The sequence below is a fragment of the Mytilus californianus genome, unplaced genomic scaffold, assembly GCF_021869535.1.
Source record: "Mytilus californianus isolate M0D057914Y unplaced genomic scaffold, xbMytCali1.0.p SCAF_41, whole genome shotgun sequence".
Taxonomy (NCBI): Eukaryota; Metazoa; Mollusca; class Bivalvia; order Mytilida; family Mytilidae; genus Mytilus; species Mytilus californianus.
Genome location: NW_026262692.1, coordinates 1,031,625 through 1,103,713, shown reverse-complemented (window position 1 = coordinate 1,103,713; position 72,089 = coordinate 1,031,625). Strand labels below are relative to the sequence as shown.

Here is a 72,089-nt window from a genome sequence, read left to right as displayed (position 1 = left end):
TCTGCCATTTAGATAAACTTGTGACCAAAATCTTCGATTTTGGGATATTTTTTCAAGCGTAAGCCTGCCTTTCTCGAATTTCCTTCGATAATCAGGATAAGCACGAATTGAAACAAAGAATCATGACTTTATATTTTGTTAATGTCAAAGAGAAAGACGTCATTGGAATGTTTTGAACATTATTGCAAACAATTAGGTTGTTCAACAAATATAAAGAACTATGGCTCATCAAAATATTGAAATTCATGTTACTTTTTGCACATATATGTCATTATTTGTAGATTGTGTTGTCAATAATTGTACTATGTGTATTTATATAGGGTGATATGCCTCTACATGAAGCAGCCAACAGTGCTCGAACTTTCACACTGAAATGTTTACTTCGTCTAGGTGCGGATATATCTGCTCAAAATAAAAAGGTTGGTTTTCCGCTTATTTACAAAAGTTCCTAGACAATTTCAAATATTTCTAACATTCTGATTTTCATCAGTTTTTATCTCACATTATTCATTTAATTCATTAGAAATTAACTATTAGTCAACTTGAAAAAAACAACAATGTAAGTTTCTGCTCAACTAGTGACAGGGGTCGCTGTTGAGTTCTATAAATTTGAGTAGCGACAAAACATAACATAATCTAGAACGCAAAGTTGCGTGGATAGATATCAAGCGCCTACACTTAATCTCTCCGTCTTCTAACAAACGCACGTTTACTTTAACTATAACTACCTTAACGCGATCAAAAAGGAAAACAAAGTATAATGTCTAGTCATGGACACGCGCTTTAACGTTGCACAGTCACTAGAAAGACGTTTAAAGCAAATGTTACACGTTTACTCTCTACTAAGACTTAAAAGTTAAAGCACTTTTACATCTAATTTTAATTGTTATGTAAGTTATAGGTAAACTGCATTCTACTTTTTTTCGGATTTTCTTTTGCTTTATTTAAAATATATATTACAAAACGATACTTGCTTGGTGAAATCAAACACATTCACATAGAAATTGAGATTCGATATCATTGAATTGATTTTTTTTATTGTCTTTTTTGTGTAAACAATAATTAAATGAACAATTTCTTCAATGTTCTTAAATGTTGCCAAGTTGCTGGTAAACCTTAAATGTTTAATGCTGATTCGTCTTTACGGAGTATGTAAATCAATCACGCTACTACAAAAAGCAGACAACATATATAATAGATTTGGAATATTTGTCAATGAATATTATCGAACCCTATTTATAAAGTGCATACCATTGTATCGGTTTATTACAAATTGAAACATATATATTGGACAACCTGAATAAACATCTGTGCTATTTACATAGCAAGAAGAAGATATGGTATGATTTCAAATGTGACAACTATCTATCAGAGACCTTTGATCTTAAACAATGGTCAAAACTCATACCGTATAGTAAGCTATACATAAAATATAATAAAAAATACTAATAAAACAAGAAAACCAAAACCTGATAAATGTACAAACGAAACACAAATATGATAGAAATCAACTTGTGACAACCAATTGCATGATATGGAGGGGTTATACATATTTGCAAACGTTCGAACTGTACCTTACCTTGTCAAAATCTAATAATATCATGTTTATTGTACAAAAAAGTGTCGTTTGTACTAAGTATTTGGTATAACTGTACGGCCTTCATCAATCAAAAAACCCAATACCGTATATTCGGCTATAAAATGCCTAAACATAAAAAATGTGAAACAATTTAAACGAGAAATTTAACGACCTAATTTATAATATAATAATTTTCTCACTGAAGTATGTTACATGTAAACATTTTCATGCTCTGTCCCGATTGAAATTCAACATATTTTTAGATAGCCCCTATATGAAGACATGTTTTTGGTATACATCAAAAAGAATATTATTTGTTGTAAATATTTTCCTGGACTCAAGCATTTTGCTTGTAGCAATACACAACTTGATTACTAAATGATATTTCGGAGAGAAGGGTGGAAATATGGAAATTCAAATTTACTTTGTGAAAATCCTTAAATGTGAAGTTAAATGTATTTAACTGTTACTGTTTATTCCATTTTCGGTGATGTCCATTTGACGTAGCTCGGTACTTATACATCCCGTCATTATGTTATTGTGCTGTGGTAAATTTTTGTGTTCTTGTCTTTTGTTCTTACTGTTGTGCTTTGTCTATATGCCTTTTAGTGTTTCTTTGTTTATATATTTGTTTGTTTTCATAGTGATTAAGATTATAACACAATGTTGACTGATATACCCCTATTTTAGACATTTTTACCTATTATGTCTGTTTGTTTTGTTCACACATTGTTGACAATATAATGGAATTTTAATATCGCAGTAAAAAATTAAACAATGGCTTATAAAATGAAAATGTTAATAGGTACATATGTAGATGCTTGCTGGTGGTCGTATATGCGATTTGTCGCTCGGATAAATTTTGCATATATTACAACTTTGTAGATATAGCACCCATAATGAAGGTTTGCACCCGCTGTTATCAAATTATTTGGGGAGTCTTTTTATTTTTTCTGCAAAGTTTACAGAAATTGGGAAAAATGTTTATGGTATTGACCCCACATGCAGTTTTTAATTCACAGCTTTGAATTTACCAAAATGTGTGCTTTTGTGATGAAAAAAAAATGAGAATCAACACTTATAAATCGATAAGAGACCAACAATAACATGACAAAAACAGCTTAAAGGCAAACATCGGTGTATAAAACACTACATACAAACTTAATACTGAACGCGACGAACCAATCAGAAACCTAGGTTATCCGGGAGGATAAGCATATCCTGCTCCTCATTTGGCAACCACCTTGTTGCTCATGAATAAGTACAAGTTCGTTGCTAAGTTTCAATAGATGAAAAGAGGCCCGTATCATGGATCTGACAATTTGAATATCCGTGGTCATCAGTGACACACATGTTTTCCATTATGATCAATTAACGCATGATGGCGCCGTTCAAAGTTTCAACGGGATGACTTTAACTACACCAGTAAAAATCTTTTGTTTACTAGATCCATTATGAGCAGCAATCCTCTATCAGGGAAAAGCAAGGTCTCTGGAATATTATATCACCTTCAAGCAATATACTCTATATGCAGCTAACAGTGCTGCATAGAAAACGGACGACAGTTCAAAATAACAAAACTGAAATCCTCTGCTTTTTCGTGAGGTTTTGGTTTAAAATGACCCTCATTGTCAATTTCTAGATGAAAGTTTTTGTTTTTAAATATTTTCAATCATGTTTCTACTTTATGTTTCCTTTTTATTTAAGTATTCATTAGACACCATTATCTGGGTGTGTTTGTTTGTTTGTTGTTTTTTTTAAGAATTCACATTAATATCATCAAGATAGCTTGTTTATTCAAAATCAATGCATTAGTGCCGAAGATAGCTCATAATTGGCACTGACCCACATTGTGTATCACTTTTAGTATAGCAGATACATTAAAATGGCGGAAGAGTCAACTATATCTTGAAAAAAAAAGATACAATATATATGTATTTTGCATGCACACGTATACAAATTGCGGTTTTTATCCATCGCAATCATAGGTTTGAACGTTGTTTTCAATTTAGACTTGTTTATATATATATATTGTCTGTGAAAAAAATCAGCAACATAGTGAAACATTATACTCTATTTAGATATTTGGTGGTGGATAATTGAAATGCATGTACATGTAGATTCTAGATGTTACTTAAGTTTTGCGGATACTAGTGCAATTATAGAGGGTAACGGGCATTACTCAAGATACGTAAATTGTGATTCTTGTTATCAGCGTTTTCCCTTGTCAACTATATGTTTTGAATATGAAAATAGGTGCCCAGTTTTAACTTCATCTGTGTAAGGTATAATCAGCGGAATATCGTTATGTATAATATAAAAACCAAATATCCATCATGTTGTGGCACATAAATCGGCAAAACAGTGTTAAAATATTTTATGGTAAATGTGTTGATTCCTTAAGCGTAAATACACATATTATTATTTAAAAGTGGGAAAAGGATAATTTTTTTTAGGGTGATTCGGCTTTACATTTAGCAGCAAGCCAATCAGATCATAGCGCTGTGAAACTTTTGATTAGTCTAGGTGCCAATGTCTTAGCTCTGAACAAAAAGGTGAATCATTCTAAACTGTATTTATAAAATGACATGTTTATTTAGATTTCATTTGATTGTTTGCTTTTTTTTTTTTGCTACGTTTACGTGTATACTAGTATATGAATGTTTATTTAAAGGTTGTATATGTGTTGGTGTTCATGTGAGAATAAGTGTGTGGGTGTAGGTTTTGGTGTTGATATATGTATGTGTATGTGTGTTTTTGTTTCTAAATCAATGTATTTGTTTTGGTTGAAAAACAAAAATTGGCATAACGTTTTCCTAATGTTATATATCTTATGTTATTCCCTTTCTGTATACGTAGTCAATCATCTTCTAACTTAATGACGCGTGTACACTTATTAAGTTTTTGGATAACACCTTTTTCTTTCAGTGCTGACCATTTGCTCAACCAATTTCTTTGACTTCATACATTAAAATGGGTCATGCTAAGCAAATAAATAGATAACCTGCACATATAGGATGTGTCACAATTTAATTTCTGATGTAAAACAGCATATAGATCCAAAATAGGATATATGATGACAGAATATTTCACGCTTGTTCAATTCTAGTGACAGGGAAATATATCAGATACAAATAATTGGGTTAAAGTTTTTCAATGACAGTCTTAAGTAGTTGTTCACATTTACTTAATTTTATCAGTATCTATTGTCTGGGGCCCAATCAGTAAGCTCATTTTAACAACATCACACGACGATAATGTTAAACTCCTCCACTATTGCATCACACGACGATAATGTTAAACTCCTCTACTATTGCATCACACGACAATAATGTTAAACTCCTCCACTATTGCATCACACGACGATAATGTTAGACTCCTCCACTATTGCATCACACGACGATAATGTTAAACTCCTCCACTATTGCATCACACGACGATAATGTTAGACTCCTCCACTATTGCATCACACGACGATAATGTTAGACTCCTCCACTATTGCATCACACGACGATAATGTTAAACTCCTCTACTATTGCATCACACGACGATAATGTTAAACTCCTCCACTATTGCATCACACGACGATAATGTTAAACTCCTCCACTATTGCATCACACGACGATAATGTTAAACCCCTCCACTATTGCATCACACGACGATAATGTTAAACTCCTCCACTATTGCATCACACGACGATAATGTTAAACTCCTCTACTATTGCATCACACGACGATAATGTTAAACTCCTCCACTATTGCATCACACGACGATAATGTTAAACTCCTCCACTATTGCATCACACGACGATAATGTTAAACTCCTCCACTATTGCATCACACGACGATAATGTTAAACTCCTCCACTATTGCATCACACGACGATAATGTTAAACTCCTCCACTATTGCATCACACGACGATAATATTAAACTCCTCTACTATTGTATCACACGACAATAATGTTAAACTCCTCCACTATTGCATCACACGACGATAATGTTAAACTCCTCCACTATTGCATCACACGACGATAATGTTAAACTCCTCTACTATTGCATCACACGACGATAATGTTAAACTCCTCCACTATTGCATCACACGACGATAATGTTAAACTCCTCTACTATTGCATCACACGACGATAATGTTAAACTCCTCCACTATTGCATCACACGACGATAATGTTAAACTCCTCCACTATTGCATCACACGACGATAATGTTAAACTCCTCCACTATTGCATCACACGACGATATAGTTAAACTCCTCCACTATTGCATCACACGACGATAATGTTAAACTCCTCCACTATTGCATCACACGACGATAATGTTAAACTCCTCCACTATTGCATCACACGACGATAATGTTAAACTCCTCCACTATTGCATCACACGACGATAATGTTAAACTCCTCTACTATTGCATCACACGATGATAATGTTAAACTCCTCCACTATTGATATAAATTGTAAAATCTTCATATATATCTAGGAAATACAAATAACCAATCAAATCAATCAATTGTGATTTTTAGTCAACATCCGTCCATTTCTGTGTAATATGGTCCACGAGTTTTGACAATACTCTTTAAAAGAAAATGAAAATGCAAGATATGGTTATCGGATGCAACTGACATCCTATGATGAGATAAAAGATTTCATTGTATCTATATTTTCAATTTCCAATCCTGACTAGTGATAATCATTACTTTACTTACATTTATAAAAACGTATATTATGACTATACACATTCCGTTGGTCATGATAAGTGGAGACTTTATTTAGAGTGTACATTATATGAAGGAATGGTGTAACAAGGTTAAGCAAATAGTTGTTTAGTGCAATGTTTCCAAGAGAATAATAAAAAAGAAGCGTTAAATATCTTTTGGATCAATTTGAAAGTTTTTGACGCGATATCTGAAAGAAAATTTTACTATTTCGTCTGGTTTTAATGCTGAGATATATCTGAACGACGTCATATTGAAGCTAAATTTATTTGAATTTTCTTCTTTCTGTATTGTTGTGTTGTTTTTTGTTGTGTTTAAAATCTGTTTAATTTTTTATTTGTTTTCTTTTCTAATTTTCTGCAATGAAATATATATGAAAGAACGAGCTGCTCTGTGTGTAAGTAACGTGTTAGCGCCTAACGCATTATATAGATGGGGAATGTATAGTTCTTTTATTATTGTATCAACACAATCATGGCAATGATAGCCTGCTATTGTTTTGTATTCAGAATGTTAATTGTTCTTCTAATTTGTAAGTTTTATTTTAACATGCGATAGTATTCAAATATGTGTGGTGTGGTTTCTTTTTGACATATTGAAGTCAGCTTCATAAATCATATTCTAGCACACCGTTCAATATGTGAAAATGAAAACTGCATATAACAAGAGGAGTTTGTAAGGCAACTTTTAAATTGTCTAATTTGTCGTATAAATTGTGTTTTTTTTTATTGTGTACAAATAAAGGCAACAGTAGTATACCGCTGTTCAATAGTCATAATTTGATTAAGCAAAAACTAATCCGGGTAACAAACTAAAACTGAAGGAACACATCAACTATAAGAGGAAAACAACGGAACAATAGAAACACTGAACTACAACATACATAGAAATGGACTGTAGATAACAACTGCCATATTCCTGACTTGATACAGGACATTTTAAGAAAAAATCGTGGGATGAACCTGGTTTGATACAAGCACTGTATTACGAACATAAGCAAGACAATATAATACAAAAGGGTAACACGATCGAATGGTTTGAAAATACTTCTTTTAAATAATTCGCTACTTTAAACACTAGCATGTTATAAAAATATTACCGTTGTTAAATGTTGAGTTACAGTAAATGTCTTCAGCATCCAAAAGGTTAAAATTGCCGGATTAGAGTTTTACAAATTAACGTAATATTCAGTACAGCTACTGATAGATTTTAAGGTACCTGATTTTGAAATATATGTGTTTTGTTAACTCATAGTTCACTGTTGATTTATTCTCGATAATTTAAAACTTGTAAAACAGTTAAAAATAGACTCCCATTAACAACTGATTGCTGTCGTACAAGTATTATCTTTGACATTATATGATTGGTCATTGAGGTAAAAGACTAATGACTTTACAATGTACCAATCTCTTTAAACGGTATGTTGGTATTGATCAGTTATGTGAATACAATATCCTTCTTTGTTTTATTTTATGAAAGAATCAAACTCCTCTCCATGTGGCTAAAAGCTTAGATGTTGCTGAAATGTTAATTCAGAATGGAGCCGATATTAACAGTGCAGATAGCAAAGTAAGTGTGTACATGTATTACGTAGAAAGTGATGCTCGATTTAAATGATAGCTTCCCAGAACAGGAGACACTTTTAAAACCTTTTTGATTTATATTACGGTCCTTACCTGTAAAAAAAACTAACCTTAAACGTCTTTATAATATAGACTAACCTGACGATAATAAATTTAATTTTTGAAAATAACATACGTTAGTAGAGAATATAATGTTATCCATATATTAAGAATACTGAATGAGTGTAATGTTCAACAATGTTTCTTTCAATATTTTGTTAATTCCCAATTACATCTATTATCCCATTTTGTACAAATATTTTATTATATTGAACTTGACAATCTCTGAAGTTTTCCCTATATGTGTTTTGTACTAATTCGTAGGTTTCTGTTAATGTTCTTTTAATAATAGCAAACTCATCTGAAGAGGTACTATTAATTTCACTGTCAGTAGCAAAAAGAACATAGCATTTCATATTGCATATACTTGTTTTAACTGATTGCAAAAAGAGTAAAACAAATGATTTTTCAACTCATGTTTTTTGAATTGATAGAAACAATCTGACACATTTGCAAACATTCAGTTTAATGTTTTTACAATCCAGTTTGCTTCAATTGTTTTTTTTTTTTTCCATTTCTTTTCATCTTAGATGTTTTTATTTTTATTTTTTTTTTTAGTGTCGTTCTTTTTATTTTTCGTTACGTTTTCGCCATATCTTTTTAAATTTTTTTCCCCTTTTTCTCTTTTTAAATTTTCATACGTTTGTTATAGCATGTCAACTTTTTTCATTTTTTTTTTTTTGGGGGGGTAAAATTTTCCTTAAATTCAACTATCCTCACGGTATGTGTTATCTCTAGTTCCGGTCATGCCATGTGATCAGAGCTAACAATTTTTACAATTTCCACAGCAGATTCTGTCAATAATTATTCAATAACCAAACTATTTTCCGATAATTTTTCGAGTTCGAGTTAGAACATACATTTATAAATTCGTAATCGAAACTGTGTGCTAATTTGTAATACATCATCCTTATTGACATTCAAGGCTCGACGCATTTAAAACAATGTTCATGAAAAAATAGTTTGTATTGCTTTTTAACTGAATAAAATGACAAAAATAAGAACAATTAAAAATCATATAAAGTTAATGCAAGCCATTTTTATTAATTTTATTTACTCCTGGACGACCCTTACGTAACGACTCAATGAGGCGTCAAAGAAAAAAACAAAAGCGACAATTAAACAACATGAATTTAAAATATGGAGATATGATATGATTGCCAATTAGACAACAACATGTATCTACTAGAGAACAAATGACGGATATTTTAGCAATACTAGGTCATCGACAAGGAGCAATATCCATACTGCATATCAAGTTATTTACGATCCCGACATGGTATAATGTCAAACAATTTAACCGAGGTCTGAATTATATGCTCCTGATAGATGTTTCCTGATTTGCTAACGTACGAACCGTTGTATCAATTGGGAGCCGTCATTTAACGTTTGAAAATAATTCATATATGCCCTTAATGTCACGTATGTTTTATAAATCATTATCAACAGTATTTGGAAGATTTTTAGCTACAACTTGGTAATATTTCTTGTGGATATTTTTCCTATTCATAGCATTCTATATTGTGTGTACACGATTTTGCTTTCAACCAACCGTTGTAAGTAACCGTTGCACGAACGGTTTATCGTTAAGATTTTGTTCCCCTTAAATTGCACAGGCAAATAGAAGGTAAACGTAAACATGGTAAAGCACATTCATATTTTATCTAATGTTCGCCTGTCATATTGATAAAACAGTATAGAATGAATAGGTTAGAATTTTTTCGTTAGGCTTTTAGAAAAGATGATAGAATAAGAGCTATTTTAACATACAAAATTTACTTCATTAACAATGTATTAATGATGAATATTAATACAAAACCGGTTGCGTAATTGTTTTCAGCTACACATAAACATATATATGAGCAAACTCTAGGTATATATATAGACTTATATCATATCGGTGAACAACAAACTTTATAATTAAATAGTCAGTTTCAATTCTCCGCATTCTTTAATAGAATTTAATATTGTCACTGATTGAGTAGTTCAAGTTCATTATCTATACCATTTTTATATTTTTCTGTATTTTCTCAAAAACGTCATACACACAGAAATTTTACAAAATTTAAAAGTACGAAAATAGGGTCAAATGAAATATACGCTAATAAAATATTCACAGAAAACGAGTGTCAGTTCAATTTACTATAATCGTATGACAATTGTTCTGGTAATTTTAAATTCAGTGATTCAAGACATTGGTGTGGATTTTTTTCATCGGCAGCAGAAAAGTGATTATTTATTTTTCAAAATTATTTTCGGTTTACTTTTTTAGAATTCTAGAAAAAAATCTTCAGTTGTTAAAAACAAAAAAAGAATTAGAAGAGTCCCTTTTCTTACTCAATATGAAATATCAGCTCTCATTCTCTCTGCTGTAATAATCGACATAGATTTTTTAAATAATAATAACTTATTTCAAAATCATGCATGAACTAATAAAGAAATCAACAAAATTTTGACACGTCAAAGAATATAAACAACATCGTGTAACACGTGTTTTAGAATGTACTTCATATATATTATTTTAATGATTCTAAATTTTCGTTGATAGTTATAAAAAAAAAATCTTGTTTTCTATAAATAAACAAAACAAAAACAAAACCTTTGACAAACAGAGACGCAAATCTTTATTTAGAATGTAAAGGACGTGTCAACACAGTTCGTTTACGGTCTGTTTGATTCATGCACTTCTGCACAACCTTATTAATCGCATAAAAAATCATAAACAAAGTGTTTTAAAAACGTTGAAATCGTTTTCCAATAAAAAAGTTAAGCTAGCTTTTTGCTGATATGCATTGCAATTGTTAAAATGTCACCACGATGCATTAAATAATCTCATGCATTTAATGATACCTCCAAAACATCACTAACCGTTGAGTTACGAACCATCCATATATGATACGTAGAATATCGGGAAACCTCTACCAGGGGACAGGCACAAACATAATGTCTGGTTGCGGGATCCATTCTCCTTACCTAATGAACAGATGGTGTAACAGCTAATCACACTGATACACATTAAATATTTGTTTGAAAGAGCTTGACTCGTAAGATTGATACAATGGCCACAAACAAATATCAAACACTAAAGACACCAAAAAGCTACGTGAAAGTACTCGCAATTACGTAACAGCAGTTCAAATTCAATAACAACTAATGAAAAAATCATGTATCAAAGACAAAAAGAGGGACGAAAGATACCAGAGGGACAGTCAAACTAATAGATCGAAAACAAACTGACAACGTCATGGCCAAAAATAAAAAGACAAACAGACAAATAATAGTACAGATGACACAACATAGAAAACTAAAGACTAAGCAACACGAACCCCACCAAAAACTGGGTGTGATCTCAGGTGTTCAAGAAGGGTAAGCAGATCCTGCTCCACATGTGGCACACGTCGTGTTGCTTATGTTATTACAAATCCGGTAAATAGTCTAATTCGGTAAGTCACATTCGTGAAAAGGGAAGGGTATTGTAGTAACGACATAAGGAACATATCCGATATCATCTGTGAAACGGTTATTCCATAACGGTCAACCAACTCGTGATGGCGTCCGTAAAATTTACGAAGGGATGACTTCAACTTCACCATTTGAAACTCTTGGTTCAATAGCTTCCTTGTGAGCAGCAATCCTCTATCAAGGAAATCATGATAGGAAACACAAGCCCGGGAATATCGTATCAATTGGGAGATATATACTCCGTATGCAGGCGCTGCTGGAATGTAGCTACATAGAAATGGAAAGTTCACAATTGGGAAGCTGAAATCATCTCTTTTGTCGTAAAGTTTTGTTTTCAACCGACCCTCATTGTCAATTTCTAGATGTAAGTCAAGATATGAGGCAGACTTAACTATATCTGTAGTATCCTTTATCTCTAGTTCGATGGGATAGATTCGTTCAACATAGTCACCAAATTTTGTATTATTTAGTGAGAGAACATCATCTATATAGCGGAACGTAGAGTTAGTGCATTTGCAAATTTTACAACAGTTAACTTCTGCGGATTCTTTTTTTTTTTAATACAAATTTGCGTTGATTGATGGATACTTGTATTTTCGTTGATAATTGGTTTCTTGGTTTTGAAGTCTGCATGCAAGCCTATGCAAAATGCATTTTTCGTTAAACATTTAAATACACGAAATCTAATAAATCCACTATAACAGGCAGATATTCTCAAAAAATCTTCTATTTTGTCCATTTATTTCATGTTTTACTTCCAACTGAACGAAATAAAGTTAATAATCCAAGTGTGCCTAAATAATAGCGATAATTCCTGAAACCGCAGTTAACAATATATCCACCAGTCAAAATGTATCGCACTTATGATGTAAACAATTAATAAAATTGTTCCCATATAATGATTTCACTGATTATAATATCATATACACAACATAAGATCACAGAATAACATCAAAAACTGAAATATGTTGGTTTCTCTCTATACAGATAATTGAAAACATTAAGGTTCGAATAAATTCGAGAAGGAGATGAATCTTGAAATATTCAATATATTGTAATAAAATTACTTCGAGATAGATCCGCAGTTATTCAAAAGATCCAGATGTAAAGAAGAAAAGTCAAGCGTGAGAACATAATGTTAACAGGGACTTGCATATTCGCGTGGGAAAAATATAATCTAATTAACAAAATAGTAATAGACAATGCCACGCAATTCCTCGGGCGTGTTTTGCACGAAATATTATTTGTAAATCTCTGAACTCGAACTTTAAGAATAGACAAAAGTAAGTCACTGAACGTAAGCCTGAGTACATATAAACCCAAAATAACAAAAAGAAATGCATTGCCACACAGTATATATACATACACTAAATCATATACATGATGATAACATAAACAATTAGGCTGTTTATGTAACTTCTCTTCAAGTGATGAACACTGAATGTCTTTATTTTTACGCGGTCTTCCCTCTGAGTATCATGTCAGTGATTGTTCTGCTAAATCACAAAGCCTACAATGCAGTTTATGACATCGTGGACGTAGTTCAACTTTCCGTAATGTTGACTTACTTGCAATGACGGCGTCTCCGAAACACCGATTCTATGACCATTGAGTCATTTGTAGAATTATTGCTGTGCTAGTCCAACTTATTGGAGGTCAAAGACATAATAATCGAAAATATAAAGTACATCTAAACTTTTGAAGGTCTCACTGCAAACTATGTTAAGTTCCTTTTTTGTGACATTACTGATGGATGTTGATGAACGCTATATGTATATGCAACATTTAGAGTGTGTGTTACAACGAAGGTTAAAATTCTGCAAAATCAACGAGACACTTTTCTATATCAGCACATTCCTTACTATCAGCTTTCATTGAAGCAATTATAGGGGCATGCAAAATATCTTGAAATTTTGTTTACAATTGAAATTAAATATGTCCAAACATCACCGAAGCTGGACTTCTTGACAATCTACAAATAGATGGTAAAAATAAATTCATGGTGTACTCGTATTCTTATTTTGTCATATTTTATTCTATTAACGTGCTACTGGGATACTCTTCGCTTTTTGTAATCAGTTTAAATAGCAAAATCATGAAGTGAATAGAGAGCACTTCCTGCTCCACACGTGACAATAGGTTTCATACTGTTACCATAGGCTCCCTTAACAATGTTGTTAGAATGTTGATACATTCCTACAGCAGAATGTAAACACAAAAAAAGACACTTGTATATATAATCTAGTGTTTCTTGATTATAGTACGTTTAGTATGACAGAGACAGTAGTTTGTATTCAATAAGTTAAAAGGGAATTGTAATAAATATATGATGTTCCACGGAGGCCACAATAGGAAAACTAAACAAAATTTATAAACACACAAATGGCCGCTAACACAATGATGTTAAACCATAACAAATGTATCAGCATGTTAAATTATGCTTGAAAAGAGATGTGTCTGTTGATTATCAGTAGATTATTGAGTATGATAATATATTACATGTTTTGTACAATAAAAACAAACGAAACGCAGAAGACTTCAACATGTTTATCGAAACTTCAACTACACTTTATCGATACAAAAAAAAGGTAAGGCTCCATCGAAGTTTACCAAATCAATCCAATCGTAACGTGTGTCACTATTCGATTTTTTTTTGTTCATTGGATGACCCTAGGAACCTTAGGATTTCAATAAAAACACACAATATCAATGACATTAAACAAAAAACAAATAAACGTTTACACCTTTTCCAAAATGTGAATACAAATTTCCTGAGGAATCCTTTATGATAGTTATAACAAGAAACCCAAATAAGCAGTAACACAATGTGAGGGCATCAAAGACATTTTTGAAAATAATATTAAAAAATAGATATCACAGCTTATCCTGATGTAACAATAAGGAGATTTTATCAGTTTGTTTCAAATTAATGTGTATGGTTTATAGACCATAAAATCGAAACAAATGAATAGATACGGCCTTATTTTGTAAAATAAAATTATGTCAATCATGCGTTCATGCATTGGCTATATCATTTATACTAAGCATGATTGTTTTGGGCCCTTTATAGCTTGCTGTTCGGTGTGAGCCAATGCTCCGTGTTGAAGGCCGTACCTTAACATATAATGGTTTACTTTTATAAATTGTAACTTGGATGGAGAGTTGTCTCATTGGCACTCATACCACATCTTCCTATATCTATATCAGGTTGCAAAACATTTTATAAAAATTGTTTTTTCTAGTTAAAAAGCTCACAAAAATTTAAAAAAAGAAAAAACAATATCGAGAATTTAAGATTTTTGCCACAGACATCTTGCCCAAAATGTTATGCATACTTCCGTCAAGTCAGTTGGCGATTGTTGAGAAAAAGAGCCCAATCACTTGCTAACTCTCTATCTATCTTTTATAGCAAGCTCATAATTATTCTATGATGTATTTTTACTGAAATTAGCAAAATATTATTAACTTCCTTGTTGTCCTCAACCACGATTTCTGTAAATTGGACTTTAGTCAACCCAGCTATATGAAATAGTGTACACTATGTATCAATAATATTGAGATGACGTAGGCTATTTATGTTTTTTTTTTTCTTTTGTGAATTGAATATAAGTGAAATAACGGAATATATTAAATAGTACCAAGGATAATAGGTGTCACGCTGTAATACTGTTATAAATTAAGATAAATTATAGAAAATAACGAAAATATGTTATTGTATAGATAACACCCTATTTAACTTAGTTTGATTTTGATTTCTATTGCAAAGGATAGAGTTCAAATCCGTTCAACGAAATGCCAAGACATGATTTATAACAAACCTTTGTTAAATTCTCCGTTGTTTTTATAAACTTGTAAGAAACAAAGGTTTGAATTCCCTCAGGAAAAAGTTGATTTGGCTATTACTGTAATTTCCCTTTGGTCGTATAGCTCTTCATTTGTGTGGTTCGGTATCTATCCAGTTAGTTTTGAAGAGTTTAGCTTTGACCTTCAAACGCAAACAATTGAAAGTGTTATTTTCATTTTAAGTCCTATTTACGTGTTACTGTTGTGATGTTTGTTCTACAAATTTGGACAACTTTTAACAAATCAGGGTTTTAGAATAAGGTCTATAATGACCAATTCATAGTCAACATCATACCTACATGTGAAATCAATCTTGTGATGACAAGTTGCAAGTGCTCCTTAAATCATAATTATCATAATAAAGATATACAATGTTACCAAACATTGGGACAAATAATAACGCTGGCTACAATATATGTTTCTATTTATAGGGAAGGACACCGTTGAAATCTTTGGAAGAAACCTACAAAAAATCACATTGGTATATTCGGGAAACAAAGGTAAGACCAAGATAATAATGAAATCAATATGTGTTCACGTGTTCACGTCAGTATTTAGTGAGTTTGTTAATATTATATATCATAAGAAACGTAAACATATATACATTTATGAATCTCCACGTATTACATAGTCATCTTGATACATACGTAATTATGTTTTGGTATACGACTCTCGAATTGGTCCAAACCAAACATTCTCATATATGTTTAAACAAAAAAAGTGTCGGCTTTTTCAGATTAAGATCTGTTTGTGGATCCAATATTGTTCATTATTGGTGTTCCACTGTCTGTATTACTCTGCTCAGGTCTACATTTCATTGTATATCACGGCTTTGTGACATCAAATACGTTAACCCAGCCTAAATAACTTTGACCCGAACATATCACCGACATCATAATGAATGTATCGACGTTGCTTTGTTTGACACGAACTTATCAAGTCATCTTTTGATCTTTCAGTTTACTGGTGAAACAAAGGAAACAGACTTGTTTCTATCAGGCAAAATGCACACATACAATCGGATAAATCGATTATCAGATTTTCATCATATTTATATTGTAAAATATCAGCTGCCTCACTCGACAAAAAGCTTCATAGTGCGACTTTTACAATATTGATATGCAGACAACTTCATAATTGGTTTTGTTCTTGTTCTTCAGTTCGATTTATAATATTTATCTATATAACAACAGTTAAACATTTCTAATATATATATTTAGATAGAAATAAGAAGTTGTGGTATGAGTGCCAATGAAACAACTCTACATCCAAGTCACAATGTATAAACAGTTAACAATTATGGGTCAAAGTACGGCCTTACGCACGGATCCTTGGCGCACACCAAACAGCAAGCTATAAAGGACCCCCAAATGACTAGTGTAAAACAATTCAAACAGGAAAAATAACGGTCTAATCTATATAAAAAAGGAGAAACGAGATAGTTTCTGCTGTGATCGAAAATATTCACAATTAAAGTGTATGACCAGAACTAAATATATCGCAGTAAACAATTAAACAATGGCTGATAAAATGAAAAAGTTAATAGGTACATATGTAGATGCTTGCTGGTGGTCGTATATGCGATTTGTTGGTCGGACAATTTTTGCACATATTACAACTTTGTAGATATAGCACCCATAATGAAGGTTTGCACCCGCTGTTATCAAATTATTTGAGGAGTCTTTTTTTTCTGCAAAGTTTACAGAAATGGGGAAATATGTTTATGTTATTGACCCCACATGTAGTTTAAAATTGACAGCTTTGAATTCGTGATGAAAAAAAAGTTATAGAATCAACACTTATAAATCGATATTAGACCAACAAAAACATGACAAAGGAACAACTTAAAGGCAAACATCGGTGTATAAAACACTACATACAAAACTTAATACTTAACGCAACGAAACAATCAGAAACCTAGGTTATCGGGGAGGATAAGCATATCCTGCTCCTCATTTGGCAACCACATTGTTGCTCATGAATAAGCCCGTATCATGGATCTGACAATATGAATATCTGTGGTCATCAGTGACACACATGTTTTCCATTATGATCAATAAACGCATAATGGCGCCGTTAAAGTTTCAACGGGATGACTTTAACTACACCAGTACGAATCTTTTGTTTACTTGATCCATTATAAGCAGCAACCCTCTATCAGGGAAAAGCAAGATCTCTGAAATATAATATCACCTTTAAGCAATATACTCTATATGTAGCTAACAGTGCTGCATAGAAACGGACGATAGTTCAAAATAACAAAACTAAAATCCTCTGTTTTTTCGTGAGGTTTTGGTTTAAAATGACCCTCTTTGTCAATTTGTAGATGAAATTCTTTTTTTAAATATTTTCAATCATTTTTCCACTTTATGATTCCTTTTTATTTAAGTATTCATTAGGCACCATTCTCTGGGTGTATTTTTTTGTTTGATGTTTTTTTTAAACATTCACATTTATATCATCAAGATAGCTTGTTTATTCAAAATCAATGCATTAGTGCCGAAGATAGCTCATAATTGGCACTGACCCACATTGTGTATCACTTTTAGTATAGCAGATACATTAAAATGGCGGAAGAGTCAACTATATCTTGAAAAAAAAAGATACATAATATATATATTTTGCATGCACACGTATACAGATTGCAGTTTTTATCGAACTGAATCATAGGTTTGAACGTTGTTTTCAATTTAGACTTGTTTATTTATATATATATATTGTCTGTGAAAAAAATCAGCAACATAGTGAAACATTATACGCTATTTAGATATTTTGTGATGGATAATTGTAATGCATGTACATGTTGATTCTAGGTGTTACTTACGTTTTGCGGATACAAGTTATATTATAGAGGGTAACGGGCATTACTCAAGATACGTAAATTGTGATTCTTGATATCAGCTTTTCCCCTTGTCAATGATATGTTTTGAAAACGAAAATTGGTGCCTAGTTTTAACTTCAATTGTGTATGGTATAATCAGCGGAATATCGTTATGTATAATATAAAACCAAATATCCATCATGCTGTTGCACATAAATCGGCAAAAAAAATGTTAAAATATTTTATGGTATATGTGTTAATTCTTTAATCTATCTTTGAGGTAAATAATATTGGAATCATACAATACTTTTTTATAAATATTATCTATTATTTAAGCCAAACGAGTCAAGCCCTTTTCCCCTGGTTTTTATAGTTTCCTCTGATTTGTTTTATAAAAAAGAGGCAAATGATACTATCGGGACATTCAAACTCACAAGTCGAAAATCAATTGACAACGCCATTGCTAAAAAGAAAAAAAAAACAAACAGACAAACATCAGTAGAAAATCAAAGACCGAGCAACACGAACCCTACCAAAAAACTGGGGGTGATCTCAGGTGGTTTGGGAGGGCAGATCCTGCTCCACATGTGGCACTCGTCGTGTTGATCATGTTAGTACAAACTCGGTGATAAGTGTAATTCAGTTGGTCATATTTGGAGAAAAGAGGACAAAATTGTAGTTACGACAATAGGAACATATCCGTTTTAATCTGTGAAACGGATATTTAATAACGATCAATCAACTCGTGAAGGCGTCCGTAAAATGTACATAATGACGATTTCAACTTCACCACTTGTTTGAATTGTATTTCATTTTGCATAGTCTGTTCCTGTCATAGCCAGGCGGTATTGGCTTTGTTTTATTGTTGAAGGCGGCACAGTGACCTATATCGGCTAAAATCTACGTCATTTGGTGTATGTTGGATAGTTGTGTCATTATTAATCTTCCCATAACTTCGTATCCTCAGATTGCAGTCTTTGTCATTTTGCCATTAACACGTACGTAATATTGGTAAAACATGTATATTTAATTCCTATCACATAATTCTTATTCAAGTATTTGTACATCCCTTGCGTCTATATTTCTCACTTTGAGCGTTCCTTATGCAGGTTCATCTAGAGAAGCGGTATGAATATACCATACTTCTAAAGTGTAACTTATATTGTCTTGTTTTGGGTTGATATCGAAGCTGTTGGACTATAAATATTGATGGTATAATCGGATAAATGGCTGGTGTTACGGTTTAAATATGATTTATAACAAACCTTTTTTTAAATTCTGCATTGCTGAATTAAGATTTTATAAAGAAAATACAATTCAAATTTCACCATGTATGATTACCTTTCAGGGCTGTGGCTATCATTTAGGTCCATTATAGAAAAGGTGCTCTTGGTGTATTCTTATATTCATATACCTATAGCTTTTTGAGTTTTTCGCTTGAGCGTGTTTTTAATGATGAATAATCCAGGAAAGGACTTTGGACGCACCAAATACAATTCAATACTTTTCTACTTCTTGCATAAATTGGCCTTCCAACATTTTGTACAAAATAATACATGTAATTAGCCTAGCTTATGTATAAGTTTTTACAACCACTGGACTGATTTATCTTCTGGCGGACGTTTCGTTCCAAATGGTATCACCAGCCTTGTGGTCATTATCCCTCTGAAGACATGGATGTGTGTGGTAATTATACTGATCATACACAATTTAAAACATGCAAAACACCTTGATTTCCCTTCTCCTAAGCATGTATGACTTTAGGCTGAGTTGGAACAACTCATCGTAGATTCATGGTCTTTTTTGCTCTTCAACTTTAATTATGCCTTCCAATTGTTTTGATTCGAATGTAGAAAAATAGTTGTCTGCCGTACTCAATTCAAAGCATAATATCATTAATGAGGGTTTTTATTTTAGCTTACTCCTCATCATATTTACCATGTAAAGCAAAACGGCTGCCTGATGGTAAATAGTTATGTTTCTTTTTAGGGTGATTCACCTTTACATCAAGCATCGAGCAAAGGAGAACAGAACGCGGTGAAAACCTTGATTAGTCTAGGTGCCGATTTGTCAGATCGAAATAACGAGGTTAGATATAGAAAGATGTGGTATGATTGCCAATGAGACAACTCCCCATCCAAGTTACAATTTATAAAAGTAAACCATCATAGGTCAAGGTACGGCCTTCAACACGGAACATTGGCTCACACCGAACAGCAAGCTATAAAGAACTACAAAAATTACTGGTGTAAAACCATTCAAACGGAAAAACCAACGGTCTAATCAATATAAAAACGAGAAACGAGAAACACGTATGAACAACATAAACTTTTAGCCTTTTTTATTTTTTTTTTATTTTAATTGCACATGCAATTGTCAAGTGAAATATGAAACACTATTAATGGGTTCGTCTAATGCATGTCTGATATCTGTCATACCACGGGAAATGCAAAGCTCATACTTTTCAATGAACTAAAATAGACACATCCTTAAGGTTAAGATTAAACAGAATCGACTGCCGAACTTCAATACTGTTGATGGTATTCAATTAGAAACAAATACTAATATTGCAGGTAGTCTCATTTGAAGGTTGTTCTACTCACTGTATAAAGTGTTATATTCATTGTTCTTGTTATTTAATTTGCTTCAGTTGTTAAATTAGTTCAAATTCATCCACAATATTCAAACAGGAATAACTACATTACATCTATGTTTCACAAGAATTCGCTAGTTTGATTGGCTAACAACAATTGCGCGACAATCAAAAATTAACCTTTATATCAAAATGAAATATTTCATTCGTAATGACACGTGCTTTCACAAAAAAGTGCACATGAAAATAAAATAAAAACTTGATAAAACGTTTTTTTCATAGTCTTAGCATAACAATGTACTTATAAGAAATGAATGCTTCTTTTAGTAATTTGACATTTTTACCTGTTATGTCTGTTTGTTCTGTTCATACATTGTTGTTAATATAATGGAATGTTATGCGACTGCCATACAAGTGAGAGGTTTAGCTAGCTATAAAACCAGGTTTAATCCACCATCTTTTACCTAAGAAAATGCCTGTTCCAAGTCAGGAATATGACTATTGCTTTCCATTCGTTTAATGTGTTTGAGCTTTTGAGTTTGCCATTTGATGGGGGACTTTCCGTTTTCGATTTTCCTTGGTATTTTTGTTATTTTACTTTTTGATAGGGTTGTGAAAGAGTTGATCGTGCTCACATTTTTAGAATAAAGCGCTACCGCGCTTCATGCAAAATGTGCTTCGGTCAATAATTTCGTAATGTACCTACCATTATTGTCAACTTTTTTGTAAAATTTTTGCCTTTTGATGGGGGACTTTCCGTTTTCAATTTTCCTTGGAGTGCGGTATTTTTGTTATTTTACTTTTTGATAGGGTTGTAAAAGAGTTGATCGTGCTCACATTTTTAGAATTAAGCGCTTCCTCGCTTCATGCAAAATGTGCTTCGGTCAATACTTTCGTAATTTAACTACCATTATTGTCAAATTTTTTGTCAAATTTTTGCCATTTGATGGGGGACTTTCCGTTTTCAATTTTCCTTGGAGTGCGGTATTTTTGTTATTTTACTTTTTGATAGGGTTGTAAAAGGGTTGTTCGTGCACACTTTTTTTAAAATGAAGCGCTTCATGCAAAATGTTCTTCGGTCATAATTTCGTTATTTAACTACCATTATTGTCAAATTTTTTTCTGGTTAGAAACTCTGAGTAAACCAAATATATCAAACATTTTCTCCTGTGTCTATTAATGTTGTTTCTTCCTCAAACCTTTTCTATGTCTTACTCTTCCACCATTTTCTGCAATGTATTCAACAATTAGAAAAGTCTACCTGTTTCATCATTAACGTATAAACAGTTACTCTAGGAAAAGCTGAACAACTTGTTATTTGTTTAAGTATGTGACCTCTCTAACATACGTATACAACCTTAGAAATGTTACATACATTTGACGTATTTTGTTAAAAAAAAAGGAATGATAAACCAATGTTAACAATATGTTATATGACATAATGCATTATAAGTTCTGTAAGAATCAGTTTTATCGGCAATTTGTACATTTTCCTTTTGATCTTACTGCCTAATATTTTTCTATGTCGTAGATAGGACCTAATACTCAGGAATATTAGTCAATGATGTCACGTAACAGTGAAGCATTGTCACATATTTATGTCCATCATTAACTTCATTCATACAACTTACTAACTATCACAACGTTTTGTACGCGTAGAATTCATGTTATTTCATATGTTTCTCAACCAAACATCTGTTGTTATGACAAAGTTAACGATAAAAAGAATAATGACATGTTTTGATACTGACTTCAGCAGCATGGATATCAGCTGTCTCGTCCGGGCTCGTTTGATTTTCTTGCAGATAAAGAAAGAGTCAAAAACAATTAAAATCAGTATTTTTTTTCATTAGGGTGATACTCCTCTACATCAGGCAGTCGGAAATGGTTAATTGGCCACAATAAAAGATTCGATTTGCCTAGGTGCAGATATTACAGCTAGAAATAAAGAGGTTATATTTTCAAAATAAATGCAAATAATTGAGTTAATTTGCATCTTTTTTTTTCAATAACTTTAATAGTGCATTGAATGTAACATTTGAAGAAGTACAAACAATTATAACATGTACATCTTTAAAAAAAATTGTCTTTGGTCAGTTACACTAATAATTAAACGTGTATTTTATTCGATATTTCCTGTCTATTCTAAGTTAAGTATTCCACCCAATATTCTATTTAATTGATATATAATCGAAATTAAAGATATGCAGTTGTATTAACTCTGTAAATATAAATTGATATATGTATTTCAAAAATGCAACCTCCGCCTAATTGCTGTTTTATATTTGTAGTAAAGTCGTGGTAGTTTTTCTTCTAAACTGGTATACAATCGACCGATGACAGAATTCTTCTAACACATAACATGCATAGTGTATAGAACGTATTGAATCGTTCGGGAGGAAATAACAGGCTAACGGGCATCTTTTTTCAGTTTTTCCTCATTGTTGAAGGCCGTACTATGCCCTTTAGGTACTCACAGATGCTTCATTTGGACTTCAGTTGGATAGTTGATTCGTTACCAATCATTCTTCATCTCCCGTTTTATACCAAATCATCAGTATATTATAGATATGCGTAATTGAAAACGGAAGCTCAAGCATGCAAGTGATCCTTATAAACACTTTCGACTAGTACTTTGTTTTTCTATACATCAATAGCCATTTTTTTTTTCAAAAACAAAGAATTATGAAATGTTAAATCATTAAAAACTAGGCATTATAATATCCGGTTTTTTGAACGCTTTCAGTCCACAACCGTGTTAAAAATAGAATATATAGTTGTATGTTATGAATATATTGTATGTTATGAATGTTGTATGTTAGGTGGACAGTATCTTTGCTAGCAATAGCTGCCTGGCTGAATCTGTCCTTGCATTCTTACAGGAGTTCCTACTATTACATTTTCTTTAGAAAGCGCAGCATATCCTGATGATGGATTTTGAACACTTCTTATCCCGTTGTGTTATGAGAAAGGGCTACTTATCTGTAATATTATTAGTTTGTACATTCTAACTAATTTGATTCGTTAATCACATTTTAAACTGTATTTCCAAAAGTAAAAATGAAAACAGCAGATACAAAAGTAATATTTAAGTAATAAGATATTAAAAATATTGAAATCTAAAAACTATATTCCTGTATGACACAATCATAACAACCTATCTAATAGATTTCTGCTCTATTTCAGACAAATTGAAAACACGTTTGAAATACGATTAAAATACAGTATTGAATGCATAAGCTTTAAGTTCTTCTCAAGGAAGGAACACATCATTTTAAACATGTTGTCTTTGTTCAAGCAGATTAATATAATGATCTCGATGAATCCAACAACCTTTTTATTCGTCTTCGAATTTTGTTCATTGTTGAAAGCCTAACAATGTTCAGTGACTTCTAGTTGAGATATTTGCATTGACTAGCTAGATTCGTATAAGGGTGTTCCCACCCCTTACCCTAACCCTATACGTGAGAGACTGTTAGTGGTTTATTTTACCTGACTAATAGCTAGTGCGAGCCACTATTACATATGTTTGATAGTTTCTGTAAAATTTATTCATAATGTTTATACACTTATCACCATGTAATACGAAATTGAATCTGTTACGATTTCGAGACAGACAAAAAGTTGTTTCTATGTTCTATATAAGGGCTGCGCTCTGACAACCCACATCTCCAGCAATTTCTAATCAGGCATAAGATGCAACATCACTCTTGGACTATATTTCTTTTAGATGACTTGTGGTTATGTTGGTCGCTGCGTTATTGTCTCACTGCCGTATAACCATTATGTAATGTATTCATGTTTGAATATATAGTGAAACAATATATTCCAAATAATCTCTTTACAGATTCCAGGTTTAATATTGTACACGCCAGACGCATGTTTTGTCTACAAAAGACTCATCAGTGACGTTCGAATAATTAGATATAGGAAGATATGGTATGAGTGCAAATGAAACAACTCTCCATCCAAGTAACAATTTATAAAAGTAAACCATTATAGGTCAAGGTACGGCCTTCAACACGGAACATTGACTCACACCGAACAGCAAGCTATAAAGGGCCCCAAAAATGCTAGTGTAAAACCATTCAAACGGGAAAACCAACGGTCTAATCTATATAAAAACGAGAAACAAGAAACACGTATGAACAACATAAACAGACGACAACTACAAGATTCCTGATTAAGGACAGGTGCAAACATTTGCAGCGGGATTAAACGTTTTAATGGTACCAAACCTTTTCTGAAACAATAGTATTACATCACAACATAGAAAGACACACTATAAAATATCAATTGGAAGGCTTAACTCAATCAAAAAACGTAAATTAAACAAAAGTTAAAGGCAAAATAAAGTACGAAGTTGAAGAGCATTGGGGACGCACAATTCCGTATGATTTTGCCAAATGCAGCTTAACTTATAATTAACTTATAGTTGATTTATTAATATGACCATGTCAATGATGATTCAGGTCAACACATAAGTGTTGACTATTTGGCTGGTAATACCCTCGGTGTATCTCACACAGTACAGAGGACTACAATTATCATTGTATATGTTGATGTTACAGGGTATGACACCTTTAGACTTGGCTGAAGTTGCATATAAACAGAATAAGGACTTTGCTTATTGTTATATATACCAAGAGGCACTTGAATATATAAAGGTATATCTCATATATTCTCTTATAATATTCCTCCTGATGTATATTCATTCTTGTTGAACATTTTTGCTTTCACATAACATTTCAATTCTTTTACTAGGAATGACCTGCTGGTTTTAAGTTTTTTTTCTGATCGACTTCGAAACAACACTCAAATTGTATGTTAAAGACATATGTGAGCTTCTGCGTTATCAGGTTTTGAAGCGCAGAATTTGATGTTATCGAAAAATGTTTGTTGGAAGTACCTTGTCAGTTGAGATTTAATTTAGAACTAGCAATCAAACAAAATGCTACCTTGTTTTTTCAAAAACGATTTTATTAGTGTCGCGAGACAAAGTTTACAATCAATCTGTTTATCTGTACGTGATAACGTTCTTCTTTTTTTCTCCTGTTTCATATTTCAATGTCATTATGGCAATATCTCTGTATCAGTACAAAAAACAACATTTCAAGCAGATTAAATAAATAAAAATATACTTAATTTTCCTATTTGAGTTACCTCCCCAATACCTTAAAACACGAAGGATATTCTTAATAGTCAATGTTTTCCTTATACTATCCTCGTAATTACCATATCACCAAACACTCTTCAACACTGGACGTTGTTTATCAATGTCTTATTGGTATATTTACATATTATATGTTCAGGGACTAAATGATACATCTGAGAAAACAGTGGAACAATCCAAAAACAAAGATGCGGATACAAGTAGTAAATCTACTGTGTCCAATACAGAACAGTCAAAACATCAAACAGGTAAGCTTACTTGTAGTGATCTGAGTATGTAATATAGAATGGTAGTACATAGCTTTGGCTGAGGGACAGGACAAACACGTTGCGGGAGTATAATTCGATGCTTTCAAATACTGAACACTCCAATATAACAAATTTGTTAATGCATTTTCAAGTTATGCAAATTAAACAGATGTCCTGAGGTTATTGCTTATTAATAACTAAGAAACTACATCGAACAGTTAGTTAAAATCTGAATGGGAGAAAATGTCATGTTCGCCTAAATCGTAAATTTTGATTGGCATTGTTAACTTGGATATTTTCTATGAACTCTTTCGAAGTCATGTTGGATTATTATCTGTGTTCATTAGCTATTAACATATGGTTTGTGTTACTAACACCCTGTTGTATGCTATGAAATGTTTTACCTTACTACTGAATAAACAGTTCATGCAATAACGGAGTGTGAATATATATAGTGTTTTAACTCGTAATCGAAAAAAAAACAAAACATCGAATTGTCTATCATGAATAATAGTAGTGTTTAGGGTCACACGTAACATATTTTTCGATTTTCCAATTCAAATATTATTGATTTTAACAATTTAACTGGGCTGTTAAGAGTTAGAATACGATAATGACAGACAAAAAGTAGGAGTATACCCTGACACAGTTCTGAGATTAATTTAAAAAGACGTTAAGCAAAAACAGGTCAAATTCTGACCCTGCTGAAATAGTGTCTGGGTATACAAATAATTGCAACCGATGGTATCATGTTTCAAGTTAATATGTTATGAGAGACTTCTTAATGCGTTTTCATAATAAAATAAATATTATAAGCATAATTAGTACATGATAATATATTTATCATAATATAAAACAAATGGAAAAAAAAAGATGAAAAACGACACCAAATGGGCTATGATAATAGATTGAACCAAATCAACATAGCATTGACGAACGCTTATGACCGATATTTTTATTCATTAAACGTATGGATATATTGGGATGGGTAATAGTTATCGCAAACGTTTCATAAATCTGTAAAAAGTAAAATCACAAAAATACTGAACTTCGAGCAAAATTCAAAAAGGAAAGTCCCTAATCAAATGGTAAAATCAAAAGCTCAAACACATCAAACGAATGGATAACAACTGTCATATTCCTGACTTGGTACAGGCATTTTCTTATGTAGAAAATGGTGGATTGAACCTGGTTAAAATACATCCTCCAGATAATTACTTATTTGTCTAAGCTTTTAAAAAATGTTTGCACTTAGAATAAATTAGTAGGATTATCAACTATTATACTTCACGAAGGAACGACTAAACACTAGAATATTATTTTCTCCAAGATATGTTGATGCACGTTAAACGTTGTGGTAAGATAATTCAACATACTTAATCTATCCATAGACGTAGATAGCATTTACCATTTTAACTCAGTATTACCCGTTTCGACATGATTAAACAATCAAGTGACATTGAAAGTGACGTTTTGCTGAGATTTAATGTTCATAGTGAAACAACCTAGTAGAACAAACAATAAAAAAATTAACTTTTTCCACATTTTTTTTAGAATGATGGAACATTTGCCGCAATTAAATCTTTTTTCATAGTATATGAATAAACACCTCGTTAACTAGTTTTGGTCCAAAACATGTCAGGTTGTTGCCTTTGTTAGATAAACAGGAGAAGAAGGAGAATAATTTGAATAAGGCTCGATAGGGTTTTGTTTTAAAGTGACATACATATATATATATATATATATTCCACCACTGCAGCAAGTGTTACGATATTTCTACACTCGAGACAGTAATATTTTAATATTTAAAGCGCGAGGCTTGCCGAGCTTTTTGAATATTTAGAATTTAACTATTAAGAGTGGAGAAATATCGTAATACACGAGTTATAGTGGTGGAATCTGTTTCTGTAATGATTTTTATCCTTTCGATTTGAAAGATTTGCAGAAAGTTGTGTTCTTTATATGTGACGTCATCAGGCATGGTTGTTTTTTTTTCATGACGTCACAATAGGAGATTCAGAAGAAACCAAGAAAATTTGACTTCATCAATATATTTCGACCAATCATTTGTCGAGAACAGTTATTTCACTAGTGAGCAGAACATTTTTTTCGAAATCGGTTAGGAAATGTGAAAAAAGTGAAAAAAATAGAGAAAAGGTCATACATAACCATTTTCCTCTGTTATCATTACAAGCATAATGTTTCCCTTTCGAATAATTCATGTCCTTTGACCTCCATTTGTTTCATTTTAGATGACAAAACTCTGAAATTCAGAGTTTTTTCTCAAGGTAATGTCGTTTTATCTTGTACACCGACATAGTTACACACATAAGTTTGCTCTCATATTGTGTATGCAAACATACATTTTACTTTTCAGAATCTGTTGCCGAATTTCCATGGATAGGTAACCCAAGTGAGTTCAAGGTCATATTATCAAAAGGAATGTACGAGTCTTTTGACAACAGAGTATTTTTGGCAGGTGCCTGCAACTGTGGAAAATGCACTTTAGCAAGCGTTCTCATCGGTGATGACATACCCGTAACATGGAAATCTACAGACGGTTTAGTTGTTTTTTTTTGGCGAAACGGTATTCATTTAAAGACAGAGGAAATGGTTCCTTTAAAAGATGGTAAACCACATATATATAAATACAATTATGAATAAGTCTAAATTGAAAACAACGTTCAAACCTATGATTGCGTTGGATAAAAACCGCAATTTTTATACGTGTGCATGCAAAACAAATTTCTTGTTAGAGGGGTCTATATACAGCACAAACAACATTTTCCAAAAGACCAAAAAAGTGAAAAAAGTATATTTAAACAAAACGCATTTGACTAACAGGTCGAACAACAAATGTTCTTAACCCTGCTAACTGCAATTGGCGATTGCCAAATAAACGGATCACCGATGTAATAAATGGATCTTAATTATAAATTTCATACTAAACAGAAAACAATAAACTTGCGGAAAAGATGGTATACCGCAAACATGAGGTGCAAAGGTTTTTGTACACCATATCCGGATTTCGACAATTAATGTCTCCTCAGTGATGTTAGGAATCGAAACGGTATTTGGAAAGCCATACAATTTACCTCAATTTAGGATAGACTTGAATTTTGAGGAGTCAAAATAGGATGAACGGATCATATAAACCCGAAGGCAAATATAATACAAGCCCAAACGAAAAAATATAAACAAGTCTAAATTGAAAACAACATTCAAACCTATGATTGCGTTGGATAAAAACCGCAATTTTTATACGTGTGCATGCAAAATACAATTATGTATATACATATTACTTATATATGAAATTCAGACTTCTTATAGCTAATGTGTATGTTCAAAACATATAAAATAGTTAAGCGTATCCTTGACCGGTTGTTAAACCGTATAGAACAGCATATGTTATATGGTATTGCTTGTTTCAAAACCAGAGTAAAATGGGTACTTAAAGGTGACACAGTAAGACAAAACTTAAAAAAGAAAATCAAGTATGTCGATTAATCACAAATCAAAACAATTTAAAAATAAATAAGCAATCAAGAGCCATTTAAAAAAAAAATTTAGCTGGGAAAATATATACTACAGTGTCTGCTTTTTTATATGCTTGTTTAATACTATTAATTAAAAGATATCATACAATCAAAGACATAAATTGTCCTATTGTGTGTTATGTGTTATTTCTTATTTAATGTGTTATTCACATATTTGCAATATTTACTTGGAACAAGGATTATCAAATGTTTTTTATGACCATTAGTTTAAAATAAAGATGCAAACACGATTTTTGTTTACCAGCAGACAATTTATAAAATTTACGTAAATATCTTAAATACATGTAAATAAAAACTTTTGTAGTTTAACAATAATTTTACCAGTTTTTCCGTAAACATATATTAGTTATAGTGGCATAATGGTATACGCCAGAGTTATTCCTGACATGATCTGTTCTTAACATAATGTTTTGCAAACAAAGTTGTGATAAGAAACATTGTCTATTGAATGTTGAAAGTATGACAAAAATTGATTATTGTTCTTGTTGCATTTACGAAAACTTCAGGAGTTGAAATTAGCTAAACAAGGTTATAATAGAAACATAACCTATGTTAGAACAAAAATGTTACCAATGTTTGTATTAAATAAGTATTTCGACATTCAATGTCTCTTAAGATTGAGGCAGACAAGGAATTTAGTCGTCTTCGTTAGTATTGTTGTGCAGATGGAAGAGGGTTCAAAGATATCTTATTCAAACGGTAATGTTTGATATTAGTCAGTACTTTAAATAGACCAACAGTTTCTGATAACAAACAGAACAAATATCAGCATGCACGAATATCAGAAAATAAACAATAATACAACTAAAAGTAGCGATGGTTCCGGGCATTATTGCCTATACCGCAGGTCGCTTATGATTCGGAATTTGGAATAGATTGGTCGTTTATGTTACAATGACTTTACTTCTGTATTGCTATATTTTCTAAAGTCCTATACAGTATATCCACGTAAATATTATGATTTTATGTTTGTATTGCAGGTGCCGGTTGTCACGCTGTTTTCTCTAGAATTTTACGTGGACAACCAAATGTTCTACAGAAAAACAGGCAGTCGTCAGATAAAAACAAATCTAAATCTGGCGTACGAAACTTCGTTAGAAAATTCAAAAATGCAATGCGAAATATCAGAACGGAAATGGCCAATAGGGTCGAAGTCAAAACTGTGCAAGTTCCTGAAAAGGAAGTCAAAAGTTCGTTCACTTCAGCTCCAACATTAGAGAAAACACAAATTGTGCATAGAGAAGAAAAATGTAGGCAAGATGAACCTGATGCCATAACAGATGTTTCAAAATTAGACCATTATACGGTTCGAGAAGATATTTTAGAAGAAGTAAGAAAAGGTCGATACATTATCGAAATTGCCCCGTCTGATCTAATAGACTTTGGTGGACAGCGGTCATATGATATGACGCATCAATTATTCATTCAACATCGAGGTTCGTTCATCATTATGTTCAATGGGAGATATGAACTGAAAACACCTCTAACGGAATATCCCCAAGGTGATGTCACCTCGGAATGTAAGTACAGTCTAAGTAAAACGTAAAACAGTTATAATTACAGAAAAAAGACAATTGTACATTCATATCCCTTACATGTGTGTTAACCGTATGATATAAATGGCTGCAAATGAACAATTGGTTTTTTTAAGCTAATTACATGGTATGTTTTTTTCTAATTGTTGAAGGCCGCACGGTGTCCTCTAATTGTTTACATCTGTGTGATATGATCATTATGACAGTTGTCGCATACAATCATCTTACATTTCCTTGTTAATATTTATACCGAAATCGGTGAAATATGTATGAAATACCGTTTACTATGTGTGGATAAGAAGTATATGTCATTACGTAAAAATATAGCTTGTCTTACATCTAATATGAGTAAAAATGTTAGCTAGATCTTAATGTGTATATGAATAAAACGCAGAATCTACATATCCATGCAGTCGTAAGCTATATGTTTTCTAGTAGAAAATAATTGTTTGCAAATGTCTATTTCAGCATTAATCATGCATTGGATCAATTCAATTCTAACATACTGTCCAGAAGGGGATGATATAATGCCGATGGTTCTCTTTGCAGCAACACACAGTGATTGCTTCACTCCAGTATGTCGGTTTATTGTTTTGGTTTTGTTTTCTTTTATATATTGCCTATTTTCCTATTTATCTTTTTTTTAGACTATGTATTATTTTAGAAAAAAAACAAAATAAATAGGCGATTGACAATTAACTGCTTAATATTATTAGCAGGTGAATGCAGATATATAGACCGAATACGTTTAAATCAACTGAAGATACTAAAAAAACACTACAGGACAAACTTTATTTGACACACTACTTGCAAAAAATAGTACAATCACTATCTCTAAACTATAATTTTATTTAAAGTTATACATTATGCGAGTGATGTAATCGTGGGAATTTAGCCATATTTTTATGTTGAAATCCGAAAAGGAATTTTTTCAAATGATACATTGTAAACTCCCCATTTTCCTTTTGTTCTAGAACAAGTCCAGCAGTTTCTGCGTATTGCGTGTACATCTTCAAGTTGATATAATATTCTAATGATTACATTCCCTATTATGATTTTCCTAATGAAAGTTAAGATTGCTGTTGAACCAAATGATAGCAATGGGACATTTAGTTACGTCTAATTGACATTTTTAAGGAATATCTCATGATCTATTTTGGGACATCTGTGTCAGAAATGATGACGTAGAGTTACCACTAATTATGATATTGTTTGACAGTTACATGTATTATAGTATCATCAGCCCCAACTCCAGTACTTACAAATTGGCATCAAATACGGATTTTGTGTTATTAAAATTTGCTTTTACAAAATGTTGAAAATTATTAGAGATTAAGAAATATATCTCCCTCGTGCAAATTCCTGTTTCCACGCCCGATTTTGGATGTACTTCTTTGTACTTTTTGGTTTATAAGCTCTTCATTTTGTTTCACAAGTTTTTGATTTTCAATCACCTTGGCATCGAGCATCACTGAGGAGACATTTATTGTCGAAATGTGCGTCTGGTGCAGAACAATTGGTACCTTTTATGTAATTACCTTAACAACATTGAAATCACAACCTATATTGGGTAAGATTTGTACAAAAAGTTTATATTCTATGATTTGATCGCCTCTTTCTTTGTAAAGATCGGTTAAAATAGACTTAAATAATCGATAGGTATTTTTTTTTTTAATATTAAGGATTATACAGTTTACCCTATCATATATTCTTCTTCAGTATATTTGGTTGATATTTTTGTTCTTGCTAAAAAATTGTGTAAGCTTATGATTAATGTTTTGCAATATCAGGAATGGGATGTTGATTATTAGTGACGTTTCATTTTTCTTTTCCTGTTTATGAAGGAAGAAGCTCAAAACAGGAAAATGTATTTTACGAAAGAAATTACTGACCTGTTCCGAGAGCACGAACAAAGAAAACATATGTTCCTGGATACAGTATACTTCATCAATGGTACCAATAAGCATGACCCAGAGATCAAGGCTTTGACTCAGCAACTGGTCAGATTTGCAATGCAACAGTCGACATGGGGACAAAAAAGACCAATGGCATGGGTGCCATTAGAATTACATATAGATAATATGAGATCCCAGAATATCAATGTCATTACGAGAAATCAACTCGAGTACATTAATAGGCTAAATGAAGATCTGGCTCTAACAGGAGGGCAACTAGAAGATTTCCTTCGGAACCAAGATGCAACTGGTAAAGTAATGTACTACAAACAACCTGGCCTGGAAGGGTTCGTCATCATACATACACCAGCACTGGTCAACATTATGAGGTCATTCATCACGGATGAGATGTTCTGGCCAGACAATGCGGAGCTCAAAGAAATTCTCCAGAAACTAGTTCTTACCGGAAATATATACAAAAGTGATCTATGGAAACTTTGCGGGGACAAGACAACTTCAATCAATATTTGCCGACCGATGAACTTGCAGCTTTTGTGGCAAAGCTACTTATACACCTAGATATCGTTATCCAGTCGAAAGACAACACTTCAGCTTCTGGAGATGAGATACTCCTCGTTCCATGCATGGTGAAAAAAAGTCCTCCACCTGACTTCTTCTTACGTGGAACCAGCGATTCTAGCACAATCGTATTAGCATACGATCTAGCAATAACATCCATTCCATCTGCACTTGCCTTTAAGGTTATCGGTGCTGCATCAAATAACTTGCTTTTGAAAAAGGAAGATGGAAAGCAATGTCTTTTTCACAAAGCTGCGATTTTTATGGTGGATGACGACAATGAAATCAGAATGTATTTACAAGACAATCGCGTCATGGTGAACCTAGTAAACCGAACATCGTTACACTTCCTTTCACCTGACATAGCTGCAAGCGTACAAGAATGTCTAACTAAGACACTTAAGTCGTCTATAGCCTTCTACTATACAAGTAATGGAAAGCAGATTAATCCCAGGGAAGTTTCGAACAAGATCAAGATTGACGTAGGAGTAGTATGCAACAACTCAGTAGGTCCGGGTACACAGTTATCGTCCTTTGATTTTCGTTGTCCACGAATATAGTCCCTAGTGTGGACAGTGTGTTACTTGTCGATTTTTTTTATACCCCTTCCAGATTTATTTCTCCATGTTTTATGACTCAGATAGTAAGTAGGGGGGTGAAATGACACTGTAAAAAAATTTGGGTCATGAATTTTAAAGTAAAGTAGTGATTTGGTCCAGCTGAAAAATGTAAAAAATTAGCACTTCGGAAGCTGTCAAAAGATTTGAAGACCCCCTTAACATGAAATTGTCCATATTTTGAGTTAGAGCCGATGAAGTTTTCTATAATTTTGATATAATTGGTCCCAAAAGTAGTACAACACACTGTAAAAATATTATTGAGAAAGCGCAGGTGGGATTTTTTTAATTTTCATTTATTCTCTAAACAAGAAATGCACTACGAAATAACTGTGTACTCGGACCAGTATGTCTTCTAAACGTTAACGACTCTTCACACGGTTTCGAATGGACATGCACAGCTGGCAATAGAAATCATAAGAAGAAATATCCAATGTACTGGTTCTTTGATCAGGTAAGTTATATACTCAAATCAGTTCCGACGCTTAGTAAATTACTAAATAAATAATATGTCTTACCAAGATGTAATACTAAAAGGGGAGAGAATACTCTGCTTAACATTATATTAACATCCCAAGGATAGCAAGCAGAAGAAAATGATTGAAATATAATGAAATCGATATGCTTATCGCCCATTCGATATGGTCTTTTAATGTACCAGATTGTTACAGCGAACAGTTCGAGTAATTAGTAGAATTTCGAATGCCACAGGACTGTAATCGGCGACTGGGTAATTGAAATACAGGTGCACCTATTGTAACAATCAGTTTACAGGTGTCTATACGGTGCGAAAATATTTAACGCAAAATTCGAAAGTTTAGTGTCTTAATACGTTGGGAAACGACCAAGAAATGACAATGTAATAAGGTTTTAAGAAATTTGAAAATGCAATTTATATTCAATCCTGCTTGCTCGTTCCATCTGTCTGGACATGTCAATAAGAATTTCAAATATAATTACGTGTTTTTGAAAGTCCTCCCTGTGGCTACGTCATACCAAAATCTCGTTATAATCAAAGTAACATTTTCATTTTGTTAAAAATGCATGCATTTATTGGCTATTCAACTGCACAGTCAAGTGCCAGAAAATGTACATATACATTCTGTAGGTGTATATTATTATTATGATTACAAAACATGTAGATTGTTACCTCACTGATGTCTTCTTAATCAGAAGAACTTCAATTACGGTTGAACTATTCATTCAAAAAAGATAAAGACGTAAATTTGTAAATCAATAGCTTGGTAACTCTTTACATGCTTTATTTACGGGCATTTTTTCTGCACATTTTTACTAATATTTCATACGGTACACTTCAAGTCCATTGTCATCCGTTACGAAGCAAATATTGTCGGTCGAGTCGTTCGTCATGCAAATGCAGAATATATATTGATCAAATTATTGCTCAAGCTTCAACGCATCGTCACCGATAATGAATTTACCATCGACCATGATCAGATGATGACGGAAATACACCTACAGAATACATGTGTGTCTTTTTGTTATAGTCAGTGTTCCTTGATAAAACCTCCACTTCGTTACAGTAAGTCTACTGCATGAAGTGAGCCAGGACAACAGGCTTATATTGTAACATATTGGTCGGTTTATAACACTTCGGGTGTTTTTGTTCTTATTTGAATATGTAAATAGGATCCAATCTGTTTGCGACTCTGCACAATCGACATCCACTTATCGAAAAATGGTCACAATTTATGTGTGAGTAATGTATAGTGTGTACTCTCCTTGTAGTATAATCTCCTGGTCTCATGTATCATTAACGGATCTAAAAAAAAAAGTATTACTTCGCCTGTGGAGCTTCATTAATGACCGAATCGTTGATATACAACTAATAAGCCTTTTAAATTGTTAATTATCAAGTGATCAGGACAATTCGAGAAGGCATTGTTGCATACAATGTTAAGTACTTGTTAAGATGTCCATAACATTTATTCTTAAATACAAAAAAAGGATGGTATGTTCCATTAATATACGACATTAATAGCCAGATGCGATCGACAAAATCATTGTAGAAGACATGCATGTTACTGGTATGAGCTTTCCGTCTTCATATAGCAACATTAAAACAGTTCATGCAATGAGGAGAATGTATGTTGAAAGATTAAGGGATCGCGTTTTTACTAAGGATTCCCAATGATACATTTTTCTTTGTCGAAACAATAATTAATTCCTCCTTCTCTGTTTTTGACGATTGTTGTGATTTTTTAATATTTAAAACATCAATAAAATAACAACCAAACGTCCCCATAAACAAAATAAACTTCTAGTTCAACTTGCAATCTAACCAAATAAACAGCTGCATAATTGTATATCAAACTCAAAATTCAGAAAACAGTCTTAGAAAGCGTCGATAAATTGCATGTACACATAGGTTATAGAAAATGTACCGTTTAACCTATATGTTGAAAATAGTCTTTAAAAGCAGCAATAAGCTGCTTGCATACAGATGCTAATGTTGAAAACTGAAAAAAGTTTGAAATAAGACATTTGATAAAGAGATTTTTAACTTAACTGTTTTCTAAGATCTCAACTCATCCTGACAATATTCATAGCATACTTGTTTAAAAATTCCTTGATGAATTTAGAAATTATTGAGAATACAATGTTTTATCTTCCTTAAGTTAGAAAAAAAAAAACACTTTGAAACTTACATGTTGGTATAAAAATTATTTTGTGCAATTCAGAATCCCTTTTTATTAAAAGAAAATCAGATTGGGTGAACGTCATTCTGTCTGTTAAGGTTAATGTAGTTAAATAGTTTGTTGGGTGCTTTTGTTGATTACGTTATTATGTTGAAGATTATGTTGATAACATGTTTTTCGGGTGATTTTGTTGATTACGTTATTATGTTGAGGATTATGTTGTTAACATGTTTTTCGGGTGGTTTTGTTGATAACGTTATTATGTTGAGGATTATGTTGTTAACATGTTTTTCGGGTGATTTTGTTGATTACGTTATTATGTTGAGGATTATGTTGTCAACATGTTTTTCGGGTGATTTTGTTGATTACGTTATTATGTTGAGGATTATGTTGTTAACATGTTTCTCGGGTAATTTTGTTGATTACGTTATTATGTTGAGGTGTATGTTGTTAACATGTTTTTCGGGTGGTTTTGTTGATTACGTTATTATGTTGAGGATTATGTAGTTATCATGTTTTTCGGGTGGTTTTGTTGATTACGTTATTATGTTGAGGATTATGTTGTTAACATGTTTCTCGGGTGATTTTGTTGATTACGTTATTATGTTGAGGATTATGTTGTTAACATGTTTTTCGGGTGATTTTGTTGATAACGTTGTTATGTTGAGGATTATGTTGTAATCATGTTTTTCGGGTGATTTTGTTGATTACGTTATTATGTTGAGGATTATGTTGTCAACATGTTTTTCGGGTGATTTTGTTGATTACGTTATTATGTTGAGGATTATGTTGTTAACATGTTTTTCAGGTGATTTTGTTGATTACGTTATTATGTTGAGGATTATGTTGTTAACATGTTTTTCGGGTGATTTTGTTGATTACGTTATTATGTTGAGGATTATGTTGTTATTATGTTTTTCGGGTGATTTTGTTGATTACGTTATTATGTTGAGGATTATGTTGTTAACATGTTTTTCGGGTGATTTTGTTGATTACGTTATTATGTTGAGGATTATGTTGTTAACATGTTTGTTTGGAGCTTTTGTTGTGAACTTTATTCTGTTAAGGTAAGTGTGATGAACATGTTTGATGGGGGCTTGTATTGTGAACGTTGTTTTATTAAAGTCTATGTAGTTAACATGCTTGTTGGGGGGGGGGGGGGGTACTTTTGTTTTGAACGTTATTATGTTATTCTGTTAAGGTTTTTTCAGTCCTATTGCTGGGTTGTGAACGTTATTCTGTTAATTTTTTATAAGGTTTATGTAGTTAACATTATTTTTTTTTTTTTTTTTTTTTTTTTTTGTGAACGTTATTCTGTTAGGGTTAACGTGGTTAACATGTTTAACGGTGTTTTTTTTTTTTTTTTTTTTTTTTTTGGTGTTGTGAATGTTAGTCTGTTTATGTTTATTTAGTTAACAAGTTTGTTTGGGGCTTTCGTTGCGAACCTTATTCAGTTAAGGTTTATGTAATTAAAATGTTTGTTAGAGGCTTTTGTAGTGATACTACGTCGTTGTTTTTTTGTTAATTACGGGTGCATCGTCATGTGCATTCCTTGCCATTTCGGGGCCTTCAATAGCTGACGATACGGTATCGGTTTTTGTCATAGGTGAAAGCCGTACGGTGACCTATAGATGTTAATTTCTATTTCATTTGATCTCTGGTAGAGAATTGTCTCAATTATTCAACATCTTCTTATTCTTATATTCTGATTGCTGGTTTCTACTTTAGAATTATGTTTCAGTAATCCCATTGTGTTCTTTGACGTACGAATAAAATACATCAACATCATCAAATAAGAAGATCTTATGATTGCCAATGAGACGACTCTCTAGTCCAAATACTTGGGATGTATATAAAGCTACAAATAAGATCTGAATGTGTTGTCTGTAAAATTGTCCGAACATGAGTTTTCTACTTAACACCCGCTATTTAGTTTCTGTACATGTGTCTTTTACAGAAACAAAAAGAATGTCATCAAAGATGTACAGGTGAGTAGCTGCATTTTTTTCTTTTTAATATATCGAATACAAATAGATTAGTTTTTTTTTCTCAATCTGTGTTCAATTGGTGGTAATTTTGGGACAATATCAACGCCTGTTTTCAAAATATGTACAGTGTGTCAAAAACTACCTCATTTGTACTTTTGAACAGTTGATAACATAACATTTCAATGTTTATTTTAGGTCTAGACACTACAGAATTGAAAACAATTCCAAGCAACAAGCATCTTGTTAGATTAGCTTCCAAGTTTGGAATTACTTTATTTGGTGAATTCATCATTCACATGGGATTGGAAACACAGGAATATTGCAATATACAACACCAGTATGAAGCTAATGGAGTACATAGTGTTATGTTCATGGCATTGGTAAAATGTATGAAAGACATTGAAGCTAAACTGAAACGCCCATCGTTGAAACCCATTAGAGATGCTCTGATAGCAGTTAACTTGAACCATCATTTCCTATGCCAGGTAATGTGTTGTATAAAAAAATCAGCACCTCGCTGATTATATATGAGGTTTAATGTATCATGTATTCGTTGACTTACAAAATATATATTTATCATGTGTAGTGACATTTTTGACAATACTAAAACAATTGAGAAAAAAACAACTTGTTAACGTCAACTTTATTTTATCACATATAAAAAATGAGATCAATGGCCTTAGTGTCAATGAAACCTAACCGAATTCAACGATTTAATGAGCTAAATTAAAATATACATATTATGTGTTTCATACAGAGTTTAACATTCACGGGCCTACATTCTGTCGATATCTCTTGGTTGGTATTGCGCAATATCATGGTTAATGTGAGTTTTAATGAAATTTAAACAATAAATCCAATGGATGTTGGATGCGTATTGATTTAAATTAAAGTCAAAGCAAAAGAATGTTGTATATGTTCTTGTTTGCTTAGAACTAGCTGTTAGTAACTGAGAGTTCTCTTATGAATATGAAGTGTTTTAATACGTAATACATTTATATGTCATTTTTATAACTCAGCTGACATGTTTTATATGGTATCAACATTTGTTTGTAGATATTCAGGGAAGACACTAGCCTGAATGGTATGTTTTGTTTTTTTTTTTTGTAGTAGGATATTTTTGTTTGATCAATATTTTAGATTGTACATGCCTGTTTCTAGAATAACCTTTATTTGAACGTGAATGTTATATTTTTAACGTATCAGAATGCCAGTCAGGAAAAAAATTTGTTCCAGTATGTGCACAGCACAATGATCAAAAAAGTACTACTTAAAAGAGAGGCGAAAGATACCAAAGCGACATTCAAACCCATAAGTCGAAAATACACTGACAACGCCAAGGCTAAAAAATAAAAAGACCAACAGACAAACAATAGTACAAAAAAACACAACATAGAAACATTAAAGACTGGACAACACGAACCCCACCAAAAACTGGTAATGATATCAGATGCTCCATAAGGGTAAGCAGATCCTGCTCCACATATGTCACCCGTCGTGTTGCTCATGTTAGTACAAACCCAGTAATAATTCTAATTCGGTAGGTCATATTCGGGAAAGGGGGACGGGATTGAAGTTACGACATTAGGAACATAGTCGCTATCATCTGTAAATTCCTCATAAAGGCAACAGTAGTATACCGCTTTTCAAAAGTCATAAATCGATTGAGAGAAAACAAATCCGCGTTACAAACTAGAACCGAAGGAAACACATCAACTATAAGAGGGAAACAACGAAACAACATAAACACCGAAGTGCAACAAAATACAAACGCCAACAAACATAGAAACGGACTACTTGATAACAATTGTCATATTCCTGACTTGGTACAGGACATTTTAAGAAGAATGGTGGGTTGAACCTGGTTTTATGGCTAGCCATACTTCCCGCTTATATGGCAATATTAAAAAAATCGCTAAAATGACAATGCTACTAATTTTTACCAGTGAAAATCACTGATGCTCCAATAAAGACACTATTTCCAGATGAAAAGTTATTTCATTCGTGTTGCTCAAAACAATGTTTAGTTATTCAAATTCATGAGGAAAAACCATTAAGAAAATAGTTATTACGACTAATGTACAATGTAATGTTGATATCGGTGTGATCAACAAAATTATGACTGCATCTATAGAACTTACAACAAGTTGACTTTGACCTTATCATACATACATTTACAAAACAAGCCTTTTCTTCAGGTCTACTGAATTTAACTGCCAATTACCCACTTCACACTATGAATGAAGGATATTCAATGATGTAAATATTTAACTTGTTTGGTAAAATTTTCATTATTTTCGGTTTTACTAAACTTGTTCGTAAGCTTAATAAGCTAAACATTTTCTTTTAGCGTTTTGTTTGATAGTTGCTGTTTTTAAATATTCAGTAATAACAAGATATAGCTTTTTATCAGAAAGTGATTGTCTAAATTTGCAATAATGCGTTTACAGATATCTGTTTGTATGTTAAAATTAATGAAAATCACAAAGGTAAATGAACAATAACTTATCAAGGGAAAAGCATTGGTTTAATTATTACTTTAGATGTGTCTGAAAGCCGTCTGCAAAGCACTGTTGATGATGATGTTTTAACAGAGCTACCAAAACATATTGGCAATTGTGTTTTACACCTCGGAATAGAATTGGGACTTACTGTAGAAGATATAGAGGCAACCATGTACAATTACCCAAAAGATATGTACAGCCAAATTGCATCTGTACTACGCATATGGAAAACCTCAAGTCAGACTCCAACAGTTTTTGCTCTTATGAAGGCACTGCAGCATGTAAAATCAGGTGGACTGACTTATCTATGTCAAAGGTACAACGTTTGTACTGAGGACTGAGTCATGTCCTGACTCATTGGAGTGACAAAGCACTTTAGTCTGTATGTCATGTGTTTGTCATGTTTGTAATACTAATATGAAAAATAATACATAATATAATCTTTTTTTTTTATTTAATTAAGCTTATATTTTCATCATTGAACAATCTGCGCTTGTAACTTCCCTTTAGTTAGTTTTTGGCCATCTAGCTCCTCGAATGTTAAAGTATTTATGCATCAGTATCTTTTAAATGTTATGGGATATTGACTGTTCAGGATAGGAGTTAATAAAAAAAAAGCTTCGATCGCATCAAAATTTTTAAATATTATTTTCATTTTGTAGAATTTTGCTAGACGCCTAACTTATATATTATATATTATCTTTCATTGTACATGCTTTATAGATAGTTGTTACTTTCTTTCAAAGATAAGAATCCTTTTCTGAATGATAACTCATATGCATCCACAACATGAACTATAAGTGATCAACACTGTGTCTACGAATGTTTCGTGAAGAAAAAGAGAACAAAAACAGATTTTGTTTGATATTTAAAAATAGTTCCTCTTGTTTACATTTGTACGGTTTGTCTATGAGCCTTTACACAATCTTGCCGTTCTTATACAACAGAAACGTATCGATGTCCGTGTCGAAATATAAAATAAACTTGTGTATTAATTTATTGTTATTGAACAAATGCAGACATGTACGAATAGATAATCATGATTGTTCTTGTTCAATTCTAATTTGTGTGGGTTTATTTGTATTTTTTGTTTTGCTTTCTGTGCCCATGAACTCAAAACATGTAATGTCATCCTCACTAAGATACGAAAACAACAAATAAAAACAAATAAAAACAAAACGTAAGATTGAAAAAAAGAAACGAAGAAACGAAGCTTAATTTGCTTTTTGAAATGAGCACAAATCAAACAATGAAGGAAGACAGAACAGTATCTTTAAAAAAAATAATATATTGGTCTTGTTATGTGGTTACCTATTGCTGTATACTGTAGATTGTCACCGAACAGCTATATACATATTTTTTTCTCATTTGTTCGCACTGATATCAAAAAAGAAGATGTGGTGTGATCGCCAATGAGACAACTCTATTGATATGCTTATTTCCTTATATGTAAAACAAGTACTTTTCATTCATTGCATCACAATACATTTGCTTATTTGGTTGCATTACTTATTTAATGCGATTTATTTTATTGATGTCCAGTGTTTTTTTTTTTTTTTTTTTTTTTTTATAGAAGATTATACTTTGTTGTTTTATTAGTTTCATAATGTTTTGCTTTTGCTTAGGCTTATTTATACTATTTCTTAAAATAAAAGATTGCATACAATCATACGATGCTGTGTTTTATTACTTTTTGTTTAATGGGGCTTTTTTACCAATCAGACAACCTCACGTATGGTTGATGTGTGGATTTATCTGATAAAAGCTAGAGTTTCCAGCTTTTTTTTCAACTAAAAATTATAAGATGTAAAAAAAAAAATATTCGGAAACTCAGGAAAAAAGACGAAACAATATTTTATGAGATACATCTAACAAGAAAGATATTGAACAATTGATAACAAATAGAACGGTTAAAATCATCCTTAACAATTTTACAAACACTTCATTGATCTCTGACTATAATTGAATATTTGTGTCACGGGTAATCATGGATAGCTGGAATTTGCTCCTGTTTCCCCTTTTGAACTTATTTCCACATTTGCCTTAGCATACGAATTTTACCACGTGTGCAATGATACTCTTCCGAATCATCTGAGATCACTACCCTTTTTTTGTTGTTTGGGCCAATTCGTTGAATTTCTGTGCTGTTTTTAATTTTAATTTCTTTTTTGTTATTTTTTTTTTCAATTCGATAGGACAATTTTACGTGCATGTCTACTATAAAGAAAATTTTTATAACAAAAATACCAAACTCTAAGGAAAATGCATAACGAAAGGTTATCTTATCGAATGTCAACGTAAAAAGCTCAAACACATCAAACGATTGGAAAACAACAATTATATTCCTGACTTGGTACACGCATTGCCTTATGTCGAAAATGGCGGATTACACCAGGTTTTATAGCTAGCCAAACCTCTCATTTATATGACATTCGCATAGACTTCCAATATATTGACAACAATGTGTGAAAAAAAAAGAAAATCGATCGAAAGTAAACATGGTTAATTGATCATTAATAAAGACTACCTGATATAATCATGCTAATAAATTCACAACAAATTGAACCAAACTTAACATTAAAGTATTTTATTCGTCTCTTAAATTCTATTTTTTTCTTCCCAATGTTCATATGTATCCAAATCTTAAGGACTGGTGAGCAGCAGACTACTTTTTCATACAGCGCTATCTGTGAATAGAATACAAAGTTGATAAATTTGTTGCGTCTGGTACTTTTGTATGGATTGTTCTTCGTCGTGAACACCTAAAATATAACACACAATTGAAAGCCAATGGTGTATAGATACTTGAATTCTTAAAGACATGCATGAGATAATGAGACCTACACTCAATCGTCAAATCCACCAAAGATAAATAATATGTAACAGTAGTTTACCGATGTCTACATCTAATGCCTCTATACAGATAATTTAAGGATGAAACAAAACATGAAGGAATCGGACGGGTACGCATCTTCTGTTATGCTTGTATACACATTCCGTATACACACTTAACTGAAGTGTAACAATCAGACACTTTACAGAGCAGACGACTAATCTGGCATCGAACAATCGAGGACCAGACAAAAAACATTTCACTAGTAGGTTTAGACACAGATACTTAATATCCATCAACTTATTTGAGGAAGATACAAAATTAAAATAATACTGTATCAAGGTATTGCCTCCGAATCGCTTTTCTGGATTTATTAATAACAGGAAAGCTCAAACCAAAACATTTGAAGGCGAATGATGAATAAATATCTGGATACGTGAATAGCTATATGACAACTAAAAGGGAGAAACAAAACTAAAATACAAACTTGAAGAGAAACAGACAAAACCATGAAAATATAAAAACGACGACAACACAAACTACAGTTTAAAAAACACTATATACAAAATAAAGATTAGCCATCAGGAGCCCCGCCATAAACCCGGGTCTGTTTTCAGTTGTTCCCGAATGAACGAGTGCCAGGACATCATCAATATATATGAAAGTAAAATTGGATAACGGCAAGATGCATCTTTTGAAAAAGGGTTTTACATTAATTATGTGCCTTATGAGTACAAACAAGTCAGCAAGTAGTTCAAAATAAGTATCAAACGAATACCGACTGTTCGTTAAAATATAAATTTACCTTTTCTTTTTCTTTTATTTCATCAACGGCGAGTGCAAATGAGGAATATTTTGAATCATGTTAGTACCGCAATTCTGACTTCTGAGCTGAGCCGAGCTACTCTAAAAGCACTTGGTTTATCCCACTGCTATGGGACGTTCTTTCAACGAAGGAATCATTAGAAAGCACTGTGGTGTGTATTTTGTGGAATTTAGCCTGTAATGTTTGACAACTTGACATACATGTATCAACAGAAAAAAGCTAAAGTAACCTTTTTGACAATATAACTTGATCTCAACCTTCTTTCTCAAAAATGAGAAATGAAAAAATCGTTTAGGTTATTTGTTCAAATGGAAAAATTTAACTCGTACTAGGATCAACTCGCACTACTACAATCTATGGTCAACTTGTACCATGTCATGTATGTCTAATGAACCTATCCAGAATGAAACCTCTTCACTGAGTAAAGAGGTCGATCGAACCCTCGCAAAAATGTTAAACCTCGCAATTTTCTTAATATGTCGGTCCAACTTGATGTGATCAAGTGATTGTCGTTGATTCCGATGACATTTTTGTTTTTCGTTTAATGCCATTAGCTAACATCAGCCCATAAGTTTTCCTTTTATAAATGTTTCACATATCTTGAATCCAGGGACCTCTTATAATTTATACGGTATAGTTTCTGTTAAATATCGAAGGTCATAAAGTGGTTAAGATCTTTGTCCCTTTGTTCATTGTAGATAATTATTCATTGTAAGTAATACCCGATCTGCTCATTTTCACATGATGTGAGGTGGTCATGATTTTCTAGAATGATGATTACAGTGATATTCTTTGCTCTATCTAAGTAACATGGTTTTCCTTTCCATTGTTTCATGTTGTTGAATATTCAATATTGTTGCGCTTTGCTTACAAATGAAATGGAATCATTAAGGCATGTGTATATAACCATTACTTTTTTTTAGCTAATCATCAATTATAATATTTGTAATTTGAATACAATTATGATCTAAGGTCGTATCTCCCGCAGGACAGGTAAAAATATTTTTTGCTGATCACTGTTGGTCATTTTGGTTTCATGCTCTCAAAACATTGATATTTTATCTAATGAATTTGTTTTGTATTGTTACGGCCAGAAATCACCTTTAAATTGTAGCCAACAAGAAACACAAATCAATAATAACATTTAACAAGATTTATTATACACAAGTTTACAAGAAGTAATACACAAATAGAAATGTTAACTTAACTGTCAAAATATATGTCCGATCTTTTGTCTTTTCTTTATCCGGAATTCTTCTCGGGAATCCAAACAGAATATTACGTCCAATAGGTCACAATCTAGTATGATGGTGTTCGTAAATAAAAGTTTCAATCCAATTGAGAGAACTTCTGAGAATATTAATGTCTATATCTGAATGTTAACTTAAATGTCTGTATATATATAGTTGTCACGGAAATCTCTAGAACACTGTAGAAGGGAAACTCCTACAAAACTGTAAAACGGAATCTTCTAGAACAGTGTGAGAAGTTTCAATTACGCATCTTTTATAATGATCATTCTTGAATCGTTATTTAAGTCAAATAGAAAGTTCTAATCATTCCATCAGTCTCTATGATTGTTCCAGTGATTTCTAAACTGCACAGTTATAGCATCATTTTGTAAACAACTATAAGGCTACACAGAACAAATTTGACCAACTAAATGAATATGATAGTTACAGTATCATAACACCTCCCCCCTTAAAAAAGTTTGAGTGTAACAAAAACTTTTCATGAATAATATGTACAAAAATACATAGTATGTATACAGTGTTTTCATAAGATCTAGATAAAGCATCTGCTATTACATTATCTTTACCTTTAATATGTTTTACAATAACATCATATTCCTGTAACAATAAACTCCACTTAGTCACCCTCTGGTTCTTGTTTCTCATTTTATGTATGAAGGTGATAGGATTATGATCAGTATAAACCAGAATAGGATGCAGAGTGGGATTTAAATATACATCAAAATGTTGAAGTACAGACAACAGTGTAAAACACTCTTTTTCAATAGTTGAATAATTTTTCTGATGTTTATATAATTTCTTAGAAAAATATGATATAGGTTTCTCAACATTATTATCTGTTTCTTGATATAAAACGGCTCCAACTCCTACATCACTTGCATCAACGGCAAGTTTGAATTGTTTCTCAAAGTCTGGAGTGATCAGAACTGGACTATTAAATAAAGGTGATTTGCTGTTTTCAAAAGCGTTTTGACAATTATCACTCCAGATTAAATTAGAATCTTTCCGTAAAAGATGAGTCAATGGTTGAACAACAGTAGCAAAATTTGAACAGAATTTCCTGTAAAATCCAATCATGCCTAAATATCTCATAAGTTGTTTTTATTTGTAGGTGGAGGAAATTAGGTAATTGCATCAACTTTAGCCATGATATGTTTCACTTGACCTTGGCCAACTATGTGCCCTAAATAATCAAAAGTGGCCTGCCAAATTCACTTTTACCAAGATTAACAGTAAAATTTGATTGTGACAATTTATCAAAAGTATCATATAAATGTGTTAAGTGCTCTTCCCAACTATCACTAATTACAATAAGATAATCAATATAAGCATAACAACAGTCTAAATCTTTTATAACATCATTAATCATTCTTTGAAATGTAGCTGGTGCACTTTTCATACCAAATTTCATGACAGTATATTGCAATAAGCCTTCTGGTGTTACAAAAGCTGCTATTTCACGAGCTCTGTGTGTCAATGGTACTTGCCAGTAGCCTTTCAATAAATCAAATTTGCTCACAAATTTTGCTTAGTCAATGTTATAAATGCAGTCGTCTATCCTTGGAATCGGATAGGAATCAGATTATGAAACTGAATTCATTTTTCTAATATCAGTTACGAAACGAAAGGTTTTATCTGGTTTTGGTGAATTCATCATTCACATGGGATTGGAAACACAGGAATATTGCAATATACAACACCAGTATGAAGCTAATGGAGTACATAGTGTTATGTTCATGGCATTGGTAAAATGTATGAAAGACATTGAAGCTAAACTGAAACGCCCATCGTTGAAACCCATTAGAGATGCTCTGATAGCAGTTAACTTGAACCATCATTTCCTATGCCAGGTAATGTGTTGTATAAAAAAATCAGCACCTCGCTGATTATATATGAGGTTTAATGTATCATGTATTCGTTGACTTACAAAATATATATTTATCATGTGTAGTGACATTTTTGACAATACTAAAACAATTGAGAAAAAAACAACTTGTTAACGTCAACTTTATTTTATCACATATAAAAAATGAGATCAATGGCCTTAGTGTCAATGAAACCTAACCGAATTCAACGATTTAATGAGCTAAATTAAAATATACATATTATGTGTTTCATACAGAGTTTAACATTCACGGGCCTACATTCTGGCGATATCTCTTGGTTGGTATTGCGCAATATCATGGTTAATGTGAGTTTTAATGAAATTTAAACAATAAATCCAATGGATGTTGGATGCGTATTGATTTAAATTAAAGTCAAAGCAAAAGAATGTTGTATATGTTCTTGTTTGCTTAGAACTAGCTGTTAGTAACTGAGAGTTCTCTTATGAATATGAAGTGTTTTAATACGTAATACATTTATATGTCATTTTTATAACTCAGCTGACATGTTTTATATGGTATCAACATTTGTTTGTAGATATTCAGGGAAGACACTAGCCTGAATGGTATGTTTTGTTTTTTTTTTTTGTAGTTGGATATTTTTGTTTGATCAATATTTTAGATTGTACATGCCTGTTTCTAGAATAACCTTTATTTGAACGTGAATGTTATATTTTTAACGTATCAGAATGCCAGTCAGGAAAAAAAAATGTTCCAGTATGTGCACAGCACAATGATCAAAAAAGTACTACTTAAAAGAGAGGCGAAAGATACCAAAGCGACATTCAAACCCATAAGTCGAAAATACACTGACAACGCCAAGGCTAAAAAATAAAAAGACCAACAGACAAACAATAGTACAAAAAAACACAACATAGAAACATTAAAGACTGGACAACACGAACCCCACCAAAAACTGGTAATGATATCAGATGCTCCATAAGGGTAAGCAGATCCTGCTCCACATATGTCACCCGTCGTGTTGCTCATGTTAGTACAAACCCAGTAATAATTCTAATTCGGTAGGTCATATTCGGGAAAGGGGGACGGGATTGAAGTTACGACATTAAGAACATAGTCGCTATCATCTGTAAATTCCTCATAAAGGCAACAGTAGTATACCGCTTTTCAAAAGTCATAAATCGATTGAGAGAAAACAAATCCGCGTTACAAACTAGAACCGAAGGAAACACATCAACTATAAGAGGGAAACAACGAAACAAAATAAACACCGAAGTGCAACAAAATACAAACGCCAACAAACATAGAAACGGACTACTTGATAACAATTGTCATATTCCTGACTTGGTACAGGACATTTTAAGAAGAATGGTGGGTTGAACCTGGTTTTCTGGCTAGCCATACTTCCCGCTTATATGGCAATATTAAAAAAATCGCTAAAATGACAATGCTACTAATTTTTACCAATGAAAATCACTGATGCTCCAATAAAGACACTATTTCCAGATGAAAAGTTATTTCATTCGTGTTGCTCAAAACAATGTTTAGTTATTCAAATTCATGAGGAAAAACCATTAAGAAAATAGTTATTACGACTAATGTACAATGTAATGTTGATATCGGTGTGATCAACAAAATTATGACTGCATCTATAGAACTTACAACAAGTTGACTTTGACCTTATCATACATACATTTACAAAACAAGCCTTTTCTTCAGGTCTACTGAATTTAACTGCCAATTACCCACTTCACACTATGAATGAAGGATATTCAATGATGTAAATATTTAACTTGTTTGGTAAAATTTTCATTATTTTCGGTTTTACTAAACTTGTTCGTAAGCTTAATAAGCTAAACATTTTCTTTTAGCGTTTTGTTTGATAGTTGCTGTTTTTAAATATTCAGTAATAACAAGATATAGCTTTTTATCAGAAAGTGATTGTCTAAATTTGCAATAATGCGTTTACAGATATCTGTTTGTATGTTAAAATTAATGAAAATCACAAAGGTAAATGAACAATAACTTATCAAGGGAAAAGCATTGGTTTAATTATTACTTTAGATGTGTCTGAAATCCGTCTGCAAAGCACTGTTGATGATGATGTTTTAACAGAGCTACCAAAACATATTGGCAATTGTGTTATACACCTCGGAATAGAATTGGGACTTACTGTAGAAGATATAGAGGCAACCATGTACAATTACCCAAAAGATATGTACAGCCAAATTGCATCTGTACTACGCATATGGAAAACCTCAAGTCAGACTCCAACAGTTTTTGCTCTTATGAAGGCACTGCAGCATGTAAAATCTGGTGGACTGACTTATCTATGTCAAAGGTACAACGTTTGTACTGAGGACTGAGTCATGTCCTGACTCATTGGAGTGACAAAGCACTTTAGTCTGTATGTCATGTGTTTGTCATGTTTGTAATACTAATATGAAAAATAATACATAATATAATCTTTTTTTTTTATTTAATTAAGCTTATATTTTCATCATTGAACAATCTGCGCTTGTGACTTCCCTTTAGTTAGTTTTTGGCCATCTAGCTCCTCGAATGTTAAAGTATTTATGCATCAGTATCTTTTAAATGTTATGGGATATTGACTGTTCAGGATAGGAGTTAATAAAAAAAAAGCTTCGATCGCATCAAAATTTTTAAATATTATTTTCATTTTGTAGAATTTTGCTAGACGCCTAACTTATATATTATATATTATCTTTCATTGTACATGCTTTATAGATAGTTGTTACTTTCTTTCAAAGATAAGAATCCTTTTCTGAATGATAACTCATATGCATCCACAACATGAACTATAAGTGATCAACACTGTGTCTACGAATGTTTCGTGAAGAAAAAGAAAACAAAAACAGATTTTGTTTGATATTTAAAAATAGTTCCTCTTGTTTACATTTGTACGGTTTGTCTATGAGCCTTTACACAATCTTGCCGTTCTTATACAACCGAAACGTATCGATGTCCGTGTCGAAATATAAAATAAACTTGTGTATTAATTTATTGTTATTGAACAAATGCAGACATGTACGAATAGATAATCATGATTGTTCTTGTTCAACTCTAATTTGTGTGGGTTTATTTGTATTTTTTGTTTTGCTTTCTGTGCCCATGAACTCAAAACATGTAATGTCATCCTCACTAAGATACGAAAACAACAAATAAAAACAAATAAAAACAAAACGTAAGATTGAAAAAAAGAAACGAAGAAACGAAGCTTAATTTGCTTTTTGAAATGAGCACAAATCAAACAATGAAGGAAGACAGAACAGTATCTTTAAAAAAAATAATATATTGGTCTTGTTATGTGGTTACCTATTGCTGTATACTGTAGATTGTCACCGAACAGCTATATACATATTATTTTCTCATTTGTTCGCACTGATATCAAAAAAGAAGATGTGGTGTGATCGCCAATGAGACAACTCTATTGATATGCTTATTTCCTTATATGTAAAACAAGTACTTTTCATTCATTGCATCACAATACATTTGCTTATTTGAGTGCATTACTTATTTAATGCGATTTATTTTATTGATGTCCAGTGTTTTTTTTTTTTTTTTTTTTTTTTTTTTTTTATAGAAGATTATACTTTGTTGTTTTATTAGTTTCATAATGTTTTGCTTTTGCTTAGGCTTATTTATACTATTTCTTAAAATAAAAGATTGCATACAATCATACGATGCTGTGTTTTATTACTTTGTGTTTAATGGGGCTTTTTTACCAATCAGACAACCTCACGTATGGTTGATGTGTGGATTTATCTGATAAAAGCTAGAGTTTCCAGCTTTTTTTTCAACTAAAAATTATAAGATGTAAAAAAAAAAATATTCGGAAACTCAGGAAAAAAGACGAAACAATATTTTATGAGATACATCTAACAAGAAAGATATTGAACAATTGATAACAAATAGAACGGTTAAAATCATCCTTAACAATTTTACAAACACTTCATTGATCTCTGACTATAATTGAATATTTGTGTCACGGGTAATCATGGATAGCTGGAATTTGCTCCTGTTTCCCCTTTTGAACTTATTTCCACATTTGCCTTAGCATACGAATTTTACCACGTGTGCAATGATACTCTTCCGAATCATCTGAGATCACTACCCTTTTATTTGTTGTTTGGGCCAATTCGTTGAATTTCTGTGCTGTTTTTAATTTTAATTTCTTTTTTGTTATTTTTTTTTCAATTCGATAGGACAATTTTACGTGCATGTCTACTATAAAGAAAATTTTATAACAAAAATACCAAACTCTAAGGAAAATGCATAACGAAAGGTTATCTTATCGAATGTCAACGTAAAAAGCTCAAACACATCAAACGATTGGAAAACAACAATTATATTCCTGACTTGGTACACGCATTGCCTTATGTCGAAAATGGCGGATTACACCAGGTTTTATAGCTAGCCAAACCTCTCATTTATATGACATTCGCATAGACTTCCAATATATTGACAACAATGTGTGAAAAAAAAAGAAAATCGATCGAAAGTAAACATGGTTAATTGATCATTAATAAAGACTACCTGATATAATCATGCTAATAAATTCACAACAAATTGAACCAAACTTAACATTAAAGTATTTTATTCGTCTCTTAAATTCTATTTTTTTCTTCCCAATGTTCATATGTATCCAAATCTTAAGGACTGGTGAGCAGCAGACTACTTTTTCATACAGCGCTATCTGTGAATAGAATACAAAGTTGATAAATTTGTTGCGTCTGGTACTTTTTTATGGATTGTTCTTCGTCGTGAACACCTAAAATATAACACACAATTGAAAGCCAATGGTGTATAGATACTTGAATTCTTAAAGACATGCATGAGATAATGAGACCTACACTCAATCGTCAAATCCACCAAAGATAAATAATATGTAACAGTAGTTTACCGATGTCTACATCTAATGCCTCTATACAGATCATTTAAGGATGAAACAAAACATGAAGGAATCGGACGGGTACGCATCTTCTGTTATGCTTGTATACACATTCCGTATACACACTTAACTGAAGTGTAACAATCAGACACTTTACAGAGCAGACGACTAATCTGGCATCGAACAATCGAGGACCAGACAAAAAACATTTCACTAGTAGGTTTAGACACAGATACTTAATATCCATCAACTTATTCGAGGAAGATACAAAATTAAAATAATACTGTATCAAGGTATTGCCTCCGAATCGCTTTTCTGGATTTATTAATAACAGGAAAGCTCAAACCAAAACATTTGAAGGCGAATGATGAATAAATATCTGGATACGTGAATAGCTATATGACAACTAAAAGGGAGAAACAAAACTAAAATACAAACTTGAAGAGAAACAGACAAAACCATGAAAATATAAAAACGACGACAACACAAACTACAGTTTAAAAAACACTATATACAAAATAAAGATTAGCCATTAGGAGCCCCGCCATAAACCCGGGTCTGTTTTCAGTTGTTCCCGAATGAACGAGTGCCAGGACATCATCAATATATATGAAAGTAAAATTGGATAACGGCAAGATGCATCTTTTGAAAAAGGGTTTTACATTAATTATGTGCCTTATGAGTACAAACAAGTCAGCAAGTAGTTCAAAATAAGTATCAAACGAATACCGACTGTTCGTTAAAATATAAATTTACCTTTTCTTTTTCTTTTATTTCATCAACGGCGAGTGCAAATGAGGAATATTTTGAATCATGTTAGTACCGCAATTCTGACTTCTGAGCTGAGCCGAGCTACTCTAAAAGCACTTGGTTTATCCCACTGCTATGGGACGTTCTTTCAACGAAGGAATCATTAGAAAGCACTGTGGTGTGTATTTTGTGGAATTTAGCCTGTAATGTTTGACAACTTGACATACATGTATCAACAGAAAAAAGCTAAAGTAACCTTTTTGACAATATAACTTGATCTCAACCTTCTTTCTCAAAAATGAGAAATGAAAAAATCGTTTAGGTTATTTGTTCAAATGGAAAAATTTAACTCGTACTAGGATCAACTCGCACTACTACAATCTATGGTCAACTTGTACCATGTCATGTATGTCTAATGAACCTATCCAGAATGAAACCTCTTCACCGAGTAAAGAGGTCGATCGAACCCTCGCAAAAATGTTAAACCTCGCAATTTTCTTAATATGTCGGTCCAACTTGATGTGATCAAGTGATTGTCGTTGATTCCGATGACATTTTTGTTTTTCGTTTAATGCCATTAGCTAACATCAGCCCATAAGTTTTCCTTTTATAAATGTTTCACATATCTTGAATCCAGGGACCTCTTATAATTTATACGGTATAGTTTCTGTTAAATATCGAAGGTCATAAAGTGGTTAAGATCTTTGTCCCTTTGTTCATTGTAGATAATTATTCATTGTAAGTAATACCCGATCTGCTCATTTTCACATGATGTGAGGTGGTCATGATTTTCTAGAATGATGATTACAGTGATATTCTTTGCTCTATCTAAGTAACATGGTTTTCCTTTCCATTGTTTCATGTTGTTGAATATTCAATATTGTTGCGCTTTGCTTACAAATGAAATGGAATCATTAAGGCATGTGTATATAACCATTACTTTTTTTTAGCTAATCATCAATTATAATATTTGTAATTTGAATACAATTATGATCTAAGGTCGTATCTCCCGCAGGACAGGTAAAAATATTTTTTGCTGATCACTGTTGGTCATTTTGGTTTCATGCTCTCAAAACATTGATATTTTATCTAATGAATTTGTTTTGTATTGTTACGGCCAGAAATCACCTTTAAATTGTAGCCAACAAAAAACACAAATCAATAATAACATTTAACAAGATTTATTATACACAAGTTTACAAGAAGTAATACACAAATAGAAATGTTAACTTAACTGTCAAAATATATGTCCGATCTTTTGTCTTTTCTTTATCCGGAATTCTTCTCGGGAATCCAAACAGAATATTACGTCCAATAGGTCACAATCTAGTATGATGGTGTTCGTAAATAAAAGTTTCAATCCAATTGAGAGAACTTCTGAGAATATTAATGTCTATATCTGAATGTTAACTTAAATGTCTGTATATATATAGTTGTCACGGAAATCTCTAGAACACTGTAGAAGGGAAACTCCTACAAAACTGTAAAACGGAATCTTCTAGAACAGTGTGAGAAGTTTCAATTACGCATCTTTTATAATGATCATTCTTGAATCGTTATTTAAGTCAAATAGAAAGTTCTAATCATTCCATCAGTCTCTATGATTGTTCCAGTGATTTCTAAACTGCACAGTTATAGCATCATTTTGTAAACAACTATAAGGCTACACAGAACAAATTTGACCAACTAAATGAATATGATAGTTACAGTATCATAACACCTCCCCCCTTAAAAAAGTTTGAGTGTAACAAAAACTTTTCATGAATAATATGTACAAAAATACATAGTATGTATACAGTGTTTTCATAAGATCTAGATAAAGCATCTGCTATTACATTATCTTTACCTTTAATATGTTTTACAATAACATCATATTCCTGTAACAATAAACTCCACTTAGTCACCCTCTGGTTCTTGTTTCTCATTTTATGTATGAAGGTGATAGGATTATGATCAGTATAAACCAGAATAGGATGCAGAGTGGGATTTAAATATACATCAAAATGTTGAAGTACAGACAACAGTGCAAAACACTCTTTTTCAATAGTTGAATAATTTTTCTGATGTTTATATAATTTCTTAGAAAAATATGATATAGGTTTCTCAACATTATTATCTGTTTCTTGATATAAAACGGCTCCAACTCCTACATCACTTGCATCAACGGCAAGTTTGAATTGTTTCTCAAAGTCTGGAGTGATCAGAACTGGACTATTAAATAAAGGTGATTTGCTGTTTTCAAAAGCGTTTTGACAATTATCACTCCAGATTAAATTAGAATCTTTCCGTAAAAGATGAGTCAATGGTTGAACAACAGTAGCAAAATTTGAACAGAATTTCCTGTAAAATCCAATCATGCCTAAATATCTCATAAGTTGTTTTTATTTGTAGGTGGAGGAAATTAGGTAATTGCATCAACTTTAGCCATGATATGTTTCACTTGACCTTGGCCAACTATGTGCCCTAAATAATCAAAAGTGGCCTGCCAAATTCACTTTTACCAAGATTAACAGTAAAATTTGATTGTGACAATTTATCAAAAGTATCATATAAATGTGTTAAGTGCTCTTCCCAACTATCACTAATTACAATAAGATAATCAATATAAGCATAACAACAGTCTAAATCTTTTATAACATCATTAATCATTCTTTGAAATGTAGCTGGTGCACTTTTCATACCAAATTTCATGACAGTATATTGCAATAAGCCTTCTGGTGTTACAAAAGCTGCTATTTCACGAGCTCTGTGTGTCAATGGTACTTGCCAGTAACCTTTCAATAAATCAAATTTGCTCACAAATTTTGCTTAGTCAATGTTATAAATGCAGTCGTCTATCCTTGGAATCGGATAGGAATCAGATTATGAAACTGAATTCATTTTTCTAATATCAGTTACGAAACGAAAGGTTTTATCTGGTTTTGGTGAATTCATCATTCACATGGGATTGGAAACACAGGAATATTGCAATATACAACACCAGTATGAAGCTAATGGAGTACATAGTGTTATGTTCATGGCATTGGTAAAATGTATGAAAGACATTGAAGCTAAACTGAAACGCCCATCGTTGAAACCCATTAGAGATGCTCTGATAGCAGTTAACTTGAACCATCATTTCCTATGCCAGGTAATGTGTTGTATAAAAAAATCAGCACCTCGCTGATTATATATGAGGTTTAATGTATCATGTATTCGTTGACTTACAAAATATATATTTATCATGTGTAGTGACATTTTTGACAATACTAAAACAATTGAGAAAAAAACAACTTGTTAACGTCAACTTTATTTTATCACATATAAAAAATGAGATCAATGGCCTTAGTGTCAATGAAACCTAACCGAATTCAACGAGTTTAACATTCACGGGCCTACATTCTGTCGATATCTCTTGGTTGGTATTGCGCAATATCATGGTTAATGTGAGTTTTAATGAAATTTAAACAATAAATCCAATGGATGTTGGATGCGTATTGATTTAAATTAAAGTCAAAGCAAAAGAATGTTGTATATGTTCTTGTTTGCTTAGAACTAGCTGTTAGTAACTGAGAGTTCTCTTATGAATATGAAGTGTTTTAATACGTAATACATTTATATGTCATTTTTATAACTCAGCTGACATGTTTTATATGGTATCAACATTTGTTTGTAGATATTCAGGGAAGACACTAGCCTGAATGGTATGTTTTTTTTTTTTTTTTTTGTAGTAGGATATTTTTGTTTGATCAATATTTTAGATTGTACATGCCTGTTTCTAGAATAACCTTTATTTGAACGTGAATGTTATATTTTTAACGTATCAGAATGCCAGTCAGGAAAAAAAAATGTTCCAGTATGTGCACAGCACAATGATCAAAAAAGTACTACTTAAAAGAGAGGCGAAAGATACCAAAGCGACATTCAAACCCATAAGTCGAAAATACACTGACAACGCCAAGGCTAAAAAATAAAAAGACCAACAGACAAACAATAGTACAAAAAAACACAACATAGAAACATTAAAGACTGGACAACACGAACCCCACCAAAAACTGGTAATGATATCAGATGCTCCATAAGGGTAAGCAGATCCTGCTCCACATATGTCACCCGTCGTGTTGCTCATGTTAGTACAAACCCAGTAATAATTCTAATTCGGTAGGTCATATTCGGGAAAGGGGGACGGGATTGAAGTTACGACATTAGGAACATAGTCGCTATCATCTGTAAATTCCTCATAAAGGCAACAGTAGTATACCGCTTTTCAAAAGTCATAAATCGATTGAGAGAAAACAAATCCGCGTTACAAACTAGAACCGAAGGAAACACATCAACTATAAGAGGGAAACAACGAAACAACATAAACACCGAAGTGCAACAAAATACAAACGCCAACAAACATAGAAACGGACTACTTGATAACAATTGTCATATTCCTGACTTGGTACAGGACATTTTAAGAAGAATGGTGGGTTGAACCTGGTTTTATGGCTAGCCATACTTCCCGCTTATATGGCAATATTAAAAAATCGCTAAAATGACAATGCTACTAATTTTTACCAGTGAAAATCACTGATGCTCCAATAAAGACACTATTTCCAGATGAAAAGTTATTTCATTCGTGTTGCTCAAAACAATGTTTAGTTATTCAAATTCATGAGGAAAAACCATTAAGAAAATAGTTATTACGACTAATGTACAATGTAATGTTGATATCGGTGTGATCAACAAAATTATGACTGCATCTATAGAACTTACAACAAGTTGACTTTGACCTTATCATACATACATTTACAAAACAAGCCTTTTCTTCAGGTCTACTGAATTTAACTGCCAATTACCCACTTCACACTATGAATGAAGGATATTCAATGATGTAAATATTTAACTTGTTTGGTAAAATTTTCATTATTTTCGGTTTTACTAAACTTGTTCGTAAGCTTAATAAGCTAAACATTTTCTTTTAGCGTTTTGTTTGATAGTTGCTGTTTTTAAATATTCAGTAATAACAAGATATAGCTTTTTATCAGAAAGTGATTGTCTAAATTTGCAATAATGCGTTTACAGATATCTGTTTGTATGTTAAAATTAATGAAAATCACAAAGGTAAATGAACAATAACTTATCAAGGGAAAAGCATTGGTTTAATTATTACTTTAGATGTGTCTGAAAGCCGTCTGCAAAGCACTGTTGATGATGATGTTTTAACAGAGCTACCAAAACATATTGGCAATTGTGTTATACACCTCGGAATAGAATTGGGACTTACTGTAGAAGATATAGAGGCAACCATGTACAATTACCCAAAAGATATGTACAGCCAAATTGCATCTGTACTACGCATATGGAAAACCTCAAGTCAGACTCCAACAGTTTTTGCTCTTATGAAGGCACTGCAGCATGTAAAATCTGGTGGACTGACTTATCTATGTCAAAGGTACAACGTTTGTACTGAGGACTGAGTCATGTCCTGACTCATTGGAGTGACAAAGCACTTTAGTCTGTATGTCATGTGTTTGTCATGTTTGTAATACTAATATGAAAAATAATACATAATATAATCTTTTTTTTTTATTTAATTAAGCTTATATTTTCATCATTGAACAATCTGCGCTTGTGACTTCCCTTTAGTTAGTTTTTGGCCATCTAGCTCCTCGAATGTTAAAGTATTTATGCATCAGTATCTTTTAAATGTTATGGGATATTGACTGTTCAGGATAGGAGTTAATAAAAAAAAAGCTTCGATCGCATCAAAATTTTTAAATATTATTTTCATTTTGTAGAATTTTGCTAGACGCCTAACTTATATATTATATATTATCTTTCATTGTACATGCTTTATAGATAGTTGTTACTTTCTTTCAAAGATAAGAATCCTTTTCTGAATGATAACTCATATGCATCCACAACATGAACTATAAGTGATCAACACTGTGTCTACGAATGTTTCGTGAAGAAAAAGAGAACAAAAACAGATTTTGTTTGATATTTAAAAATAGTTCCTCTTGTTTACATTTGTACGGTTTGTCTATGAGCCTTTACACAATCTTGCCGTTCTTATACAACCGAAACGTATCGATGTCCGTGTCGAAATATAAAATAAACTTGTGTATTAATTTATTGTTATTGAACAAATGCAGACATGTACGAATAGATAATCATGATTGTTCTTGTTCAACTCTAATTTGTGTGGGTTTATTTGTATTTTTTGTTTTGCTTTCTGTGCCCATGAACTCAAAACATGTAATGTCATCCTCACTAAGATACGAAAACAACAAATAAAAACAAATAAAAACAAAACGTAAGATTGAAAAAAAGAAACGAAGAAACGAAGCTTAATTTGCTTTTTGAAATGAGCACAAATCAAACAATGAAGGAAGACAGAACAGTATCTTTAAAAAAAATAATATATTGGTCTTGTTATGTGGTTACCTATTGCTGTATACTGTAGATTGTCACCGAACAGCTATATACATATTTTTTTCTCATTTGTTCGCACTGATATCAAAAAAGAAGATGTGGTGTGATCGCCAATGAGACAACTCTATTGATATGCTTATTTCCTTATATGTAAAACAAGTACTTTTCATTCATTGCATCACAATACATTTGCTTATTTGGTTGCATTACTTATTTAATGCGATTTATTTTATTGATGTCCAGTGTTTTTTTCTTTTTTTTTTTTTTTTTTTTTTATAGAAGATTATACTTTGTTGTTTTATTAGTTTCATAATGTTTTGCTTTTGCTTAGGCTTATTTATACTATTTCTTAAAATAAAAGATTGCATACAATCATACGATGCTGTGTTTTATTACTTTGTGTTTAATGGGGCTTTTTTACCAATCAGACAACCTCACGTATGGTTGATGTGTGGATTTATCTGATAAAAGCTAGAGTTTCCAGCTTTTTTTTCAACTAAAAATTATAAGATGTAAAAAAAAAAATATTCGGAAACTCAGGAAAAAAGACGAAACAATATTTTATGAGATACATCTAACAAGAAAGATATTGAACAATTGATAACAAATAGAACGGTTAAAATCATCCTTAACAATTTTACAAACACTTCATTGATCTCTGACTATAATTGAATATTTGTGTCACGGGTAATCATGGATAGCTGGAATTTGCTCCTGTTTCCCCTTTTGAACTTATTTCCACATTTGCCTTAGCATACGAATTTTACCACGTGTGCAATGATACTCTTCCGAATCATCTGAGATCACTACCCTTTTTTTGTTGTTTGGGCCAATTCGTTGAATTTCTGTGCTGTTTTTAATTTTAATTTCTTTTTTGTTATTTTTTTTTTTCAATTCGATAGGACAATTTTACGTGCATGTCTACTATAAAGAAAATTTTATAACAAAAATACCAAACTCTAAGGAAAATGCATAACGAAAGGTTATCTTATCGAATGTCAACGTAAAAAGCTCAAACACATCAAACGATTGGAAAACAACAATTATATTCCTGACTTGGTACACGCATTGCCTTATGTCGAAAATGGCGGATTACACCAGGTTTTATAGCTAGCCAAACCTCTCATTTATATGACATTCGCATAGACTTCCAATATATTGACAACAATGTGTGAAAAAAAAAGAAAATCGATCGAAAGTAAACATGGTTAATTGATCATTAATAAAGACTACCTGATATAATCATGCTAATAAATTCACAACAAATTGAACCAAACTTAACATTAAAGTATTTTATTCGTCTCTTAAATTCTATTTTTTTCTTCCCAATGTTCATATGTATCCAAATCTTAAGGACTGGTGAGCAGCAGACTACTTTTTCATACAGCGCTATCTGTGAATAGAATACAAAGTTGATAAATTTGTTGCGTCTGGTACTTTTTTATGGATTGTTCTTCGTCGTGAACACCTAAAATATAACACACAATTGAAAGCCAATGGTGTATAGATACTTGAATTCTTAAAGACATGCATGAGATAATGAGACCTACACTCAATCGTCAAATCCACCAAAGATAAATAATATGTAACAGTAGTTTACCGATGTCTACATCTAATGCCTCTATACAGATCATTTAAGGATGAAACAAAACATGAAGGAATCGGACGGGTACGCATCTTCTGTTATGCTTGTATACACATTCCGTATACACACTTAACTGAAGTGTAACAATCAGACACTTTACAGAGCAGACGACTAATCTGGCATCGAACAATCGAGGACCAGACAAAAAACATTTCACTAGTAGGTTTAGACACAGATACTTAATATCCATCAACTTATTCGAGGAAGATACAAAATTAAAATAATACTGTATCAAGGTATTGCCTCCGAATCGCTTTTCTGGATTTATTAATAACAGGAAAGCTCAAACCAAAACATTTGAAGGCGAATGATGAATAAATATCTGGATACGTGAATAGCTATATGACAACTAAAAGGGAGAAACAAAACTAAAATACAAACTTGAAGAGAAACAGACAAAACCATGAAAATATAAAAACGACGACAACACAAACTACAGTTTAAAAAACACTATATACAAAATAAAGATTAGCCATTAGGAGCCCCGCCATAAACCCGGGTCTGTTTTCAGTTGTTCCCGAATGAACGAGTGCCAGGACATCATCAATATATATGAAAGTAAAATTGGATAACGGCAAGATGCATCTTTTGAAAAAGGGTTTTACATTAATTATGTGCCTTATGAGTACAAACAAGTCAGCAAGTAGTTCAAAATAAGTATCAAACGAATACCGACTGTTCGTTAAAATATAAATTTACCTTTTCTTTTTCTTTTATTTCATCAACGGCGAGTGCAAATGAGGAATATTTTGAATCATGTTAGTACCGCAATTCTGACTTCTGAGCTGAGCCGAGCTACTCTAAAAGCACTTGGTTTATCCCACTGCTATGGGACGTTCTTTCAACGAAGGAATCATTAGAAAGCACTGTGGTGTGTATTTTGTGGAATTTAGCCTGTAATGTTTGACAACTTGACATACATGTATCAACAGAAAAAAGCTAAAGTAACCTTTTTGACAATATAACTTGATCTCAACCTTCTTTCTCAAAAATGAGAAATGAAAAAATCGTTTAGGTTATTTGTTCAAATGGAAAAATTTAACTCGTACTAGGATCAACTCGCACTACTACAATCTATGGTCAACTTGTACCATGTCATGTATGTCTAATGAACCTATCCAGAATGAAACCTCTTCACTGAGTAAAGAGGTCGATCGAACCCTCGCAAAAATGTTAAACCTCGCAATTTTCTTAATATGTCGGTCCAACTTGATGTGATCAAGTGATTGTCGTTGATTCCGATGACATTTTTGTTTTTCGTTTAATGCCATTAGCTAACATCAGCCCATAAGTTTTCCTTTTATAAATGTTTCACATATCTTGAATCCAGGGACCTCTTATAATTTATACGGTATAGTTTCTGTTAAATATCGAAGGTCATAAAGTGGTTAAGATCTTTGTCCCTTTGTTCATTGTAGATAATTATTCATTGTAAGTAATACCCGATCTGCTCATTTTCACATGATGTGAGGTGGTCATGATTTTCTAGAATGATGATTACAGTGATATTCTTTGCTCTATCTAAGTAACATGGTTTTCCATTCCATTGTTTCATGTTGTTGAATATTCAATATTGTTGCGCTTTGCTTACAAATGAAATGGAATCATTAAGGCATGTGTATATAACCATTACTTTTTTTTAGCTAATCATCAATTATAATATTTGTAATTTGAATACAATTATGATCTAAGGTCGTATCTCCCGCAGGACAGGTAAAAATATTTTTTGCTGATCACTGTTGGTCATTTTGGTTTCATGCTCTCAAAACATTGATATTTTATCTAATGAATTTGTTTTGTATTGTTACGGCCAGAAATCACCTTTAAATTGTAGCCAACAAAAAACACAAATCAATAATAACATTTAACAAGATTTATTATACACAAGTTTACAAGAAGTAATACACAAATAGAAATGTTAACTTAACTGTCAAAATATATGTCCGATCTTTTGTCTTTTCTTTATCCGGAATTCTTCTCGGGAATCCAAACAGAATATTACGTCCAATAGGTCACAATCTAGTATGATGGTGTTCGTAAATAAAAGTTTCAATCCAATTGAGAGAACTTCTGAGAATATTAATGTCTATATCTGAATGTTAACTTAAATGTCTGTATATATATAGTTGTCACGGAAATCTCTAGAACACTGTAGAAGGGAAACTCCTACAAAACTGTAAAACGGAATCTTCTAGAACAGTGTGAGAAGTTTCAATTACGCATCTTTTATAATGATCATTCTTGAATCGTTATTTAAGTCAAATAGAAAGTTCTAATCATTCCATCAGTCTCTATGATTGTTCCAGTGATTTCTAAACTGCACAGTTATAGCATCATTTTGTAAACAACTATAAGGCTACACAGAACAAATTTGACCAACTAAATGAATATGATAGTTACAGTATCATAACACCTCCCCCCTTAAAAAAGTTTGAGTGTAACAAAAACTTTTCATGAATAATATGTACAAAAATACATAGTATGTATACAGTGTTTTCATAAGATCTAGATAAAGCATCTGCTATTACATTATCTTTACCTTTAATATGTTTTACAATAACATCATATTCCTGTAACAATAAACTCCACTTAGTCACCCTCTGGTTCTTGTTTCTCATTTTATGTATGAAGGTGATAGGATTATGATCAGTATAAACCAGAATAGGATGCAGAGTGGGATTTAAATATACATCAAAATGTTGAAGTACAGACAACAGTGCAAAACACTCTTTTTCAATAGTTGAATAATTTTTCTGATGTTTATATAATTTCTTAGAAAAATATGATATAGGTTTCTCAACATTATTATCTGTTTCTTGATATAAAACGGCTCCAACTCCTACATCACTTGCATCAACGGCAAGTTTGAATTGTTTCTCAAAGTCTGGAGTGATCAGAACTGGACTATTAAATAAAGTTGATTTGCTGTTTTCAAAAGCGTTTTGACAATTATCACTCCAGATTAAATTAGAATCTTTCCGTAAAAGATGAGTCAATGGTTGAACAACAGTAGCAAAATTTGAACAGAATTTCCTGTAAAATCCAATCATGCCTAAATATCTCATAAGTTGTTTTTATTTGTAGGTGGAGGAAATTAGGTAATTGCATCAACTTTAGCCATGATATGTTTCACTTGACCTTGGCCAACTTTGTGCCCTAAATAATCAAAAGTGGCCTGCCAAATTCACTTTTACCAAGATTAACAGTAAAATTTGATTGTGACAATTTATCAAAAGTATCATATAAATGTGTTAAGTGCTCTTCCCAACTATCACTAATTACAATAAGATAATCAATATAAGCATAACAACAGTCTAAATCTTTTATAACATCATTAATCATTCTTTGAAATGTAGCTGGTGCACTTTTCATACCAAATTTCATGACAGTATATTGCAATAAGCCTTCTGGTGTTACAAAAGCTGCTATTTCACGAGCTCTGTGTGTCAATGGTACTTGCCAGTAACCTTTCAATAAATCAAATTTGCTCACAAATTTTGCTTAGTCAATGTTATAAATGCAGTCGTCTATCCTTGGAATCGGATAGGAATCAGATTATGAAACTGAATTCATTTTTCTAATATCAGTTACGAAACGAAAGGTTTTATCTGGTTTTGGTGAATTCATCATTCACATGGGATTGGAAACACAGGAATATTGCAATATACAACACCAGTATGAAGCTAATGGAGTACATAGTGTTATGTTCATGGCATTGGTAAAATGTATGAAAGACATTGAAGCTAAACTGAAACGCCCATCGTTGAAACCCATTAGAGATGCTCTGATAGCAGTTAACTTGAACCATCATTTCCTATGCCAGGTAATGTGTTGTATAAAAAAATCAGCACCTCGCTGATTATATATGAGGTTTAATGTATCATGTATTCGTTGACTTACAAAATATATATTTATCATGTGTAGTGACATTTTTGACAATACTAAAACAATTGAGAAAAAAACAACTTGTTAACGTCAACTTTATGTTATCACATATAAAAAATGAGATCAATGGCCTTAGTGTCAATGAAACCTAACCGAATTCAACGATTTAATGAGCTAAATTAAAATATACATATTATGTGTTTCATACAGAGTTTAACATTCACGGGCCTACATTCTGTCGATATCTCTTGGTTGGTATTGCGCAATATCATGGTTAATGTGAGTTTTAATGAAATTTAAACAATAAATCCAATGGATGTTGGATGCGTATTGATATAAATTAAAGTCAAAGCAAAAGAATGTTGTATATGTTCTTGTTTGCTTAGAACTAGCTGTTAGTAACTGAGAGTTCTCTTATGAATATGAAGTGTTTTAATACGTAATACATTTATATGTCATTTTTATAACTCAGCTGACATGTTTTATATGGTATCAACATTTGTTTGTAGATATTCAGGGAAGACACTAGCCTGAATGGTATGTTTTGTTTTTTTTTTTTGTAGTAGGATATTTTTGTTTGATCAATATTTTAGATTGTACATGCCTGTTTCTAGAATAACCTTTATTTGAACGTGAATGTTATATTTTTAACGTATCAGAATGCCAGTCAGGAAAAAAAAATGTTCCAGTATGTGCACAGCACAATGATCAAAAAAGTACTACTTAAAAGAGAGGCGAAAGATACCAAAGCGACATTCAAACCCATAAGTCGAAAATACACTGACAACGCCAAGGCTAAAAAATAAAAAGACCAACAGACAAACAATAGTACAAAAAAACACAACATAGAAACATTAAAGACTGGACAACACGAACCCCACCAAAAACTGGAAATGATATCAGATGCTCCATAAGGGTAAGCAGATCCTGCTCCACATATGTCACCCGTCGTGTTGCTCATGTTAGTACAAACCCAGTAATAATTCTAATTCGGTAGGTCATATTCGGGAAAGGGGGACGGGATTGAAGTTACGACATTAGGAACATAGTCGCTATCATCTGTAAATTCCTCATAAAGGCAACAGTAGTATACCGCTTTTCAAAAGTCATAAATCGATTGAGAGAAAACAAATCCGCGTTACAAACTAGAACCGAAGGAAACACATCAACTATAAGAGGGAAACAACGAAACAACATAAACACCGAAGTGCAACAAAATACAAACGCCAACAAACATAGAAACGGACTACTTGATAACAATTGTCATATTCCTGACTTGGTACAGGACATTTTAAGAAGAATGGTGGGTTGAACCTGGTTTTATGGCTAGCCATACTTCCCGCTTATATGGCAATATTAAAAAAATCGCTAAAATGACAATGCTACTAATTTTTACCAGTGAAAATCACTGATGCTCCAATAAAGACACTATTTCCAGATGAAAAGTTATTTCATTCGTGTTGCTCAAAACAATGTTTAGTTATTCAAATTCATGAGGAAAAACCATTAAGAAAATAGTTATTACGACTAATGTACAATGTAATGTTGATATCGGTGTGATCATCAAAATTATGACTGCATCTATAGAACTTACAACAAGTTGACTTTGACCTTATCATACATACATTTACAAAACAAGCCTTTTCTTCAGGTCTACTGAATTTAACTGCCAATTACCCACTTCACACTATGAATGAAGGATATTCAATGATGTAAATATTTAACTTGTTTGGTAAAATTTTCATTATTTTCGGTTTTACTAAACTTGTTCGTAAGCTTAATAAGCTAAACATTTTCTTTTAGCGTTTTGTTTGATAGTTGCTGTTTTTAAATATTCAGTAATAACAAGATATAGCTTTTTATCAGAAAGTGATTGTCTAAATTTGCAATAATGCGTTTACAGATATCTGTTTGTATGTTAAAATTAATGAAAATCACAAAGGTAAATGAACAATAACTTATCAAGGGAAAAGCATTGGTTTAATTATTACTTTAGATGTGTCTGAAAGCCGTCTGCAAAGCACTGTTGATGATGATGTTTTAACAGAGCTACCAAAACATATTGGCAATTGTGTTATACACCTCGGAATAGAATTGGGACTTACTGTAGAAGATATAGAGGCAACCATGTACAATTACCCAAAAGATATGTACAGCCAAATTGCATCTGTACTACGCATATGGAAAACCTCAAGTCAGACTCCAACAGTTTTTGCTCTTATGAAGGCACTGCAGCATGTAAAATCTGGTGGACTGACTTATCTATGTCAAAGGTACAACGTTTGTACTGAGGACTGAGTCATGTCCTGACTCATTGGAGTGACAAAGCACTTTAGTCTGTATGTCATGTGTTTGTCATGTTTGTAATACTAATATGAAAAATAATACATAATATAATCTTTTTTTTTTATTTAATTAAGCTTATATTTTCATCATTGAACAATCTGCGCTTGTGACTTCCCTTTAGTTAGTTTTTGGCCATCTAGCTCCTCGAATGTTAAAGTATTTATGCATCAGTATCTTTTAAATGTTATGGGATATTGACTGTTCAGGATAGGAGTTAATAAAAAAAAGCTTCGATCGCATCAAAATTTTTAAATATTATGTTCATTTTGTAGAATTTTGCTAGACGCCTAACTTATATATTATATATTATCTTTCATTGTACATGCTTTATAGATAGTTGTTACTTTCTTTCAAAGATAAGAATCCTTTTCTGAATGATAACTCATATGCATCCACAACATGAACTATAAGTGATCAACACTGTGTCTACGAATGTTTCGTGAAGAAAAAGAGAACAAAAACAGATTTTGTTTGATATTTAAAAATAGTTCCTCTTGTTTACATTTGTACGGTTTGTCTATGAGCCTTTACACAATCTTGCCGTTCTTATACAACCGAAACGTATCGATGTCCGTGTCGAAATATAAAATAAACTTGTGTATTAATTTATTGTTATTGAACAAATGCAGACATGTACGAATAGATAATCATGATTGTTCTTGTTCAACTCTAATTTGTGTGGGTTTATTTGTATTTTTTGTTTTGCTTTCTGTGCCCATGAACTCAAAACATGTAATGTCATCCTCACTAAGATACGAAAACAACAAATAAAAACAAATAAAAACAAAACGTAAGATTGAAAAAAAGAAACGAAGAAACGAAGCTTAATTTGCTTTTTGAAATGAGCACAAATCAAACAATGAAGGAAGACAGAACAGTATCTTTAAAAAAAATAATATATTGGTCTTGTTATGTGGTTACCTATTGCTGTATACTGTAGATTGTCACCGAACAGCTATATACATATTTTTTTCTCATTTGTTCGCACTGATATCAAAAAAGAAGATGTGGTGTGATCGCCAATGAGACAACTCTATTGATATGCTTATTTCCTTATATGTAAAACAAGTACTTTTCATTCATTGCATCACAATACATTTGCTTATTTGGTTGCATTACTTATTTAATGCGATTTATTTTATTGATGTCCAGTGTTTTTTTTTTTTTTTTTTTTTTTATAGAAGATTATACTTTGTTGTTTTATTAGTTTCATAATGTTTTGCTTTTGCTTAGGCTTATTTATACTATTTCTTAAAATAAAAGATTGCATACAATCATACGATGCTGTGTTTTATTACTTTGTGTTTAATGGGGCTTTTTTACCAATCAGACAACCTCACGTATGGTTGATGTGTGGATTTATCTGATAAAAGCTAGAGTTTCCAGCTTTTTTTTCAACTAAAAATTATAAGATGTAAAAAAAAAAATATTCGGAAACTCAGGAAAAAAGACGAAACAATATTTTATGAGATACATCTAACAAGAAAGATATTGAACAATTGATAACAAATAGAACGGTTAAAATCATCCTTAACAATTTTACAAACACTTCATTGATCTCTGACTATAATTGAATATTTGTGTCACGGGTAATCATGGATAGCTGGAATTTGCTCCTGTTTCCCCTTTTGAACTTATTTCCACATTTGCCTTAGCATACGAATTTTACCACGTGTGCAATGATACTCTTCCGAATCATCTGAGATCACTACCCTTTTTTTGTTGTTTGGGCCAATTCGTTGAATTTCTGTGCTGTTTTTAATTTTAATTTCTTTTTTGTTATTTTTTTTTTCAATTCGATAGGACAATTTTACGTGCATGTCTACTATAAAGAAAATTTTATAACAAAAATACCAAACTCTAAGGAAAATGCATAACGAAAGGTTATCTTATCGAATGTCAACGTAAAAAGCTCAAACACATCAAACGATTGGAAAACAACAATTATATTCCTGACTTGGTACACGCATTGCCTTATGTCGAAAATGGCGGATTACACCAGGTTTTATAGCTAGCCAAACCTCTCATTTATATGACATTCGCATAGACTTCCAATATATTGACAACAATGTGTGAAAAAAAAAGAAAATCGATCGAAAGTAAACATGGTTAATTGATCATTAATAAAGACTACCTGATATCATCATGCTAATAAATTCACAACAAATTGAACCAAACTTAACATTAAAGTATTTTATTCGTCTCTTAAATTCTATTTTTTTCTTCCCAATGTTCATATGTATCCAAATCTTAAGGACTGGTGAGCAGCAGACTACTTTTTCATACAGCGCTATCTGTGAATAGAATACAAAGTTGATAAATTTGTTGCGTCTGGTACTTTTTTATGGATTGTTCTTCGTCGTGAACACCTAAAATATAACACACAATTGAAAGCCAATGGTGTATAGATACTTGAATTCTTAAAGACATGCATGAGATAATGAGACCTACACTCAATCGTCAAATCCACCAAAGATAAATAATATGTAACAGTAGTTTACCGATGTCTACATCTAATGCCTCTATACAGATCATTTAAGGATGAAACAAAACATGAAGGAATCGGACGGGTACGCATCTTCTGTTATGCTTGTATACACATTCCGTATACACACTTAACTGAAGTGTAACAATCAGACACTTTACAGAGCAGACGACTAATCTGGCATCGAACAATCGAGGACCAGACAAAAAACATTTCACTAGTAGGTTTAGACACAGATACTTAATATCCATCAACTTATTCGAGGAAGATACAAAATTAAAATAATACTGTATCAAGGTATTGCCTCCGAATCGCTTTTCTGGATTTATTAATAACAGGAAAGCTCAAACCAAAACATTTGAAGGCGAATGATGAATAAATATCTGGATACGTGAATAGCTATATGACAACTAAAAGGGAGAAACAAAACTAAAATACAAACTTGAAGAGAAACAGACAAAACCATGAAAATATAAAAACGACGACAACACAAACTACAGTTTAAAAAACACTATATACAAAATAAAGATTAGCCATTAGGAGCCCCGCCATAAACCCGGGTCTGTTTTCAGTTGTTCCCGAATGAACGAGTGCCAGGACATCATCAATATATATGAAAGTAAAATTGGATAACGGCAAGATGCATCTTTTGAAAAAGGGTTTTACATTAATTATGTGCCTTATGAGTACAAACAAGTCAGCAAGTAGTTCAAAATAAGTATCAAACGAATACCGACTGTTCGTTAAAATATAAATTTACCTTTTCTTTTTCTTTTATTTCATCAACGGCGAGTGCAAATGAGGAATATTTTGAATCATGTTAGTACCGCAATTCTGACTTCTGAGCTGAGCCGAGCTACTCTAAAAGCACTTGGTTTATCCCACTGCTATGGGACGTTCTTTCAACGAAGGAATCATTAGAAAGCACTGTGGTGTGTATTTTGTGGAATTTAGCCTGTAATGTTTGACAACTTGACATACATGTTTCAACAGAAAAAAGCTAAAGTAACCTTTTTGACAATATAACTTGATCTCAACCTTCTTTCTCAAAAATGAGAAATGAAAAAATCGTTTAGGTTATTTGTTCAAATGGAAAAATTTAACTCGTACTAGGATCAACTCGCACTACTACAATCTATGGTCAACTTGTACCATGTCATGTATGTCTAATGAACCTATCCAGAATGAAACCTCTTCACTGAGTAAAGAGGTCGATCGAACCCTCGCAAAAATGTTAAACCTCGCAATTTTCTTAATATGTCGGTCCAACTTGATGTGATCAAGTGATTGTCGTTGATTCCGATGACATTTTTGTTTTTCGTTTAATGCCATTAGCTAACATCAGCCCATAAGTTTTCCTTTTATAAATGTTTCACATATCTTGAATCCAGGGACCTCTTATAATTTATACGGTATAGTTTCTGTTAAATATCGAAGGTCAT

At 32.1% G+C, this 72,089-nt stretch overlaps 2 protein-coding genes across 9 annotated transcripts; both read left to right on the top strand.

Moving 5' to 3' along the window:
• Nucleotides 1-30,856: 30,856 nt before the first annotated feature.
• On the top strand, nt 30,857-33,697 carry LOC127699790 (uncharacterized). Its single transcript, XM_052203135.1, has 3 exons — nt 30,857-31,208; nt 31,692-31,798; nt 33,068-33,697. The coding sequence occupies exons 1-3, from the start codon at nt 31,094-31,096 to the stop codon at nt 33,695-33,697; spliced, it is 852 nt and encodes a 283-aa protein (XP_052059095.1). The 5' UTR covers nt 30,857-31,093.
• Nucleotides 33,698-34,664: 967 nt separating this feature from the next.
• Nucleotides 34,665-68,367, top strand: LOC127699810 (uncharacterized). Of its 8 annotated transcripts, none has more exons than XM_052203177.1 (5): nt 34,665-34,768; nt 38,932-38,962; nt 39,158-39,447; nt 66,326-66,353; nt 67,813-68,367. In XM_052203177.1, exons 1-5 carry the CDS (start codon nt 34,748-34,750, stop codon nt 68,112-68,114), a joined length of 672 nt encoding a protein of 223 aa, XP_052059137.1. In that variant the 5' UTR covers nt 34,665-34,747; the 3' UTR covers nt 68,115-68,367. The 8 variants fall into 8 exon arrangements, with proteins under 8 accessions (XP_052059137.1, XP_052059136.1, XP_052059134.1 ...); XM_052203176.1 differs by lacking the exon at nt 66,326-66,353 and adding an exon at nt 57,540-57,567; XM_052203174.1 differs by lacking the exon at nt 66,326-66,353 and adding an exon at nt 48,800-48,827.
• The last annotated feature ends 3,722 nt before the right edge of the window (nt 68,368-72,089 follow it).

What these genes read in the sequence shown, in the direction of transcription:
- LOC127699790 (XM_052203135.1), top strand. Translation starts at nt 31,094, where the DNA reads ATGACGCATCAATTATTCATTCAACATCGAGGTTCGTTCATCATTATG. An exon ending in AGGTGATGTCACCTCGGAAT is followed by an intron (nt 31,209 to 31,691) that starts GTAAGTACAGTC and finishes TGTCTATTTCAG; the next exon opens with CATTAATCATGCATTGGATC. An exon ending in ACAGTGATTGCTTCACTCCA is followed by an intron (nt 31,799 to 33,067) that starts GTATGTCGGTTT and finishes CTGTTTATGAAG; the next exon opens with GAAGAAGCTCAAAACAGGAA.
- LOC127699810 (XM_052203177.1), top strand. Translation starts at nt 34,748, where the DNA reads ATGTACTGGTTCTTTGATCAG. An exon ending in ATGTCATCAAAGATGTACAG is followed by an intron (nt 38,963 to 39,157) that starts GTGAGTAGCTGC and finishes TGTTTATTTTAG; the next exon opens with GTCTAGACACTACAGAATTG. An exon ending in ACCATCATTTCCTATGCCAG is followed by an intron (nt 39,448 to 66,325) that starts GTAATGTGTTGT and finishes ATTTGTTTGTAG; the next exon opens with ATATTCAGGGAAGACACTAG.